This window comes from Dryobates pubescens, chromosome Z (assembly GCF_014839835.1).
Source record: "Dryobates pubescens isolate bDryPub1 chromosome Z, bDryPub1.pri, whole genome shotgun sequence".
NCBI lineage: Eukaryota > Metazoa > Chordata > Aves > Piciformes > Picidae > Dryobates > Dryobates pubescens.
In genome coordinates this window covers 19,897,403-19,969,491 of record NC_071657.1, presented here as the reverse complement: position 1 = coordinate 19,969,491, position 72,089 = coordinate 19,897,403, and the positions used below count along the sequence as shown (strand labels likewise).

At 44.4% G+C, this 72,089-nt stretch overlaps 1 long non-coding RNA gene and 1 other non-coding gene across 2 annotated transcripts; one reads left to right on the top strand and one right to left on the bottom strand.

Annotated features, from left to right (window-relative positions):
- Positions 1 to 43,740: 43,740 nt before the first annotated feature.
- On the bottom strand, positions 43,741 to 49,254 carry LOC104307060 (uncharacterized). The gene is made up of 3 exons (XR_008463079.1): positions 48,898 to 49,254; positions 47,409 to 47,471; positions 43,741 to 43,840 (listed from the first exon to the last, which is right to left on the bottom strand). It is a non-coding gene; the product is annotated as an uncharacterized LOC104307060 (long non-coding RNA).
- A 19,323-nt stretch (positions 49,255 to 68,577) lies between these two features.
- Positions 68,578 to 68,647, top strand: TRNAK-CUU (transfer RNA lysine (anticodon CUU)). Its single transcript has one exon. It is a non-coding gene; the product is annotated as a tRNA-Lys (tRNA).
- The last annotated feature ends 3,442 nt before the right edge of the window (positions 68,648 to 72,089 follow it).

The following is a 72,089-nucleotide window of genomic DNA, read 5'->3' as shown; positions in this document are numbered from 1 at the left end:
GACAGGACAAAGTGCCTGCTTCTAATAGATGAAACACAGGAGGGGAATGGGATGAATTCCCTTGAAATTGGTCAAACATTCAAGTCACTTCCTCCACAGCAGAAACACAGACCCTTACACTGGAAGAAAGACTTTCCTCATATTGCCAGAGCAGGCTAATCAGTTTGTCTGTGGTTTGTCCTTGGCTATCTCACATGGCCCAGACTGTAATTGCCAATGAGCTGGTACATGATAGTGGTGCAGCTTGTAGGAACTTTTTCCATATGGCTGGTGTGCATACTACCTCATCTGGGTCTGCAGGCTGGGGATTGTCATTTGTGTCATTTCTGTGACTCTGTGCATTATAAAGCATTTCTGGCACAGCCAGTTCCATGGAGTATTGGATGCTTTTCTCCATGGCAATCTATATTCTAAAAAGATCCTTTATTCAACACCTTTGTCAGTGACATGGACAGTGGCATTGAGTGCACCCTCAGCAAGTTTGCTGATGACACCAAGCTGTGTGGTGCAGCAGACACGCTGGAGGGAAGGGATGCCATCCAGAGGGACCTTAACAGGCTGGAGAAGTAGGCACAAGCCAACCTCATGAGGTCCAACAAGACCAAGTGCAGGGTCCTGAATCTGGGTCGAGGCAATCCCAGGCACAAATCCAGGCTGGGCAGTGACTGGCTGGAAAGCAGTCCTGAGGAGAAGGACTTGGGGGTGCTGGTGGATGAGAACCTCAACATGAGCTCTCAATGTTCACTTGCAGCCCAGAAAGCCCATCAGATCCTGGGCTGCATCAAGAGAAGTGTGGCCAGCAGGTCAAGGGAGGTGATTCTCCCCCTCTACTCAGCTCTGGTAAGACCCCACCTGGAGTACTGCATCCAGATTTGGAGCCCCTATTACAAGAGGGATATGGACATGCTGGAACGTGTCCAGAGAAGGGCCACGAAGATGATCAGAGGGCTGGAGCACCTCTCCTATGAGGGCAGACTGAAAGAGTTGGGGCTGTTCAGTCTGGAGAAGAGAAGGCTCCAAGGTGACCTCATTGTGGCCTTCCAGTATGTGAAGGGGGCCTCCAAGAAGGCTGGGGAGGGACTTCTCAGGATATCAGGTAGTGATAGGACTAGGGGGAATGGAATGAAGCTGGAGGTGGGGAGACTGAGGCTGGACGTGAGGAGGAAGTTCTTCACCGTGAGAGTGGTGAAGCCCTGGAATGGGTTGTCCAGGGAGGTGGTTGAGGCCCTGTTCCTGAAGATGTTTAAGACCAGGTTGGATGAGGCTCTGGCCAGCCTGATCTAGTGTGGGGTGTCCCTGCCCATGGCAGGGGGGCTGGAACTAGATGATCCTTGTGGTCCCTTCCAACCCTGATACTATTATACTATGATACTCTGATACTATGATCATCCCTAAGTAGGTATCTATCTTTTCCTACTTGCTAGAAGCTGTCTCCAGAAGCTGAGGGTTTGTACTGGTTTCTTGATAACCTTGTAAATGCCTATTTTCCTAGACAGGGATCCCAATTGCTTAGCTTCCCTGCCTTCTAGTTGCTAGCTCTTGACTTCAATATCCCAGCATCAGAACAGCCATGTGGTGGGTTAACGCCCATTCTGAAGACAAAACCAAAACAGGGTGGAGGGCTTGCGGATGTTTTGCCCTCCCTGCAAGGCATTTTCCCCCTGGGAAACGGAGTCTGTTCCACTCCCCCCTCCCTGCACAGCTAGGGTATAAAAAGCAGGGTATTGCAGCGAATAGCATAGCATAGCATAGCATAGCATAGCAGAGCAGAGCAGAGCAGAGCAGAGCATAGAATAGAATAGAATAGAATAGAATAGAATAGAATAGAATTGAATAGAATAGAATAGAATATACCAGGTTGGAAGAGACCTTCAAGATCATCGTGCCCAACCTATCATCCGACACCACCTAATCAACTAAACCATGCAACCAAGCATCCTGTCAAGCCTCGCCCTGAACACCCCCAGCGACGGCGACCCCAACACCTCCTCGGGCAGCCCATTCCAATGGGCACTCTCTCTGTGTAAAACTTCCTCCTAACCTCCAGCCTAAACCTCCCCTGGTGCAGCCTGAGACTGTGTTCTGTTGTTCTGGTACTGGTTGCCTGGGAGAAGAGACTAACCTCTTCCTCACTACAACCTCCCCTTCAGGTAGTTGTAGAGAGCAATAAGGTCACCCCTGAGTCTCCTCCAGGCTAAGCAACCCCAGGTCCCTCAGTCTCTCCTCATAGGGCTTGTGTTCCAAGCCCCTCACCAACTTTGTTGCCCTTCTCTGGACATGCTCCAGCAAGTCAACATCCTTCCTAAACTGAGGAGCCCAGAACTGGACATAGTACTCAAGGTGTGGCCTAACCAGTGCAGTGTACAGGGGCAGAATGACCTCCCTGCTCCTGCTGGCCACACTGTTCCTGAGGCAGGCCAGGATGCCATTGGCCCTCCTGGTTGCCTGGGCACACTGCAGGCTCATGTTCAGCCTACCATCAGCCAGCATCCCCAGGTCCCTCTACATCTGGCCGCTATCCAGCCACTCTGACCCCAGCCTGTAGCACTGCATGGGGTTATTGTGGCCAATGTGCAGAACCCGGCCCCTTGGATGTGTTAAATCTCATGCCGTTGGACTCTGCCCATCTGTCCAGCCTGTTGAGGTCCCTCTGCAGAGCCTCTCTACCCTCCAGCAGATCAACTCCTGCCCCCAGCTTGGTGTCATCTGCAAATTTACTGATGATGAACTCAATGCCCTCATCCAGATCATCAATAAAGATGTTAAAGAGCATGGGGCCCAGCACTGATCCTTGGGGCACACCACTGGTGACTGGCTGCCAGCTGGATGTGGCACCGTTCACCACCACCCTCTGGGTTCAGCCCTCCAGCCAGTTCCTAACCCAGTGCAGAGTGCTGCTTTCCAAGCCGCAGGCTGCCAGCTTGGCCAGGAGTTTGCTTTGGGGGACAGTGTCAAAGGCCTTGCTGAGGCTCTTAGCTTGACCGAGTACTGAAAATTCAATTATCTCATGGTCGCTGGCCCCTAAACAGCCTCCGACCACCACATCACCCACCAGCCTTTCCTTGTTGGTGAAGAGGAGGTCAAGCACAGCCTTACCCCTGGTAGGCTCACTCAGCACCTGGGATAAGAAGCTGTCCTCCATGCATTCCAAGAACCTCCTAGACTGTCTCCTCTCTACTGTGTTGAGATCCCAGCAGATGTCAGGCAAGTTGAAGTCACCCATGAGAACAAGGTCAGGTGATCTTGAGACAGCCTTAAGCTGCCTATAGAATGCTTCATCAACATCTTCTTCCTGGTTGGGTGGTCTTTAACAGAGTCCAAACAGGATGTCAGCCCTGTTGGCCTTCCCTCTAATTCTCACCCACAGGCACTCAACCTGATGATCCCTGATCTTCATCTCAATGGCATCTAGTGCCTCCCTGATGTACAGGGCCACCCCTCCACCTCTTCTTCCTTGCCTGTCTCTCCTGAAAAGCCTGTATCCATCAATTGCAGCACTCCAGTCCCACTCCCTTCCATCCTTGTTTCTTGCCCTTGTGAACCTTACCTGTTATTGTTATATATATATTGTTTAAAGAAAACTCTTTACCTCTCTATTTCCAGGCCGACTCCATATTATTGCTTGGTGGATTTGCTCCTTCCCTTTCATTTTTTTTCCTTCCCTCTACTGGGGGCGGGGGGGAGGGAACAGGGGAGAGATTCTCAGCCTTGCCCCCATCTGAGCTCTTAACTCCCAGTTAAGGCTCAAACCACCACAATTTTTGGTGCCCAACGTGGGGCTTGGAAATTAATATTGTATTTGGAAAGCAATACTTTTCTGAAAGAAAGGGACTGGAAGTAGAGATGGCAATTTTGAAGAATCTGATGGTCCAAGCCTTTGCATGGGTGTTTGGCTGGATCTTTTGGACCCACATCTACAAATGAATAACTTACCATATGGTGTGGTTAATGATTAGAGATGCTGTTCAACTGGGTAAAATCTTACCAATGAAGTTGGGCATGTATCTCTTGAATTCTTTGAATTTTACTGGCAGTGGTAACTTCTCTAACAGGAAATTTTCCTGAAGCAAGCTATGAAACCAATGATGTAGATAAAAATGTCTGGGATAGAAAATTGCCTTACATTGCAATATGCTCCATATGTTTAAATATAATCCTTATAGGGGCATTAGCTGTGACCATGTTGGGTGGGGGAAGAACTAACCCATTAAGAGCTGTTTGGAGGGTGATAACACACTCCTTTGTACTCTTTAACGACTGGAGGCTGTCTGCTGTGGGCATTGTGAGCACTCTGTAAACACAAAGAAGGAGGGTTTGGGTTGTAATGAGTGTGCCAGATCTCAACCCGAGCCCCAGGCACAAGGGTTTGCACCACTACCAGCAGTTCCATACTTAACCCCTGATGCTCCTGCCAATGCAGTTTCTCTAGCACTGGTCATCACACGCAGGAAAAGAAGGCAAAAATCATCTCCAGGCACACATGATGAGGAAGGCACATCAGCAGGCCCCAGCACCTCATCCCAGTAGTGGATGAAGATGAATCAGAGGAGGAAATAACTGTCACATCTCTACTCAGAAAGGAACTAAGGCAAACTCGTCTGGATTATGCAAGGAAAGAGGGTGAGCCAATACTAATCTGGGCCCTGAGATGCTGGGACAAGGGGGTGGACACAGTGGACCTGGATAAGAGGGAGGCAAAGCTTTTAGGCTCCCTGACTCATGATGCTGGTCTGGACAAAGAGTTAGCCAAACTCGATGAAACACACACTCTCTGAGCCCGGATTCTCAATGCCATAAAGAGCCAGTACCACTCAAGAGATGACCTGCCCTAGGCCTCAGTTAGATGGACAACTGTGGAACAGGGGATTCGCTATCTGAGACAGATGGCTGTGCTGGAAATAATTTATGGGGATGGCCAGCTCCCTTTGGACCCAGATGAGGTGCCCATGAGACAGCCCTTCATAAAGAAACCCAGGGTGCTCCTCAGAAATATGATCCCACATTAGGAGGGATACTCCTGACTGGACAGGATGGAAGTCCTAAAACTGTGAGTTTGCCAATGATTTAAGGGAATATGAAGACAGCATAAATCAGAAACCCCTGATCTCAGCCATAGAAACTACGGCTAAAGAGATTGTCAAAGGGATCAAGACCTCCATGTCTGAACTAAAAAAGGAGAGCAATACCTCCTTTTCCCCTTCTCCTTCAGAATGGGTCCAGGTTTCGGCAATCAGGAACAGGTGACCTTCCCCTAGGAGATCACCCCAAGCTAATTGGGGGATGTCAAGGGGGTCTCTGTGGAGGATCCTCTGTGACCATGGAGAGGACATGGACATCTGGCATGGTCAACCCACTTCTGCCCTCTGGAACAGAGTGCAGAAACTGCAAGGTGGGCACAACGGAGATAACTCGTCCAGGAGAAGGGCTGCCCCAGTTTCCCGGAGGGGTCCCTCTCACTCAGGAGACCCTTCTCCTAGTAACACAGGACCCTGTGACAAGTGTAGACATCGCCGCCAGCATTAGAGATGCCCTACCTCCAGTCAGGTGTAGGCCAGGGACAACAGAGTATACTGGGATGTGTATGTGAAATGGCCTGGCACTTCAGAATGACAATGAGCTTGTTTGGCTGGAAGCCATAGTCCTTCCTTACATCCTGTAATTCACCCAAGGATTAAGATTGAGTGATTACATCTGGCTCTTCCTCTCATTCTTGTAATGGCCCTGGTTCATATTCATCTTTAGCAAAATGACCCGTTTTGCTTGTGTGTTTCTTGTTCTGTACAGGGGTGACCTATACTAGCACAGACTGGCTCTCTGATGCTACTGCCATGCCTTTGGTTCTGTTTGTAAGCCCAGAGAGCTCCTCTTCCTCTTCTCCTTCCTCTGCATGTTGGATGGCACTGAAAATAGTTTAATAGACATGAGTCAAACCCCAACACATTGCAGTAATTTGTCTCCCTGGAATTTTGGGGCTGAAAATATCTTTTTATCAAACATTTCACTAACTCATCAGGACTTTGAAATTGCTCAGGAGTGAAGTTGCAAAACCCTGGAGATGACCGGTTGCCCAAGCACTGGCCCAGACTTTCCCACATACCCTGCCACTCACAGTTATTCAACCTTGAAGCAGGTCTCCAAATGATATTCTTGGAAATTTGTGATGCTATGATCAAGACCAGACACACATTTAAGAGGCACAAGATCAGAAGCAGTCTAGTGTTTGTGTCCCAAAAGTAACTGAAACCCTCTGAAGGTGACTAACTGCCCTCTTCTGTTCCATTCATAAATTGAGTGAGATTATTGATAAATGTATTGACATTGTATACAAAGAAACAAAGAAACAAACAAACAAAAAAAAAAAACCCCACCAAACCAAAACAACAACCAACCTGGTGCAATAATACACTTACACCAAATCAAACAAGCAAGTAGAAGATGAAGTATTATAGTAATCTGAAGCCATTTTTTCAGGGCAGCAAATATGACCATCATGAAGATTATCATAGTTACCAAAGAGCATGCAAATATAAAAAATATGTGAGAGCTTATATGGGAGCTTACATTACACCACCAAAAGAGGTAATGCAGCCAGAAAAGCGAGTGTCTTAACATGAAGGAAAGCATATTAAAGCAAACATAATGCAAACAAATTCACTCTAACAGAATTGAATTATTTGTGTATTTCAAAATTCACTCTAACAGAATTGAATTCTTTGTGTATTTCAACTTGGCACTATACTGCCAAAATCCTACTGTCTTAATAAAGACAGCAGCTTTGTGCCCTGTGTTGGGAAATGCCAAAAGGGAATGTCAGGGCTTAATGTCCTCCCCTTTAACTGCCTCACCTTTCTCCCACTGGCTGGAAATAAAAGGGAAAGTGGAGAGTTTTAGTTGAATTACACAGAATGATCTAATACTTTACAAAAGAGATGTCAGATTATACCCAAATGGAGATAGAGAAGGGCAGGGAGAGGGGTGCAGAAAAAAACCCAAAGCACCCAACCAAGATGTCCTTGCAGAACCACACCCACTGTAAGCAAAACCATAGAAAGGGGCAGAGCCCAGCCCCATTATCATGGAGTGTCAAAATTCAGGAGCCCCCACTCTGTCAGTATTATTCAGAACAGTGGTTGATATATATGATGTGATTCAAACCATTGCAATTTCTCAACTATAACCCTTCAAATATATACACAAATATATCCACTACAGGAATTGTGGGGCTTGAGACAGGTTCTCAGGTAATGTAGCTTTAAGGTTATCATACTTTATCAGGGTCCACAGTAATACAACCGAAAGGTGACAGAAGGTGATGTTAGAAGCTCTGAGGGCAGACACGAGACCAGGGTGGAAGCACTATCACAAATTGTCGTTTACTGTTCACTAAAGCAGTGCAGCCTGGAGAAATGGGGAAACTGATTGAAAAGCATGACAAATAGAAAGGAGTATGCATCCCATTGCTAAAATCCCATATATGGATAAGACACGGAGATGTCAAAGACAGTCACAACCCCTAGAAGAATGGAAACAAAAGAAGGAACGAAAGAGAGGAATTGGTCCACTCTTGTCTTCCTCTGCTAAGGATACCACTGCGCTCCTTAGTTACAGCAGCCTCCTCTCAGCTTGGGTAGATAAGGAGGACTGCTTTTTGGCTTACTATTCATCACATTTTGCCGGTATAAATGATCTTTACTATGTCACTGGATAAAGTAAATTTGTACTCTACAGAGCACTGTGCATGTCTCTCTGTGTGTGTACACGTTTGTGTGTTTTCCACTGCAACCTTCCCACACAAGGAAGTGATTTGAGACTGCAGTACTGAGTCAGAACAAGCTTGGATGCAACAACTCACTTGAATGAGAGAATGTCAAACCTTCTTTACACTACCTCCCTCAGTTTCTTTGATCTGCTTATTCTCCAACTAGCACATTTGATAAGAGACAAATATCTAGCTTTCTCTGCACTTTTATTCTTTCCTTTTCTGACCATTGGATTGATTCCTTTCTTGCTGTTTCCTGTTACATGTATTTGCACATTGCACAGAAGAGCACAGTTCCAGCTCACTAAATTATCAATAATATATGAAATAAGTTAGAAAAGTACTGGGGTATGTATTTGCACTACTGTTTTATTTTGTCTTTAAAAGGTAGGGTTTGTCTAATGCTCTGGTTTTGTTCAAGGTAGAATTAGAAGGTGGGTGAAGGAGAAGCAGTCCATACAATAATGTGTAGATACTGTGGTATTCTTGAGTTTTGATAAAATGTCTCAAAACCAATTAAAATTCTAGCTTAGGAAGTGTTGTGATTTGTATTGAAAACTGAGAGATGATAATTAGAAAAGTACTGTCTTATACTTTTGAGGATTCTGGCAAATATAAAATTTTCGATGTGACTTGTTTTATGGCTTTTAAAAGGGACTCAGTGCTTGTACTCTGAATGCTCTCTGACATCATCAGTGCATGACAGTTACAGTGATGTGGTTGTCCCAGCAATTTCATATTGTATTTACCAACAGCAGTCTTTAGCTTTCTCTGGACTCAGACTAGAAAAGCAGTCAATAAACTGCCTGTAGTTCACAGACAAAAGACCAGGTTGCTACATTGATTCCTAATTATGTCATTAACAGACTATTAATCTGTATCTTAAGTCTATTAGAAAAGTATCACTGCATATTTGCTATGAAGCTGGAGGTGGTGTCTCCCCATCCTCTTAAAACTATCAGTACTGCAAAGATGTGAATGAACAGGACAATATAAAGGCAATGTGTAGGACACATACTCAGTTAAACAAAAAATTACTTTGTTGAAGACCAGCTTCTGGGAAAATGATTGTTGTTTTTGAAGTAGGCCTGCCAGGCCCTGTAAGTGGCAAAATCTATTAAGTTGGTTTACATGCCACGTTATGGCTTGGGTTCAGAAGCTCCTCAGAACAAAGTTCTGTTCTGAGAAACAGATTCTTGCAGGAGTGGATGAATTTCCCTCCTTTCTATTCCTCCTGAGTTCTCAACAGACCCAAAATAATTTGCAGAAGAGGGTCAAATTTGGCAGTGGCTTTGAATTAAAAGCAAAATCAAAATGACCTGACAAATAACATTGTTGGGAAACATAAATGTTGGATCTTCCCATTTACAGACCCAAAATAATTTGCATTATCATTGTAGTTTGAAATAATGCGTTTGCTTATAAATTAAAAAATGTTGACTGAAGTGGTTCTAAAAAGGGTCAGATAGATGAAAATGGATAGAGGAGACACTTTGATTGGAACACAAATTATTTCCTGGCTGAACACTGGTGAGAAAATGTCCTCTGAGGTGAGCTGAAGTCAGTTTTAATTTTGTTTTTACTATTATTTTATTGAGAAAGTCACAGTTTTTTTCTCTCAGTATCTTTATGCCAGTCCAATATTGAAAATATGATGTCAGAACCTGAGGGTCTGCTGATGGTACTCTTGGCTATAGGATCTTCTTTGGGTAAGTTAAACATAAAACACAGCAGTGCTCTTGTGCTGCTAGAGCAGCCATATTATCCCTTTCAGAAATTATGATTAGTCCCCACTTTTACAATGCTGATTTGGTGATGCTCATATTTATTAGTAGCTTTTAGCAGTATATTTGAAGAATAATTTCATGTAATATCCCACACTAGAAATTGCTTCTCTTTCATTTCTTGTTTTACTTACCAGCTGCCACAGATGTAGCCTTGAAACCAATATGATTTCATAAAGAATTTTCAGAGAACTAGTGATTTCTACTCCCACAAATGTAACTAGCAAGACAAGAACCAATATGCAGCAAACAACATTTGTTGTAATTCAACTTTGCCTTTGACACCTAGCTGCACAATATTTAATATTTTATTTAATCTGAAAGGATACTTAATTCTGCATAAGTATCTGATGTGATAAGAACTCTGTCAAAGTTAAAGAAAAGCCTATTAGAAATGAAAGATGGATCTGCTTTCTTCATACCTTGCTCATTCCCCCCTCCCCCCCAAATTCCCAAATTCTCTGTTATAAACTCTTTTAATCTTTACACTATTCTCTGTAACCACATCATCATTAAACAAAGGGAGAGGCACATAATGTCTTGACTATAGAAACAGAAATAAAACTTGGTTTATCCTTTGCTGTAATTTGGGTACAATTGCTGGAAAATTATGGAGGTCAGGGATTCTAAACAGATGTTGGCTACATCATTGTATAAAGTGGTTGAAGCAGCAGGTCAAAGAAACCAGTCAAAAATTCATTCAGGTCTTGTCAGTTCAGATTATGTTTTAAAAACTGTATTAAAACCCAAACAGCAATTACTAAAATACTGGATGGAAAATTTATACTGTAACCTTATTTTGTATTCTTCACTGTTGTGATAAAACACATTAAAGCTATTGAAACATTCATAAAGGTGAACCATATGAAAATTTTGAGAATTTTTTTCATGACTATAAATTGCTTTTTAGCAATTAATTCTCACTTCAGTAGAAATTATGGAGTTTATTTTGATGTTAGTGCATAGGTACAAAATCAGATCTGCGGCTTAATTAGTTGAATGCACATCTCTTAGAGAAACCAGAGACAGAGGTATTTGATATCTGTGCAAGAAGCAGACAGGAAGGAAAAAAAATTCTGCTACATTAGGTCTTCCCTTTATCTCAAATAGCAAAAGTAACCAAATCCATGAAATGAAGTTAAAATTTGGAAAGATACTATTTGATGGTGGTCCTTCTATCTGCATTAAAGTCAGCTCTCCAAACCTTCTTAAATTCTTGGCTTCACTCTGAAGAAAATAAAGCTTTCTTTAATGAAGTTTAGTAATATCTGTGTTGGCTTTCAGATTCACAAAACAGGGAACAACTAAGTAATTGACATAAACTACTTCCATGTAATACAGAAAATAAATAATACTTCACGGCAAATTTTCCTTGAGGAAAGTGAGAATTTTTTTTTTCATTGTTGTTGTTGCTTTGCTAGAATAAAGAACATTTATTTCTTTTCAGAAATGAATATACATTTTCACATTGATCCATCATTTGGTACTAATATCAGTCTTCAAGATTAAGCAAGAGTGACTGCCAAAAACACACCTACCCTTCTATATTCACTGAAATGCATAATGAATTATTGTCTTTAAATCTCTGGATTATATGATATTAAGTAGCTAACATGATAGAGTTAGTTGGTAAAATACAGGTGTTACAAACATATTTCTGAATGCTAACATGAAAGTAAGATTTACTCCTAGACAGACAATTCTCCTGGTGGTTATATGTGCCTTGACAAAGCATGAGGCTACTTGAATGATATCAACTGAACCCAGAGAAATTGCCCTTAGCCTGTGAAGTGTTTTAAGAGCAGGTATGCAGATACAGATATGCTCCTTTTGTTCTTCAAAGGAAGTGCAGTTGTAGCCAGTATGTCAGTGGTTTATGTCTATCCAGTAGCTTGTGCTACCAGTAGAATTTGGAAAGGCAATAGCTATTTGTAATAGTCAAGTAGATAAGAGCTCCAGCACTAACTGAAGCAATAGTTTTTATACATAAGATGCACGCGTCTTGCTTTTCAATATTTATATCCTGAGCTAGTACAGGGTATCAGCAGCCAGTAAGACCACCTAAGCTGTATTTGAGATGTGTGTTTGGGGCCCCCCTGCAGCTTCACAGTATCCAGCTCTAGTCAGCAATCGGTCTATGGTCATAAACACCTAGCCCATGGCCATGTCCCTGTTATGAGCTCTTACACAGTCTCATGTGGTAGAATTAATGAGAAAAAAAATTAAAACATGGCTTTCACTAGGCACATCTGCAAGTCTCTGGGTATAGGGGCTGTTGGCAGAGTGGACAGATATTGCTATAAGGAGAAACCAAAACAAAACAAAGCAACAAAACAAAAACCCCAGTCAACCAAAAAAACCCCCAACCAAAACCCACAAAAACAAAAACCAAAAACCAAAGCCCAACCAACCAAAACAAAAACCCCTGTCCTATCAGATATTGTTAAAAATACCTAAAATTTCCCTTTTGAAGTGAAAACTCAGTGAATATGTGTTGCATTTATGCCTGGGCAGCAACAGTACACAGACATAAGAGGGAACAAGACATGCAGCTTCTCTATCCATTGCCAATACACTAGTGAGGTTGATGCTATGGAAACCTGCGGTGGGTTGCACACAATCTCAGTAGTCCTACTAAGTCCGGCGGGACTTTTTGCAGAAGTCTTCAGCCCTGCTTGTAGCAGCTGCTGTGGTCACCAACTAGCCTGTAAAAGATCAGTTTGTAGCAGGCAAAGTGTGAGAGGCAAGGCAGAGTGGTGCTCAGAGGGGGCATCTTTAGAGGGACAGGATGTTGCTGCCAGACTCCAGACAAGCATCACCACCACCTCCATAGAGCTGTCTTGTAGATTTTCCCCTTGGCCATACTCATGCTGTGGCCAGCATGTGCACTCGCTCCCAAGCACCTTGGGCAAGCATTTCCTGGCTTGCTTTAGGGTTAGAACTCCTGCACCAAGTCAGGTATGTGCTGCTGTCCTGCTGAGCCCAAGCTGTGTTGTTTCTTCTGCTCAGAGGATCATGGAATATATGGCTTACCGACTAGGTCTAGCTAGTTCCTAATATCCTGACTCCTTCAGGGCTGGCCTGCCCAAGCAGAAGATGCAAAGTGAATATAGAAGACTGAAGTAAACAGAAGAATATATGCAGACTGCTCTCCCCTTTCTAGATGGTATCCTTAGCTGAGCTGACCAACATCCATCTTTTCTAGTCACTGACACCAGGAAGATGACATTGGAGCAGCTGAATCTAGGCTACAGTAAAATCAAATGTTTTAGATCATTAATTCTTCAGACATTCTGTTTTACATTCAGTATTTTTTGAAGTATTGCAAGATGGAATAGAGCAAGCTCTTCCCTCCCTTAATCATGCACCTAACTTTGATGTGTTGCGCCTTTTTTGTTTGGTTGGCTGGGTTTTGGTGGGGTTTGTTTGTTTGTTTGTTTGTTATTATTTTATGTTTTCCATACATGAAAAGAAAATGGTTGTTGGTGATTACTAGTCAGGAAAGGTCCCCCAAGAGTTTCAACCTCTGTAACTTCGTTTCTGGCCATCAGTCCCAGCTGTTGTACTGCTAGGAGAAACCTATACAATTCTTCTGGAGTGTACATGAAATTTTCCAAGATGTGCTGCAGCAGTGCCCACAGTGTTATAAAAGGCTTCCTAACATTAAACTTGAAGCCTCCACCAGGATTTAAGTGCTTTGTTTCCTCTCATGGACCAGGAAACAAGACTTTGCCCCCCTGTCTCCCTGCAGCTGTCTTTTGTATGTTTTGGGAGTGTTGTCATGTTCTCCTCACATTAAATTCAACAGTCCTATTTCTTGCAGTCTTTCTTCTTTGAGTGCATTTTCTAGACCTCTGGATTCCTTGCTGCTTCATCTCATGTTGAAGGAAGTTCCTTACCCAAAACTGCATACAGAGGTTCAGCTGAGGTTTTGTAAATGCTGGCTGGAGTGGAATGAATACTGTATGAGCCCTGTGGGTTATACTTCTGTTTATATATCCTAGTACAGTGCTTACTTTTCTGGCAACACAAACAGATTAACTCCTGCCAGCCTCAGATTCCCCTAGATCCAGTTCTACAGAAATATTACCCAGAAATTTGGGTGTCTAAGTGCTGGGTGACACTATTGGACAAAACCTGCTCAAAAATAAAAAGGATCCATTTGTCAAGATAATTTGAAGTGCCACTGCTGACACCTTTAGCTCAGTGCCTAAAATTTGATAGGGTTGCTTTCTAGTTCCATATTCTAGTTGATAAAAATGTTGATTTGTAGGAAGACATTGACGTCATCTATTCCTGTGGTTTTGTTAGTAAACAGCTGACCACTTTGCTGGTGTGGTTCTCCAGTTTTGCTCCCACTCAACAGAATTTTATGCTGACCTGGTATGCCTCATTTACTTACAAAAAGATCACATCAGCCAATGTCTAAAACATTATGAAAGGTAGGATTTATGTCTTCTATTGTTTATTCACAGGCTTTTATCTTATTGTAGAGGAAATGAAATTGGTTGTGATGTTCTCAATGAATTCTAGATGGAAGTTAAAAAAATGTTTATATAATATTAGTAGATCCTTTTGTTTCAAACTTTCAAAATGTTAGTATTTTTACTAAAATACTTTAGTTAATAATAACTTTAAAAGTTTAAAAGAACTTCAGTTAATTTAATTAGCTAAGGCAAACTTCCCTTAGTTTGCATAGCTTAAAGTACAGGCTTCTGCATAATACCGTGCAGTGTAGTGCAGACCCTTGAAATCTGTGCAGCAGGGCTTTGCTGACCCTAAGGAAGAACCATGTGTGCAAATTATTTTAAGGAATAGATTGCTAGATATAGGATAAAATATTCCATACTTCAGGACCAGCAATTAGAATAGAGTCTATGCTCTTAGCACACACCTCACTGAGAGAGAACAAAGGCATGGAAAGATTTGAGCAGCACATTGAGTACATTTGAGTACATTAGTCAGTCTAATTACACAACCTTTTGACCTCCCTTGTGGTGGTAGGGCCAAATGGGCCCAGCACAAACCCAAAACAAGTCCTGGCATGTCCAGACATAGCCCTACTCTTCCCCTTGCTCCTGCAGGAGTCCAGGGAAACATGGGAAAAGGGCAAAGAACTCAGGCACCAGAAAGTCTGGTAAACAAAGGGATATGTTCTCCCTTTATGGTAAAAGAACACATGCACTGGCCATGCTTCTCCTAGACAAGGTCTTACGTATTTACCTTTTATGGTCATGACCTGGTAAAATGCCATTTTATTGGTTCAATTCTTCTGCTTGCTTCAGTTGCCCTATTGGCCCAGGTTGAATATCAGGCAAGTGATAAATACAGGCCAAATTGTATTTGCCTTGCTTTGCATAGTCTTGCTTTGCCCTGCCTTGTCTAAGATCTGGGAAAGAAGCCACAAGCCTTACCCTGCAAGCCTGAGAAGCCTTGCCCTGCCTTGCAACTTAGAATCTGTCGTGTCTCAGTTTACCCAGAAAGATACAAGTGCCCTTTGCAGAAACACATCATAAAAGCCCAGTAGCAGACAGATGTGTCTTGCCGGGCAGAGGGACAAATCCTGGGTGAACCAAGACCCTGGGAACTGTCCCCTTGCAGTGATGTCGCTTCCAGCGTAGGCACCTGCTTTGCAAAACCTAGACTTTGTTGTGAAGATGTTGAAACAGCCTATGTGTCTCAGAGCCTGAAACCCCAGGGCAGCCTCTGGATCCTGGGAAGAAGCTTCAAGAGCCGCCTGCCATTATGCTGAGGCCAACCCAGCCATTGAGACAGCATGGCATCCCTGCCAGCAACCACAACCAGCTTCTTGCCGTGCAAGGCACACGAGTGCCTCAAAAGCCTTACTGGCTAACATACAGCAGCGCCACCCCTCTACTGGGTGGAATTCATTGTAATTGTTTTCATCTTGCCTCTTTGTTTAATGGTTCTTTTCAAGCCTCCCCTAGTGGTTAAGCATCATACTGCACTAGAAATTCTCTTTCCCAGTTATTTTTCCTGTTTGCTTAAAGTTGTTTAACTTGTTAAATATTGCCTAAATACATACATTCCTATTGTAAATATATAGTCCAGCCATATACCAAAACTATTAGTATGTTTTTGGCATTTTTTCATATTAATAAATAGCTATTAATGCTTTTATTCATACCATAGTTGTCCTGCTAGCTTTTATGTATCATAATCATAACACTCCTTTTCCTCCTGCCTGTATTGCAAAAGCAACACTCCTGGCTCAGAAGTAGGCAACCTGAGGAAAAAAAAAAAAAAAAAGCTGGGTGGAGAGGGTGGTTACTGAAAGATGGTTACTACTAGAGCAAAGGCTAGTAGAAGAACAGTGGGCACCCAAACAGAGACCACTCACAAGCATGCAGATGTTCAGGTAGGTGGCTGCAATGAATGCTGGAACCTGGCACTCGATATGGAGGATGGAAGGAACAACTCACTGTGTTAGGTGTGAGCAGATCAGTGATCTGATGAGCATGGTGGCCGAACTAAAAGAAGAGGTGGACAGGCTAAGAGCTATGAGAGATGCCAAAAGAAAAATTGACTATTTCCATAATCTAACCTCTACAAAACCAGAACAGGGGGTAACTCTTAGTAGAACAGGGAGTTTGATACCTTCCCAGCAGCAAGCCTCTCAACCTCCCTGTAGTAACCCACATGAGCAGGGCCAATGGGAAGAGGTCTCTGCCTAATGGAAGAAATGCAAACAGAGAAAGCCTGCTACTTTGAGCAGCATGCTGCCTACAGTGCACTTACAGAATAGGTATGAGGCTTTGCAGGAGGAACAGATCATCGGTAAGGTTGAGGACTCAAGAAGGTCAGAAGCTGCATCAATGACAGGTTGCCTCAGGCCAGCCATCAAAACTAATCTGGAAAAGAAACCTCGTAGGGTCATTGTTATAGGAGACTCCCTACTGAAGGGAGCAGAGGGCCCAACATGCAGACCAGACCCATTTCATAGAGAGGTCTGCTGCCTCCCTGGTGCCCAAGTAAAGGACATTGTAGGTAAAATTTCCAAACTTGTGAGTCCTTCAGACTACTACCCACTTCTGGTCTTTCAGGTGGGTAGTGACAATGCAATAATGAGAGGCTCACAATCAATTAAAAGAGATTTCAGAACCTTAAGGCAACGGCTAAAGGGATCAGGAGCTCAAGTTGTGTTCTCTGCTATCCCTCTAACATCAGTGATGGATGAGGGAACATTGAGGAAGAGCCAACAGGTCAATTCATGGCTCTGGGGCTGGTGCTATCGACAGGGCTTTGGGTTCTACAATCATGGCCTGTTGGGGATTGGTTTGAGCAAGAGGAGACATGGGTCCCAGGAACACCTGTGCATATTAGGCCTTGAAGGATTTTCTGTTATTAATGTAGCAATGGGGTAGGAGTTGTGGAAAAGTTCTGATCGCTTGGTTTGCTGAAGTCAAGCTGCCCCTGAGAAGGGAGGCAAATGAGATAAGGAGGAGACAAGGGCTGGGAAAAAGAGCAATTAGACTGAGTAGAAAAATTCCACAGAGTAGTGAAAACAATGATGTAACCTTTTAGAGAGAAACCAATAGTATGTGTTAACTTAGAATAGAATTAACTATGTATAAAATAAGACTATAAATAATGAAGCGTGGAACAATAAAGTTGGATGCTTTCTATCACTCATATTGAGTGCTGTCGTCCCTGTCTCTGTTCTCGTCAATGGCCTGGTTATAATGCACCAGAGCTGCAAACAACTTATGGGACATACTTGTCCCAGAGGGTGAAAAGGATCCTGGGGCAGGGATTGGCAGGGCTCATTGATAGGGCTTGAAACTAGATTTGAAGGGGGAAGGGGTTAATACTCTCCTGCTGGCCTGTGGCAAACAGAGGGGCAGCTCACCAGAGCCAGAGGAATGGAGAGCTGGTAAGGGGTCTCAACCTGCTGCCCTGAGGCAAGCCATGAATGGTGCACCAGGACATTCTGTGGAAACTGAGGGGAATTGGCACAAGAGGATGACAGGACCAGCCCAGCTGAAGTGCCTCTAGGCAAATGCATGCAGCTTGGGCAACAAACAGGATGAATTAAGGGCCACTGGGCTGCTGGGATGCCATGACATAGTGGCTATTACTGAAACTTGGTGAGATGATTCCCATGACTGGAATGTAGGGATAGATGGGTATAAGCTCTTTAGGAAGAATAGGCAGGGAAGGAGAGGAGGAGGTGTTGCCCTCTATGTCAATAACCAGCTGGAATCAGTGGAGCTCCACCTCGGGAGGGATGATGAGCTGGTTGAGAGTGTATGGGTTAAAATTAAAGGCAAGACAGGGGAAGGAGATATTACTATGGGGGTCTCCTACAGGCCACCTGACCAGCAGAACCAAGCAGATGAGGCCCTCCACAGGCAAATAGAAGCGGCTTCCACGTCACAAGCCCTGGTCCTCATGGGTGATTTCAACCATCCTGACATCTGCTGGAGGGACAACACAGCAAGGCACCAACAATCCAGGATGTTCCTGGACTGCATAGAAGACAACTTCCTCCTCCAAATGGTAGAGGAACCAACAAGGTGCTATGCTGGACCTTGTTCTCACCAACAGGGAAGGGTTGGTAACCAATGTGAGGCTCAGAGACAGCCTTGGCTGCAGTGACCATGAAGCAGTTGAATTTAATATCCTAAGGGCAATCAGGAGGAAGTATTCTAAGCTTAGGACCCTAGACTTCAGGCATGCAGACTTCGATCACTTCAGGGATCTGATAGCCAAAGTGTCATGGGACAAAGCCCTGGAGGGAAGAGTGACCCAGGACAGCTGGTCAGTATTCAAAGACCACCTCCTCTGTGTCCAGGAGCTATGTATACCAACAAAGAGAAAAGCAGGAAAGAATGCTAGGAGGCCTACCTGGATGAGCAAGGAGCTACTGGACACACTATTACTTAAAAAGAAACTCTACAAGAAGTGGAGGGAAGGACAGCTAGAACAGGGGGCATATAAGGAAGCTGCCCGAGCAGCAAGAGACCTGGTTAGGAAAGCCAAAGCAGAGTTTGAATTGAATCTAGCCAGGGAGGTTAAAGGGAACACTAAGAACTTCTACAGGTATATTAATGGGAAGAAGAAGACTAGGGAAGGTGTGGGCCCCCTCAGAAAGGAAACTGGTGAAATGGTCACAAGTGATGAGGAAAAGGCTGAGGCTCTCAATAACTTTTTTACCTCAGTCTGCACTGCAAGGGCCTCTAGCCACACTCCTGATGTCATGGAAGACAATGCCAGGGACTGGCAGGAAGAACTGCCCATCATAAGTGAACATCAGGTTCGTGATCACCTTAAGAATCTGAAAGTGTTCAAGTCCATAGGACCTGACGGGATACACCCACGGTGTGAGAGTCTAAATTCCTTGTATGACTCAACAAAGATAAAATCACTTGCTACTTGCCCAGACAATATGTTGTTGGGCAGAGCAAAGACCAATCCTGGATGCAAATCACCTTGCGATTGCATCGTGATAACACTGGACTGCAGCTGGCCTACAACAATGGTCCAAGGACCCAGCCATCACGCCTTCAAGACAAGATAATTTCCAGCTATCAGATACCCCCAGGAAGGGAGGACGGGTGTGTGGGCAGGCTAGATGGAGAAGGGGAAGGTGGAGGCCCTCCCCCCTCCATCTAGACCCCTGCCTAAACACACAGGAATACACAGAAAGATTTCCTGGGGAAAGACACCTGGATATTTACCTAAGGAGGATTTCCTGGCTCCTGAATTCCTGAGGGACAATGCTCGGACAAATACTTAAGGACTAAAAACTGTATGAAAGACTTGACCACTACTGGCTTAAGAGGAAGAAAAACGCAGAAGAAGGACCATGCCGCTGAGGAGGAAGCAAAAGCCCAGGCCAAGGCTGCGTCAGAGAAAAGAGGCCGTGGAGCCTGGGAGAAGCAGACTGAACCCTCTCTCCATGTCCTAAGTCCTGCTTGCTGCCACTCATGGAGCTGAAGAAGCTGCCCAGATGGATCACATCTCTTCTCCAGCCAAAGCCTCAGCACCCTTTCTCTACAAACCCAGCATCTCCTGCAGCACCTTTCCTCCACAGACTCAAACTGTCTTGGGGAGGGGGTGAGGGGTGTGGTAATATAATTCCTTTTCTCTTCTCTCTCCCCCTCTCTATCTTCTCCCTCTCCCCTTCTTATTTCCATTTTATTTATGTAATAAATAGTCTAGCTGTTGATATTTTGGTCTCGCTTGTGCCTTTAATTTCACAACATGGAAATAATGAAAAGAACTTAGTCTCTTTCCCTCTCCGGACTGAGACACATGGGTACTGAGAGAACTGGCAGATGAGGTTGCTAAACCCCTCTCCATTATATTCCAAAAGTCATGGCAGTCTGGGGAAGTCCCCACAGACTGGAAAAGGGGAAACACTACCCCCATTTTCAAAAAGGGTAAGAAAGAAGAACCAGGGAACTACAGGCCAGTCAGTCTCACCTCTGTGCCTGGAAAGATCATGGAGCAGATCCTCCTGGAGGCATTACTGACACAGAAGAATAGTGAAGAGGTGATTTGGAGCAGTCAGCATGGCTTCACCAAGGGCAAATCCTGTCTGACCAACCTGGTGGCCTTCTATGAACAGGTCACAACATTAATAGATGAGGGGCAAGCAACTGATATTGTTTACCTGGACCGAAGGAAAGCCTTTGACACTGTCCCACACCACATCCTGGTCTCCAAACTGGTGAAATATGGGTTTGATGGTGGATCACTAGCTGGATAAAGAACTGGCTTGATGCTGCACCCAAAGAGTGGCTGCCAATGGGTCCATGTTCCAGTGGAGGCCAGTGACAAGCAGAGTCCCTCAGGGATCAGTCCTGGGACCAGGCTTGTTCAATATCTTTGTGAGTGACATGGACAGTGGCATTGAGTGCACCCTCAGCAAGTTTGCTGATGACACCAAGCTGTGTGGTGCAGCAGACACGCTGGAGGGAAGGGATGCCATCCAGAGGGACCTTGACAGGCTGGAGAAGTAGGCACAAGCCAACCTCATGAGGTTCAACAAGACCAAGTGCAGGGTCCTGCATCTGGGTCGAGGCAATCCCAGGCACAAATCCAGGCTGGGCAGTGACTGGCTGGAAAGCAGTCCTGAGGAGAAGGACTTGGGGGTGCTGGTGGATGAGAAGCTCGACATGAGCTCTCAATGTTCACTTGCAGCTCAGAAAGCCCATCAGATCCTGGGCTGCATCAAGAGAAGTGTGGCCAGCAGGTCAAGGGAGGTGATTCTCCCCCTCTACTCAGCTCTGGTAAGACCCCACCTGGAGTACTGCATCCAGATTTGGAGCCCCTATTACAAGAGGGATATGGACATGCTGGAACGTGTCCAGAGAAGGGCCACGAAGATGATCAGATGGCTGGAGCACCTCTCCTATGAGGGCAGACTGAAAGAGTTGGGGCTGTTCAGTCTGGAGAAGAGAAGGCTCCAAGGTGACCTCATTGTGGCCTTCCAGTATCTGAAGGGGGCCTCCAAGAAGGCTGGGGAGGGACTTCTCAGGATATCAGGTAGTGATAAGACTAGGGGGAATGGAATGAAGGTGGAGGTGGGGAGATTCAGGCTGGACGTGAGGAGGAAGTTCTTCCCCATGAGAGTGGTGAAGCCCTGGAATGGGTTGTCCAGGGAGGTGGTTGGGGCACTGTCCCTGGAGGTGTTTAAGACCAGGTTGGATGAGGCTCTGGCCAGCCTGATCTAGTGCAGGGTGTCCCTGTCCATGGCAGGGGGATTGGAACTAGATGATCCTTGTGGTCCCTTCCAACCCTGACTGATACTATGAAAATAGTATGTTTTTCTCCAAAAGTGAGGTTAAAATAAAACCTCATTTGCATAACAGCAGTCTACCTTCTTGAGAGAGAGTTCATGCTTATGAGGATGGTTTGGTCATGGCATGCACTGGAATGCATTAGGTGCTTCATATATAATTCTGCCATACAAGGAAGCCGAGCTTTCTGAAATAGATTCAGATGTACCAGTCTGAAACAGAAAAAAAATGGTTGCAAGATTTTCAAAAGTAGGAACAAAGCTGACATGCCACTGGACATAAAGTTACTGCACTTATCTGTTCTACCTACAATTAAGATGTCTGGTTTTACTTAACTTGCTGTTCACATGTCCAACAATGTGATAGGCAGGAGCTTAAGATAACAGGGTATTAACTTAGCAGCAGGACCCAGACAGGAACTACTACAAGAGATATAGTTGTATCCTCCTTGTGCCTTCCTTGTCACCCAGCAGAACAAAGACCCATTCTTGATGCCAATTCAAGGTCCCAGTGGTGAATCAATCACATTAGAGCAGTGCAATACCTGTAAAGCAGTTGAGGAAAAACGAGCTTTCCCTGGGCCACAACCCCTAGTTAGTCCAAAATTATTCCTTGTAAAAAAAATCTCAATAGCTGATTAATTGTGGTTTAGACTTGTAGGTTCCAGAGATTCCCAGCAGAAGATGTCCCATCTGTGGTTTGTGTTGCTCAACATCAGAGCTGTGCAGTCTCTGATGAGGGAACACGACAGCATAATCCCCTTCATAATAAAGGAAACCTGTTAATAATTAGAGTGGTGGCTTCAATTAAAATGCATAAAGAGTTTTAATGTCTGGTCAGTAGTGGACCAGCATGCCCAAGATGAGGATGAGGGCGTGAGTGGTGTGCCCACCACAGTGGTGTTTCTGAGGGAAACTCACATGCATAAAACACAATCATGCCCTTCTCCTTAAGGCCTATGTGTCTGCAAAATTGTCAGCAAAACCATCCAGAGCAGTTTCAATCACCCAGCAGAAATGACTGTTTCACAAGTGCATCAAAAAATTTGAGTCAACTGCATGAACCTGTTCTTGATCTCGTTTATCCAGCCTAGTAATTTCAGTGGAATAGCTCATGATTTTCAGCTGTACTAGATCAGATGGATGACTTACTATTCCAACATCCCTGGTGCTTTGCCATGTAATTTATGCACACAGTGTTCTTGGATTCTCCCTATACCTAATTTCTTGGAAATTAGGATAGATACCATTAATCATAGAAATGGATTCTATTAAGGTCTCTCTTTGTCACAGAGAGTTAGTCCCTGCCTATCAGATCTTTGCCCACCTTGTGTTCAAGGATTGCAGTAATCCCACTGCCCTCATTTCCTTCCAGAAACCTTCTTCTCAGCCTCAGAACATTGTCTGCTATATTAGCATGGCTTATGAAATTGTGATGAAGAGGTTATTAAATTTAGTAACATGAAATATGAATTATGAAAATGTTATTATCAAAATTATTAATAACCAATGAATCACTAATTTATATACATGTACTAGTGAACGTTTATGAAATACGTTCCATAAGCGGCTTAGATTATGATTAGAACTCAAATGAACTATCAACAGAATTATTTATAGCTTTATATAACAAAGGGTGCAGTTCCATGGCTTGGCCACGAGATGGCGACTCGACGGGATGCGGGCAGCTTCTAGCTATACACAGCGCTATTATAATGTTTCTATGCGTCAGACATTACTCTGCTAAGCGCGGATACTTTGAACTGAGTGCTAGTGGATGGAAAGCACGTGGAAGATACTTTGTAGCTGTTGTTTGTGGCGAGGTGGAGTTCTGGCAGACTACTGTCACTGGATTTGTTCCTAGGCAGGTCTGGACGGCGGCTCTGGGTGCCTGTCTCCTCTCTCTGCAGCAGTGGAAAGGGAATGGAACCTGGGCTTAGCCTGTAAGCAGGTTCCCTTCAGAACTCGGTCGGCTCCCTCCAGACGATAGGGAGCGGTCCTGGTCGAGTCGGCCCGTGGGGCCGGCAGGGCTGGTCCCGGGACGGGGTCGGCTCGCGTGGCTGGGTGGGGCGATGGTTCCCAATAGGTGGGCTCGGAGGTTTCTGGTCAAACACGGCAGCAGGCATGGCTGTGGTGGGCTCCGGGGCTGGCGTGAACAGCCTCGGGGAAAGAAGGCGGCTGCATCGAGCGGCGGCTTCCTGTTTACTCAGCTTAAAAGGACAGAGGGACTCTCAGAGTGGTCCCAGGTTTAGTGCATTGTAGGCACGAATGGTGCTATGGATCTTCCTTGAGGCTTACAGGGCTCAGAGCGGCACAGGGGCGGCTCCTCTCCCACGATAGCGGGGACTAGGCAGATGCGTGGACTCGGTCTCGGTCAAGTCCCTTCTCCCCGGTAACTGGGCAGATCTTACCGTCGGGGGTCCAGTGCTCAGAAGACACGGTGGGCTCTCCCAGTCGGTGTGACTGGCTGTGATGACGCTGGGTTTCTCGGTCTCAATGAAGGTCCTCCCTCTGGAGATAATTCTCAGGCTCCTTCTCACGATATAGAGGCTTTCAGTATGCATGCATGTATGAATGAGAGAAGCTAATAACGAGCTCAATGGCAGAGGCTATAGCGTTGTCCTCTTGAGCAAGTACAGAGACAAAGTGAAAGAGTGGGCAACTTGTTTACCAACTGGGGTGATACTTTCCTTGAGCATAGGTTTGACCAGTGGGCACTCTTGTAAACAACTGGCTTCAGCCTCTAGAAAGTGCGAAGCATGAGCTCCGCATGTGCTGGGTGTGTGCTGGCCTGGCTAATGCCTTGGCTTTTTTCTTCCTCCTGAAGGAGGGGAAACTTGTCCACATGCTGGGACAAGATTTGATATCTGGGTATAATGTGCCTTCACCACACAAATACACCTGGGGCATATGGGTGGGCTACTTACCTCACACCACTGCTAGACATGGGCTTATGTCACTAGAACTTCGTGACCCTTCAGCAGAGGAAACTGGAGAAGCAGAGAGATATTGCATTGGGCTTGAGCAAGATGAGAAGTACTGGTGGGCACTGATGGCGCCCAGCTCCCCCCTTCTGATTGTAGATGTTTGGATTCTTTGGTAAAATGGAACTCAGGGAAGAGTGCTATGGTTGTGGGGTTTTGTTTTCTGCTGTCAAGGACGATCTGGCAGTGGTGCGAGCTGTTAACAGTTACAGCAAGTTGGAAGGCTGCTAACTCAGGAAAGTGGGGACACTGTAAAGAACTTCCTTGAATTGCTGTGTTTCATAGTGAAATGCATGAAATACATATTTTCCTCCCTTTGTTGATCAAAGTGCACTTAAAAATAGTAGCAATTTTACATTTTACATTACCATTTCCTGCTGTGGTGAGCTTTCCAGAATGTGTCTTGCTGCTGTGGTTAATTTTCTGGTAACTTACTGCTGTATATTTACAAACAGAATGTTCAGGCATCTTTCTTATAGCCTACTTTTTAATTATTATTGTATTTATTTTTTGGAAGGTGTTCTTGTTCTATACAACCCTGTCCTCATGCAACCTTCCTGTGAACAGCACTGCCAGCTGGTGGGCTTACCAAGGAAACACTGAGGATTTGTTTGGATTGAAAAGAATGAAAGTGGGCTGCAAATTTGTTAGAGGCTACACGTGGTTTTGAATGGCTAACTGAATTCTGTGCGGGAAACATTACGGCTCCTGAGCCTCTTACAGGACTTCACCAGACAGAGCTCTACAGTTGCACTACTGACGCATGGGCTGAAACTCACCTCGAAGCAAACTGCAGGTGACAAAAAAGTGACCAAGCCAAAATGACTCACAGGAAAATTAAATCTCTAGAGATAAGACTGCTGTGATGGTCTGCTAATGCATGTTAACCCTAGAGGCTGTCAGGATAGTAAGCAATGTGGTAAATCTAGATATAGCTGTAAATCTACAGCAGTTGAGACCTAAACTTTGCAGCCTCTAGGACTTGCTGTCCAGTAGTTTTGTTGTCAGTGGTGGATGGTCAATGGTAAGTTTTGAGTGGATAGGTACAGAACATTTTATTAGGAGCTAAAAAACCACACAGACATTTACCGATAAGTAATGCAGATTTTGGGGAGTAGTGTTTAAGGGAGAAATCATGGCACAAATAGTTTTTCTGCACTCTTAAATTTGTTAACAGAAATCTATTGAGATTAAATGAAGATTTGAGACTGCATTAACCACCTAAGAATGCATGGAAAAAATGCACAAGAAAGTTGCTCAGCACTTTCATTTTGAGGATGTGTCTTGGAAGAAGGAAGCGCTTACTGATGTGACTTCTTGAAATTTTCAAGATTTGTTTGAAGTTACATATATTTCCCAATAATGCAAGTATCTGTCCGGACAGATTCATGACATCACCTTCAGACATGTGCAATATGAATTTGAAATGGTGCTGTGCAAACAGGATACTCTTTCTTTGTATAAAATACTAGCTCTCAGGTCACATCGCTTCCTCTGGAATCAGCAGCTGGGAAGTATTAGATGAGTCACAAGGAGTTGAGAGCTTTGAAAAGCAGCACACGCACTAGAGTGAATTCTTTAAACCCACAATTTAAAACACCAAATTTGAGTCTTCAGAGGAGGAGTCTTCAGAGCAGGAGTAAACTGCTCTGAAATGTTAGAAATTGATAGACTGGATTAAGCTAACACATTTGGGCACTATCAGAAAGGCAAGGCAGAAATGAATGCACGAGCATGGGTGTTCTGACTATTCTTTTAAAGCAGCTCTGATTTTGCAGTTACATTGCTTCCTGAGATAATTTACACCATCCTACACAGCATTTTGAGCTCTGGACCATACACTGACAGAAAGATGGTAGCTTGGAGCTCTGGATGTACTGAAAAACAGTTCAGAAGAGTAAGCGTAGGCAGCTGTGATTGTCTATGCACTAGGGTCACCTGAGGATTTTAGGTCATATTTACATAGCAATTAAACTACAAATGCAGGATGCATTCCCTTATTTATTCTGCAGCCCAGATAGGAAGTATTTGAGTATCAAAACAAGGGACCCTTTCTTCAAGAGGATGCAAACCACAGTGGGTCTGCTCTATTCTACTCTGTTCCCCCACTTAACCTAGGACTAGAGAAATGGGGTCTAACTGGCACCCATTGTGTGAACATTGTCATGTATGTCATGGGCAGAGGCAATGCCAGGCTATTCAGTCCTTAGCTAGGCTAAGAAAGCACAACTGAGACATCAAGGCATGCCCCTGCTCCCCACACAGCTCATCTCCTGCTACACCTTTTCCCAGAGGGACTGCTAGCCTGCCTCCTCTCCTGCAGCTCCCCACTTAAAATGTAGGGAGAAAAATCATCAATGACTGTCCTCCAAAGTCAGGTTTGCTTTCTGCAAATTTTCAGCAAGGTATTTCAGATCTTTGTGTCTGTAGAGGAAACACCCATTGCAAATTGGAGAGTAACACCCATGGTTTATCTTTGCAAAACTTCAGACTCTTGAGCTCTCAATCAGACAGGCACAACTTCTGAAGTTCTTCTATTTCCTCCTAATTGTTTGCTATATTCTTTCACGCGGTTTGTGTTTTGTTCCCCCTCCCTGTCCCCCGTATTTCTTCTATGCTAAAATGAAAACTGTATGTTCTGAAAATGCAGGTATTACTTCCCCCCCCCCCCCCCCCAAGTGAAGTATTGTTAAAGAAATTACTGTATGCTAGGAAAATAGCCTTTTAGTTTGATTTATCAGAAGTGGAAAAATGAAATCTCTATTTGCCATGCACAGCCCCACAGTCTCCTACTGGGATTACTAAAAATAACACTGTGTCACGTATCACCCCGCCACTCAGCAGTTTCAAAATTAAATGCATGACTACCATTGTCCCGCCGCTATCATTTCCCAGATCCGTATCTGGCATCTATGTTATCATGACAGTTATTATTTAGTAGACAACAAAAGCAATCACCCTTTACTTCACCAAATATTCCAGGAAAAAAACCTCAGAAATCACGTAAGGAACATAAAGGTGCAAAATAAATAGAAAAGGAGCCTCTCCTTATTGGAATAAGGAAACAGAGATATCCACAACTAACCTTAGAGCTTGATTATTTATTGAACAAATCCTACTAAAATAGCTGAAATACATTGGGTACTTATAGTGCATTATTAAAGATCACATTGTTACAAAAGCCTGCATTTTCAGCAGTACACAACTGCAACTATACATAAATGCCACAACTGTTGAATATTACTTCTTGCTCTATATACAGCTCAGTAGGCATACCTAATCTATTGGAAAATAAAATGTACAAGAAAAGGGATATAGAAGTTGGGGAAAGGAGAGAAATCTAGGAAGTGCAGTGCATGCATTGGTATTTAACAGTCAGAAGCTAAAACAGTTCAGAACAAGGCCTGCCCTGTAAAGGAAGAGCTAAAAGACAGAGTTATATAAAAAATTAAGGTGGGCTTTCAGACTGTGTCTAACACAACAACATTCCATGAGTAGATGATACTGCTTAGTTTTGTGGTTTGTGTTGTATTTGTATTGATAGTAGTCTGGGAGCAAGAACAAAAATGTAAAGTCCACATGTTGATAGTACCATCAATATCTACTCTTTCCCTTTTAGGCCTTCTCCTCCCAGAAATTTGCTGTGTTTTTCTTACTATATCCCCATTTTATGGATTTGAAGGACACTCAAACTTGTCTCGTCTTTAAAGAAAAAGCTTTTATAAAATAAAAAAAATTCAAAAAAAGAGAGACTGGTGGAAAATTATTGCTCATCTTTTTCCATTTGGTGGATAGGAGTCAGAACGGAGATTTTACATAAATTACAGTTTTGTGATTGCTCCCACTATAACTGCATGTTTGTGAGTGGACCCTGATAGGAAATCAGTTCCTCACTTGTACACTATTAGTACTCACCTACGGCACTGAATAAGAAAGCCACACTGAAGACACAAGTAAACAAGTCAGTCCAGTCTAAACAACATTCAGAAAAACGAAGTACCAACACCTTCTCGGAACATGGAAATAAAAAATAACTCCATCAGAGCTACCTTGCCAAGGAGCATATTTAAAGTCCAAAATAGCACCATTCATCAGTGTCTCAAATCCCGTGGCAGCATCACAATCACTTACCACAAGGAAACCATGAGTTTCATACTACTTCTATACATCAAAAGAGTACATGGATAAAATATAGAGATATACAGACAATTGAAAATAAACTACTAGGCTTGTTACATCTAAATAAAAAAAAGGGGGGGGACTCTCAGCCTCTGCAAGCAGCAGATTAGGATGGTGGAAATGGAGAGAGTGATTTACCAGTTACATGTGAGCAGTGTAGTTTGAGTAGTGGAAGACATTGCTGTGGTAGAACCAGGCCTGAGGGCCCACCTGTAATGTTTGTAAACATGGATTCACAGTGTGAAATTCTGAGAGCTTTCACTTGAGTCAGAATGTTAAAAACTATTTTCATGGTACATGTTTGTCCACTGTTATTCTCTAAAGCAAGGCTCAGAGTCCCATAGTTTCTTCTTACACTTGATGACTTACACAGAAACAATTCCCAATATATGACACCATAACCTCATCAAACCCATACACCATATATAATACAAATGAAGAAATTATGACTAAAAAGAGCAGAGGTAATTGATTTTGGTGAAATGGTGTCCATAGCCATTTACTGGAACCAGACAGGCCCATTCTGCCTCACTATTCTTCTTGCGGTTTACTTCCTTCCAGACGGGGAGTCTTCCCTGTGGAGATGAAAAAATGGTATTAGCTGTGCTTGAGTGAAGTCAGATCCATAGAGTCCTCCCTTCTCCTATCCAAAGGTTTACATAGCTCCCTAGCTTTACTTTAAAAGAAAGTATCTACTAAATATGGCTGAATCACCTATAAATATTAATGCCACAGAGGGCAAAGGATTGTTTAAAAACTATGCAAGTCTTGTGTGTGCCTCAGAAGCCAAAATGCAAAAAGGTTGAGCCAGCAGCCATCCTCCACTGCTGAACTGGGGAATTTGGACATTTGTGGTAGCCATCCCAGCAAAGTTACAAGGGAAGAAGCTAAGTAATGGCAATGCTTTCTGCAGCTCACTGTGACCAGCTATACGTACTTATACTATTCCTCAAATTATTTTTCTTACTCCTGCCAAACCAAGTAATTTCTTTTCCCTTCATAACAGCTGGGACAGCTAAGGTCTAAAATGTGAAGCACAGAAGGCAGACACAAGAGTCTCATTGTCATGAACACAAAATTCATGCCCACAAATCAAAGGATGGCACCAAGCCTCTTAAAAAATGTAACTCGGCACCAACTTGGGTAATCAAAAACCTAACGTTAATGGTATTTTCTAGCAACAAATTAATTTGTTTCCTTCCTCTTTGAGTCCAAGCTCAATTTTACGGCTCTACTTGGACTCCCACATAAAAGTGCACACTAGTAATGCAAGATCATCTTATTAATAAGAGAACCTTTTACAGCATAGACCTCTCATTTTCTAATCACACTGCAACTTAAGCAGCCACCATATCCTAATTAGTAACTTTCCTGTAGTACTTAATTGAAAAGAGCACTCTAAAACCACTGTAGTCTGTTAATTGTCTCTGGACAAACTGGGAGATAGTGTGCCATATCAGCCAGCTGCCTCACGTAGGTTTTCATTAGCTGTACTTCACCATTCAGTGTCTGCAGTCTGTACCTGTTCAGCAAAGCATTTAAATATGTTTCAGTTTAAGCCTCAGAAGGACCCCTAAAGGCTAAGCATGTGCTCGAAGTACTTTGCTCATAGTATGTCATAGTCATAAACAAAATGAGTTTGTATAGCTACTAGTAACTTATAAGTCATGGAGGAAAAAAAAGCAAGTCTGTTTTCTGTGTGTAAGAGATCAAAACTGTAAAGGGATTTCATTGTCTTTATTGCTTAAGAGATGTTTGTCACATAAGTAGAATGCATTTAAGAAACTGAAGTTGTCTTCTTCAAGTGCAATTTTTCTGATGTGAGAGTTGTGAATTTATGAATTAGAAACTGAATACACAGCAGTTGCACACTGTAATGGGTTGGGGCAGGTCCCCTCCCCACCACAGGCAGAAATAACGACTCAGGCAAACGGATTGCAAAAGTGATGAAAGTTTAAATAGAAAGCAGTGAATGTTACAGAAAACCCAAAGCACAGTGACAAAGAAAGATCCCATCCCCACCTGAGGGTGCATGCAAAACCCCCAGGGCTCCTTCTTCCCCCTCCCTCTGCTGGGCTAGTCTCAGCTGGCCAGGCCTGAGACTGCCCATCCCCCTGTGGCCTTGGGCCTAATCAGGCCCATGGCCGGGAGATCTCTCCCCCAGTTACCAAGTCTCGGAGAGGGAAGGAAAGAGGAAGTGCCAGACTCCGCACTGGATCTTATAGTGGTGCAAAGAATTATGGTAGGAAATACACAATTTCCTGTGTCCATCCCTCTGGGCTGGACTTCTGGACACAGGAAGTGAATGCACCAGGGGGGCACCCAGCTCAAACTACAACATGCCACCCCTGTATTTCATACCATAATCTCTGCACCCAAACACATCATCAGATCAGAAAACTTCTGATGACATGTCCGGCAGAGTCCATATCTTCATCTGGGCGTCCACTCAAACAGTCTCTCATTCAGGCTCAAGCATCAGTCCATTCCAGTTGTTCTTCCTCATGTGATGGAACCTCCCAGCGACGCAGTCCTTCTCCTGCAGCGTGAATTCCTTGTGGACTCCTTGGGACATCCTGGTCACCTGGAAATACCTCACAACTTCTCAGCCAAGCCTTTACTCTCCTATTCAGCGGCAAATTCTCCACCCCTGGGGCAGGCCAGTCGGAACAATCCGGCTCCACGACTGCCTTTTTCAATCCATCCAGGGTGCCGCAGCCAACCGCTTTCACGCGGACCAAAGCTGCACGGATGCATGTCAGAGGCACTCCGCACCCCCCGGCTGGGCGCTCGCGTACCGAGGCAGGACAGCATCCGGCTGCACAACCTCCACCCCCAGAAGAGGGAGGAGCTGCGCCACAGCCCGCTGAAGAAGCAGGGAGGCGGAGCCAGGTGCTCGGCGCCATTTTCGGAACACGTCCGAAAACACCAGGGAAAGATTTACAGCTGCCGCCGCCGCCTGAACGCAGCCCGGCTCGGGCGGTGCCGCCGCCGCCGCTTGAACGCGGCCCGGCCCGGCCCCCGCCGTCTCTGTCGCCGCGATGCAGAGTCCGAGTCACCTCCAGCAGTCGCTTGCCCGCTCGCCGCGGGTGTCCGCTCCCCGCAGCGGCCGCGGGCCGACCACGCTCTGCTTGCCGCTGCCCCTCCTCCGCTCCCTGCCGCTCCGCAGAGAACGAGGAGAAGGCAGGTCTCGCCTTCTTAGGCTACTCGAGCATTCTTAAGCTATCCTGGGCAGAAAGTCACAGAAAGAACCACCCCTCGCTGTTCCCAAACAACAGGAGGGACTTCCATGCCATCAGCCACGCACTAGCTATCCTTCTGCAGTCCACAGGAGTTCACACAGTCGCCCCGGTAGCACAAAACCTGAGCCCCAACTTTCCAAACCCAAACCGACGCCCAGAACTAAATTTAAACTCTCCATCTTTTGCAATCCGAGCTGCAGTTGGCCCCACGTTGGTGCGCCAAAAATGTAATGGGTTGGGGCAGGTCCCCTCCCCACCACAGGCAGAAATAACGACTCAGGCAAACGGATTGCAAAAGTGATGAAAGTTTAAATAGAAAGCAGTGAATGTTACAGAAAACCCAAAGCACAGTGACAAAGAAAGATCCCATCCCCACCTGAGGGTGCATGCAAAACCCCCAGGGCTCCTTCTTCCCCCTCCCTCTGCTGGGCTAGTCTCAGCTGGCCAGGCCTGAGACTGCCCATCCCCCTGTGGCCTTGGGCCTAATCAGGCCCATGGCCGGGAGATCTCTCCCCCAGTTACCAAGTCTCGGAGAGGGAAGGAAAGAGGAAGTGCCAGACTCCGCACTGGATCTTATAGTGGTGCAAAGAATTATGGTAGGAAATACACAATTTCCTGTGTCCATCCCTCTGGGCTGGACTTCTGGACACAGGAAGTGAATGCACCAGGGGGGCACCCAGCTCAAACTACAACACACACCTACCAAAAAAATGGGCAAATTTTAACAATTTTCATTTCCTGGCTCTTCAAGGCCATAATTTTAACTGGAATGTCTGCATTTTTCACTTTTACTTGGCTCTCCCACTATCTTTAACACAGTTTACTGTATAAATTCTGCTTTCAGGTAGATGATCTCCTCTCAGGGCTCTGTACTCAACACATACATGAGCAGTTTTAAGGCTGAACACAGGAGTAAAGTCTTTGCTTAGGGGCAAATGGTGCTGTTTGCCTTTGGGGCATCATGAAATGGAGAAACTGCACACTTTGGTCAGTAAACATGCAGAAGGGCACCACAAAGCAGAGGAATAAGTAGGAATAGAAACATACCTTGCCTTTTCTAGATCTAAACCACGTATTTTTCAAGAGACAATTTCTGAACAAAAGCATATTTAAATTTTGGTAACTGGAGAAACATGTTTCCTCACAAAATTCTAGAAAATTCCATCCTCATGATAATAGTTTTGCTTTTTCATTCCCTAAATTTGCTACTTGTGTATCTTTACAGAATATGAGAAGTGAAACACAATACAGGTCTGGCCCATTTTCCAATAGCATTTTTGCTGGGTAGTTCCTTTTCAGCTGTGAAAACAATCCCAGCCCTGAAATTCTGCCATATAATCATCATGTAAGAAGTCCCATATGACCCTTCTAGGTCTGGAAATAATGCCTTTAAGAAGTGCATAGTTTTCTATTTGCATTTTTATATGATTTAAGTTTTTAAAAATCTTTTAATTTTACTTCATTTTTTCAGTAATTCAAGAAGTTTAGCACTGAGGATCTAAAACTGTTGAACTGGACTGAGCAGTTTTTGCAGTCTTTTTCAGCAGTTAACCCTGACTAATTTTATAGAATAGATGAAAAAAAAAGTTTTAAAAATATCCAGTTTCTGTTAAGGCTCATACTGGAAGTTGGAAACTGTGCTTCATAGAAGCTGGACTGTGTGCAGCTAATGATAGTCAAGCTGCTTTTGAAGATCAATTGTGAAATAAAATTTGGACTTAGTTCAAAAAACTGATCCTTGCAAGAACATGCCAAATATCTTTTGAAGAATTACATAAAGGCTAGAAAAAATGCTTTGCATTTAAAAACAGGAATCTAATCACTTTGCAGTATATTTTGACTACTTGAGAAAGATCCCTTTTGATCCCATAGCATCAAAACATGGCTATTCATAAATCCAACATAATACAGCATTATTACTAACAATTTTGCACATTCATTCCTCTGTCTCAGAAGTAACTTTCTTTAATCATGAAAGGCAACTTACTAAAAGCTGCTAACTTAAAATTTTTAATAAAAATCATCTAGTTAACACACAGCTGATTAAGAAAAATTAGCAAATTAATTTAATGTAAGTATGACCACATACAGCCCATTCATTGTAATTTGATATTGCTATCAACCTGCTCAGCTGAATTTCTGAAATGCTTTTGATGTTAAGAATGGCAGTACACATATAAATGTAGGGATAGAGATATATAGATATATATGTTAATTCCAAGATTGGCATGCTGGCATATGAGTCTGAAAATAGCAGACAGCAAATAGCCCCTGATGTAAATCTTAGAAGTTGCTTCATAAAATGTGGAAAAAACAGTGTTAACCACTGAGTTTTATAACAAGGAGTTGGAGCCTACAGAACTGAAACTTAATCAAAATAAATTTTCATATGCTCTCTTCTCCACTTTCCTGTAATTTTTTGCTTGTCAGATTTTCAGTCAGTAATAAAAGGAAATAGGAAAATAAAACAAGTACAGCTATGAGCAACTGTTGTATTTTCCCCACTCAAATTTTATATCCAGTTTCACATTTATGAAGCCAGCAATGATAACAGAACCTAATTTCTGTATTTTTTCTGACAAGACACATATTCTCCATTTATGTTAGGATGGTTCTTATCAAACTTGAAAACTGCCATGTTTTGTATGCTTGTTACTCAAGCCAGGTAAAGCACAAGCATAAAATTTAATAAAAGAAAACCAGCTCCACCTTCTTTACACTATTACTGACTGTTTCCTCTGCATTCATAAAAGATAACTGCCAAAATCAAGCATTCAAAACTGAGTTGTCAAGCTTGTAAAAATCATGATGTAGGCTTAAAAAAATATAAGCTTTTCAAAATGAGTATGTTTGCCTTTTGGTATGTAGCCAGGAAGAGTCCATGTTTCCTCCAAGTCTGAATGCTAAAAGCATAATTCTAAAATGAAAGCTGAAATACTCAGTTAACTGCCTGGCTCATAATACCATGAGACTTGTGATGAAATCGTAAGATCTGGCTATGCTCTTGAAGCAGTTATAAAATAAAATCCATTGAACTTCCAATGTTATTTTCTTTCTGAAAAATGTTGTTAGTAACTTGTTTATTATATGAAAGAAATTACAGAAGTATTTTTACCTTTGGAAATCCCCCATTCCCTTGGCTGGTTGGAAGGATTTTCTGACTCACCCAAATTGTTGCCCTTGGTTGACAAACCTGTAGTGACATAAATAATTTTTTACTAACAGAGAAAGATTCATTAAATGCAATCAAATGTTGTTCATGTGACAGACCACTTATTAAAACCAAGAGTCTAATGTCAGTTGAACTTGACCCAGAGACCTAGCTGCATCTTGCGCTCAGATATTGATGCAGCTATAATTCTGTGTTAGCATCCTACATTTTAGACATTAAAGGAATTCCAACACATTATAAAAGCCATATGATAAAACAGCTATCATCAGGATTTAATGGTTAAGGTATATAAGCATGTATGCTACAGGAAAATTTTCCTATGGAATCTAGGTAAGATCCAAAGACAGCCACTGATTACAGTAGGAAGGTACAGTGAGTAAGTGCTCAGCTAATACATGGTGAATCTGCAGTGAACCCGAGATGGAAACCTCCAGTGCTTCAGTTGCTCAGCTGAAGGATGAAGATGAGACCATTTCTTCATCTCACTCATTAAACACTGAAGTGGACAGACACAAGTTGCATATGATGCTGAAGATCACAGAGTCATAGAATCAATAAGGTTGGAAAAGACCTCAAACTTCCCCTGGTGCAGTTTGAGACTGGGTCGTCTTGTTCTGGTGCTGGCTGCCTGGGAGAAGAGACCAACCTCCACCTGGATACAGCCTCCCTTCATGTGGTTGTAGACAGCAATAAGGTCTCCCGTGAGCCTCCTCCAGGCTAAACAATCCCACCTCCCTCAGCCTGTACTCACAGGGCTTGTGTTCAAGGCCTCTCATCAACCTCACTGCCCTTCTCTGGACATGTTCAAGAGTCTCAATGTCCTTCTTAAACTGAAGGGCCCAGAACTGGACTCTACTCAAGTTGTGGCCTAACCAGTGCTGAGTACAGGGGCACAATGACTTCCCTGCTCTTGTTGGCCACACTATTCCTGATGCAAGCCAGATTTTAGATTTATTTTCCTGAGAGGTTTACCTCACAGGCCTTTGGGGTTTGTGACAATGCCTGAATGTCAAACTGGCAGTGTTTTAAGATGAACATTATAAATCATGCTATTCAAATTTTCTTTTATTTTGGGGATCAAGATTTCCCTTGTCCCTTAAATTCCTAGTGGACCATCTTTACTCACCTGCTTCCTACTGTACCTATATTGTAATCTGAGGAACATTTTCATTTCTGTGGAGCTGCATACTGACTCTTGGGCTAGATGTATCTTGGATACATTATTGGAAGTCTGCTTGAATCATCTTTACAAGAAAAAATCCTGAACTGTACTAAACAGACTAGGGCAATTTAAAATACAGAACCTCCCAGAGCAGGGAGTGCCTGCTCTGATACATTCTCCCACACTTTTGCACAGTACAAACCACGGTGCTTTATACTTATTAAAGCAGCTGATTTTATTTTCTATTTTAGATTACTACAAAATCTCACACAACCCAGTCAAGCTCTCTGGTTATTGTTGACTCAGAATAACTAATACACAGCACAGAGGACTCCATGAATTCATTAATGTTCACACTGAATATTTGAATGAAAGATACCGAATCACCTGAGTTCTCCTATTACTGTTTATAATCACTGAGTACCCATCCTGTAATTATGCTTTGATTTTATTGTGTAGTCATCTTTTTGTATGAAAACTCATAGTGGGAAACAGTTCAGCTCTACCAGAAGACATGCAGGCTAAAATTAGCAAAGTATACAAAAGTGCATATTTTCCTTAGGAGGAAGGAATAAGCATAAGAATACAGTATTACTTATCATGATGAATATGAGTTTCTGTATTCTCCATGGAGTCTGAGATATGTTCAAGTTAGCCTACAGGTGTTGTCATCCCTAGCAATAATTTCATAGGAATAAAATAAGCACCTGTAGTTAAATGAGAAAGAAAACATCTTAAAATCAAATTTGTAAGACTTTAGAGGGAATGCAGCTTTAGTGTGGATCCTGGGAACAAGGCAGGATGAAAAAAAAGTGTAAATTCTAAGATACATCTATGCTCCCAAAAAAGGGAACAAAACAAAACCCCACCAAGACAGCCAACAAAATTCCTATTTTATTAGTATTGCTTTAAAACAACTACTGTGGCCGATATTTGTAGATAACAATCATGCAAACCTACTCCATGTGCAGTAACTCTTCTGCTGTAACTAACCAAAGTAGTGAATGGGTAACCGAAGGACTGTAGGTATCTCCCTTGCGAGCAGCGCTGAATGGCTAAGGAATCAGTTTGCATCCTGGGTAAGTGGAGAAAGTCTGAAATGGAAAAAGATGCCTGGGTAGAACAGTCCATTCCAGACTTCCTCCAATTCACCCGGAGGGGCAATTAAAAAAAGGAAAAAAAAAAAAAGGAGAAAAAAGAAAAAAGAAAGAAAGAAAGAAAGAAAGAAAAATTTAGTCAATTATAGCAGCTCAAAACAATTAATATTATCTTGCAAGGTGAGCAATAGGAAGATAAACAGTGCAAAGCAATGCTCCATTACAAAATAGGGTTTAAGGCTTACAACATTCCAGCTGTTAGCATGGAACAAACATTTCAGAATAAATGCTTTGCTTTATACACAGGTTTTCATTTCTTGTGTGACTACCATGTAAGTACAGGGTTCGCTTAAATAACAAAGTATCAGGATTCAGAACAGAATTACTGAGCCTTAGGATGGACTGAAAACCAAAGTTACTGCAAGTCTATGCAGTGCGTAGGTGTCACATGCTGACTCAAATTGATAACCTCAGTATTTGAGGTTATAGATACTACAGGTACTAAAATGGATCACTCCTAAACATCTGACTAACTGTTACAACTCTTGGAAGTCTGCCTTTCTGGCAGACCATATTATACACAAAACCATTCACTCAAATTTGAGAAGTCCAGGGGAGACAAACCCACTGACTGGGAAGTGCTCTCCGAGATAGGGTTCTACAACAAGCAATTCTGCATAAAATGTTGAGGCCAATTTGAAATAGGTAATTGTGATCTATGAAGAGTATGTTTTCAATTCTTGAGCCTTCACTGTCATTTAAATAAAAAAAAAACAAAACCCAAAGATTAAGTATCAGAGAGAAAAAAAGTTGGATGAATATAAATACCCACTCTATTTACCAGCTCTTACAGCAGCCAGACTCCAGAATTACTGCTACTTTTTTTCTGTTTTCAAAACCAGGATTTCTAGAGTAGACCTTTCCTCCTCTGCCCAACAAACCGAGACACTTTTTTGCCATTACAAAGGCTCTGCTTAACCAGCATTTCAAAACTTTAACATGTGTTCTTCCATTTTAAGTCATTTCATCTTAAAGAGCAGTACAGGGAAGCACAAAATTTTTCTCGGATTTAAAACATACATAAAATAATTTTAACAGTGATGGACTAAATCTACTGTATCACTCATATCAAATGCTAAATGTAGTTTCTTGCAACATAAGCATCATTCCTACCAAGAGCATAATTAAAAAACTCGGATACATGCATTAAAAACGGAAAAATACCAAATTTAAAGCATGCTAAACTTACTAAATCAAGCCCACTACTCTTAAGCATTCTTGAGGTTTTTATAGTTAAGGAAGAAACAATTTTTCACTGTGAAGAGAATATTATGGAAGTATGTAATATCAATGTCCATCATGTTCCAAACCTAGCATGCAGGACTTAATACATACAGCAGCTGTCAGCTGAATGATAGCTGCTTCTCAAGAGTTTATCTGGGTGGCAGTCTGCTATCAATGAACTTTGTCTCCTGGAGAAAGCAATTACAAGGCTACATCATAGAATCACAGAATTGTTAGGGTTAGAAGGGAACTCAATCATCTAGTTCCAACCCCCCTGCCATGGGCAGGGATACCTCACACTACATCAGATTGCTCAGAGCCACATCCAGCCTGGACTTAAAAACCTCCAGGGATGGGGCTTCCACCACCTCCCTGGGCAACCTCTTCCAGTGTCTCAACACCCTCATGGTGAAGAAATTCTTCCTAACATCCAATCTGAATCTATCCATTTCTATTTTTTTTTCCCCCATTCCCCCTAGTCCTATCATTACCTGACACCCTAAGAAGTCTCTCACCATCTTTCTTGTAGACCCCTTAAGATACTGGAAGGCCACAACAAGGTCTCCTCAGAGCCTTCTCTTCTCCAGACTGAATAGCCACAACTCTCTCACTCTGTCCTTATTGGAGAGGTGCTCCAGCCCTCTAATCATTCTCGTGACCCTTCCCTGGACACATTCCAGCACATCCAAATCCTTCCTGTAATAGGGGCTCCAGAACTCGATACAGTATTCCAGGTGGGGTCTCACCAGAGCAGAGTAGAAGGGGGATATCACCTCCCTTGATCTGCTGGCTATGCTTCTCTTGATGCAGCCCAGAATGTGATTGGCTTTCTGGGTGGCAATTGCACACCGGTGGCTCACATTCAGCTTCTAATCCACCAGCATCCCCAAGTCCTTTTCTTCATCCAGAGTGGTCATCATTGCTCCGTATTTCAAAGAGTTAGTGAAGTTATGATGAACCTTTGTGGTACTGAAGAAACTGTACTCATGGTCAAATGGGATGTGGCCGCTGTAATAGCCTGATTCTGAAACTGGCTTGATGAGAAGTTTTTCCTATTGAAACATCAGAAACCACAGCCTGCTCTGACTAACAAGTCTGAGCCTCTGCTTGATGTATAGTAACAGTAATCCCCACAAACGTGTCTTTGCTCTTTCAGTATACTGTCAGGGTGGCAAGTTTTTCCTCTCAGCCCCACTTTCCATGTTGGTGTCATGTAAATTCAAAGTCAATGGGAAAAATACATCATTTAGAGTTGTGGTTAATTCCACATGACAGATAGAGGTAGATAAATGGTTTGAGAGCACTGATGAATTACGTGACCATTCTCCTCCTGACTAGGATTGCTCCAACGGTCCACCTTTTTGATGAGACTTTACCTTCCATTAGAGTAGCAATTAATCCAGCATCCTTTGCTGGTTTTGCCTTTTTATGGGAAAGGTATTACTGCTGCTTTTTGTTCCTCCTTCTCTGATGACTCAAACACATGACACAGAGATGAAAAAGTCTAAATGACATGTATGCATTTCCTGCATATAAATGAGAAAGTTTTTTTATTAGTTTTTGCAGTCCTTGTTCATAATTTCTTCAATTTCTGTCAAGTTCACTGAACAGTATGTCACCAACTCTTTCCCTGCACAACATAAGCACATGCCTTTGGAATTACTTTTTCTAGATTTTAAGTATAAAACTTCTTAAAGAAACCCATCTTCATCTATTTCTTTCATTGTTCTTAAAACATTTCTTCTCCAGGTTACACTAAAGTGTCTGCTGCTATGCAAGCATTTGCTGCTATCCTATCTTGGCTCGTCTTTATCAAAGAATTCACTCCTGTCCCTATCCACACTATACAGGCTGCATATTTTATATACGTACTTAAAGCATCCCACAACATTTATAAAAGCTGACTGAAATTTTTTCTAAAACATGCTTTTAAGACTAATGAGTTCTGCTACTGTAGAGTGCATTGCTGCAGGAAATTATGCTAGTAGAGTCTAAGCACTTGGAGCAGGCATATTTTTCCAAGTCTCTTAGGGCAATACTGGATTCCAAAACTGCATGACTGTAGTGTCGAGGAGAGGGAAAACACAATCTAATCTAACCTGAGTATGTAGTCAGCATGCTCTGGCCAAATTCTTTAGCTTGTATGAAGTCTCACCAGAAGCTTTAGTTGTCTTCTGGCATGTATGATTGAATGAGATTAGCTACAGAAACCAGTTTCTTTTTCCCTGGAGAGCAATACTCCTCATTCCATCTGAGTGCAATGCAATTTTATAGGTAGAGATAAATTTGCACTTTTCTGCACTAGTTGGGATGAATGTACCTTGTGTGCTGAGAGTGCTTTCATGCTGCTTTTTTACTGCATTAATATGCAAAAACCATTGCAAAGCATTCTTAGCATTTATCATGCATATACAAAAAAAAAAAAAACAACAACCAAGTGGTACAGTACAAACTCTGTCATAAATGCTCATCTAAATTCTACTGAATTCATGAATTTAACAAAGATACTCATTAACAAAGTATCACACCACTTGAAAAAAAAACCCAAACAAACCGTAATTTTTCCAAAACAGTAATAAGAAACAAATGTATATTATATGGAAAGTTCCACCAACCAATAAAATGGCTATGAGCTACTTTATTCCACCAGTAAATATCCATGCATGGACTCTCAAACCATAAAACATTACAGAAATCAAAACACCAAAACAAGCACTCCAGAAAAATCAAACTTAAACCCCAGTGCAACCCAGGACATTTTCCACTTATTTTTGTCTTTGTACTACAATGGTAGTTTTTGTTCTATTAGTTATTAGACATAAAGCAGCACCAACACTAACCAGCCTGAGAATTAAAATAGTATTTTTCAGTCAATTACACTGGAGTTTGCAATTTGCTCTTCCGGTGCAGTAAAGTAATTAAAAGTTTAATTATTAACTCTTTGTATCTACACCTAGATGTAGATCAGAACAAGATGCAGAAACAGTCTCATTACCAGGTCAGGTTAACAAACAATAAGGCAGCAAGATTCAAGACAAAAGACTACACAATGAAGTTCTTCAGTAGTTACTTACCCAACACCAACAAATTACTGGAACAACAGGGAAGGAAAAAATGCAGCATGGCTACAGGCTGACCAAAAAGTCCACTTAGCTCAGTCTTTGCTCTGTCAAGCTTTGAGGGAAAGATGCACAAGTACAGTGGCCAGGAGGGAAATCCTATGACAGTGTAAGAGGAGAGATAGCCCACAACAGCATTTCTCCTTTGTGTTTGCCCAGTTCTCTCCTTGCCATTTGGGGGTATACAAAATGTATGCACCAAGCTGAATCAAGCCCCAGTGGTAAAAATGGAAATGGGAGACAGAATCACATTATGCAGCCAGGACTTATGTCATTAAAAGAAATGTAATGACCACAGCTCATATTGTAACAGGTGCTTGAAAGCATGACAGTCACAATTCGCTAGACACCATACTGCCAGTAACTAGTACCATTTAGCACAGCCTAACTCTATTTGTATTAACTGCAAATACAAAACCACAAACTGTAGCATGTATGTCCTATAGGCTGCCATTAATAAAATATTAATGGCTTCTCGGACACATCAAATGAGGACATACACAAGAAAACAACTTCCTGCTAAAGACTGTTTCTGGCGTTTGTTCACATTGCCTTTATTTAGGTGAGATATTAAGGTTAAGGACATATACCAATATTTCCACAGAATTTTATTCTACCAGCAGAAACAGAATTTTTAAAATTTACACTATTTCATAGTAGATTTATCACAGATATAGTCATGTTAAAAAAAAGATGGAGGATTTGTTCCTCTCTAAGTATTTTTTACTAGATCTATAATGCTAATGTGTACCTTCTAAATATCAGTGCTGCAAGACTTGATTTTAATATATGCATTATCAGAATGAAACTAAATTCTTATGCCACCTTCAGTAAGAACACACATATTTCTTTTAACTTTTTTTCAACTTATTCCCACACAGGTATGCTACATTACTAAGGTTAGTGTTTTAACAAAATTAGTCCAGTAACATTTCTTCCTGCAGGATGTGAAAACACTACCTGCCCTGAGGATGTGGTGTGTTTCTGAGAAATGCAGTATTTACAGAAAGAAACATCAGGAATCCTTCCAGAAACATCTACACAGGGATTCCACTTAGCAGAGCTACCCTGAATTTGCCAGATGAGCAGTCTGAATTCATGTAGCACTCAAACAATGAGTCATACTATCATTCTACATTAAACATTTTCAAAGAACATTCTTGCACTTTCCAGATTACACCCTCAACCAATACAGCTTAATGAGGTGAATAAATATTTGAAATAAAAACAAAATACAAATATTTTCATTAAAATATCCTGTTCCTGTCAATGACACCAACTGAATTATGTTTATGAAGTTGTTCTAAGACTCTTAACTGTAGTTCCTTTCCACTTTCTTTAGCCACACACACAAGGATCAAACTCAGGTATGAAGCAACAGTATTCAGATATGGAAGAAAAGAAAAAAAGTACTTTGAAGTTCTTAGGATCTAAAGTCTTTGTGAACAACATGACAATTGTAGTATAGATGCACAGGGTGTATATTAATTCTTATTTCTGAAAATTTCTTGGAAAAACAGAAAAGAAAGATCTGCCAGCTAAATTCTGCTGACACATAGTTACAGAATTTTAGCACTTAGAGCATGCATGTTTGTGACTGAGGAGAGACACATATGTACAGAGCTTATGCATGTGAACTGTACCACAGAAATATCCACAGTATCTAAAAGCTTTCAACAAAAACTACTTTTCAACAAAAATACCAATTCTACCTTTTCTAGTCATAATGAAATTAAGGTGTTTTTCTGCACAGCTGAATAGCTGACTTGACAAAAGTGTTGCAAAAAAGTGAGTTTATTTATGCTTAGTTTTTAAGCTGAAAAGGCTTTAATTCTCCAAAAGTTTTCAGGCACCAAGTACAATTGAGCAAACTACACCCCATCTATTCTTTATGCACAACATATAATCATAGTAGAAAAGCACAATCTACATATTTAGATGCCCAAATCTACTTATCACAGAATCACAATATTGTCAGGATTGGCAAGGACCTCAAGGATCATCTAGTTCCATCCCCCCTGCCATGGGCATCCACTAGATCTTTCATCCCTCTCAATTACTTCTCTTGACTGAATTCCACCCGTGGCTACTGACAAGTGAAACCACGGGTGGAATTTGGTCAAGATAAAGCCCTAGACATCCAGTTCTGAACTACCATCAAAGACATTCCAGTTACAGTACCAGACTTGGTAATAGCCAATGGTTTTCTCATGCCATACCAGAAGCTGCTTTTTCCCCAACTGTTTTCTTTCTGAAAGGCCATCCCCAAATTTTTCTCCTCTTGTCCAAAGCTTAATTGGGGAAATAAAATGGAAACAATGAAAATGATAGAATAATCTCAAAACTCAGGAGTCCAGGCAAGAGTTCGCTACAAGAAGTGTTCAGTACAGATGGCCTCCCATCAGTGCCTGTTTTATTTTGGGATGACACAGCCACCCTGTACAACACATTGACTAGAGATTCCTCACCACTTGTACTTAAAAAGAAAGCCAAATAATCTTGGCAAGCCAGAAGTGAATTACTGAGCTGCTATGGAATAGCTTTTATTTATTTTCAAGTAGGTCAAAATTAAATTATTTGGAATGTGTATCTGCACCTACAGGTAAATTAAATTACTACAGATACATCCGAATGTCCACTGCAAATTCTCAGAACTAATCTTAAGTCCAGAAATGAACTGAAATGCAAACCAGAGAAAGGGACACAGCAAGTGCTTTAAAAGGAAGCAGTCAGACCACTGTGTCGTGTCTATAATGCCTGTTTGGTTTTTAAAAAAAACAATCATTTACTAATAAAAAATAGGCCTTTCTTGGTTTTGCTAGAAGTTGTCTTCAAGGTCATAGAAATTGGAATTAAAACTTCTTTATTCTCTCTCTCTGACAAGATCCTTTGTTTCAATGCCTGGATCACATGCGCCTAGTATTTTTTTTAGTTAGAGTATTTATTTATTTTTTAGCACTAAAATCTAAATTTATAGCTAAAAACACACAGTACTTACTTTCTATGAAGGTGGTATAGAGAAATTCTAGCATTTCCAATTTAAAAAAGCAACTAAAGATCACTTCAGGATTTTATACATTGTTCACAAATAAAAGAAAGTTTCTTCTTTCCTTTAGGCAGTCACTTAAGGAAATGTATTACACACAAGTAAGGACAGATCCCCAAATGGAAGGTGCTTTTGTCTTGAATTACTCTTGATGACATTGTTACTATTATACAGCCCCAAGAAAGATTAACCAGGTATGAGGAAATCCTAATTCCATGTATAGGAAAAGAAGTAGCACTGAAAACTAACCTACTAAGTTATTTGCTTTTGTTTGTAAGCAGTTTAAGAAATGTTTCATGGAATAATACTATTAAGAAAGTAAGATGGTGAGGTTAAATAAAGAATTCATTTATTCTCACTCAGCATGTTTATTGCAGTCATTCTTAATTTTACTGTAAGGCTATCTAAATAATTAATGACATTTTAGTTTACCAAAGGAACATGAAGGCCATATTTCACCATTTTTTAATATTTAGTTCAGCCTGGTTAAATATAACAGCTAAACTTGCACTGATCAGTAAAATTGTCTTTGCGTATGTTGTTATAATGAAAAAAAGGCAAGCAATTTTACAATTACATATTTTGGTGTTGGAAGTGTTGACACATAAAGAAGTTATGTAAAGAATTTTTCCTGCAGATTACAATTAATAGAAAGATAATAAATACAAGAAATATGCCGAAGTGTGTCTGTTACTGCAAGGAAAGTATGTCAGTGGTCTGACTTAAAATTACTTTCAGTGTTACTGTGCCAGAAGCAAAAGGAAAGGAAAAAATACCTGATGGTGGTAAGGGAAGAGATTCTGCCAAGTATCATCACATCTTAGGTAATACTGCAAGCTGGGAGAAAATCTAGTCTTTCTTACAATAAAATTCTGATCAACAGTCATAGAAAAGTGGAATTAGGCCTAAAAATAAACTTTTTAAAAAAAGAGCCAAATGAGGGTTTTTTTTCATTTACATTACAGTGCAAAACAAACAATAGGACTAAAATGTAATTGTCTGTATTTGATAGTTCTATTTTATATTCTGATTTCATTGACCTGCTGCTAAAAATCAGTGGCTATTTTATGCACAAGTAGACATAAAATAATATTTTGGTCCATAGATAGGCATATATCGCACTTAAAAGCCTACATACCATGTAAGAATGTGGGCTGATTATCACCTTCATGTTGGTAGCAAAACAGTTACCTTATACAATACTCCACAGCTGTGTGCAAAAAATGTATTTTAACATTACTTATACACACACAACTGAAGTGAATCACTTCCCTTTTAACTCCCCACCCCCAACTATTTATACACAGATGAGCAAAGCACTTTCATCAAAATAGGTTCCCTAACAGCCTAAACTCCAGAAATGTCAAGTTTATGACAACAGGGGATGACTGCAGACAATATAAAACATGGAGTCAAAAAGATAAAAACCCTTTTTAACAGATTACATATTTAATTATTTTCAACTTTCTTTGCCCCCAACTCACAACAACGCTAAAGAGTCAGACAAGTGTCATATAATTCATGGAATTAATTAATTAATTAATCTTAGTACGTGCCCAAGAACCTCACACTTTGGAAAATAGTTTATGCTAAAGTAAGCCCTATGCAATATTAATTCAGACAACCTATTACTCCATACAAATTAGAACATTTTGACCAAAATATTGTAACTTAGCACATAAATTTTGGCACGTATGTCATTAAATTTATTCAGACATGCTTCAGTGATAGTTGCATCTCCACAAATAGTATAGGAAAACACAGCATGTAAATCAATGATGCCCACTTTATGCACACTTTTTCTGTTAAAAAAAAATAATTCTTTATCCTGCTGATTCTTAGTCCTCCTCAGAGTATACTATATTTAAAGAAAATATGTAAGTAGTAGAATCTCAGACTGTACCAAATAGGCTTTTATAAGTAAAAATATAAACACAATTAGCACTGGTGGAAATGTTATTGTTGGATTTTGTTCAATAAATATATTCCAACCAAGTGCCTGCAAGTGCAGTGAGCCTGAGGCCTAGTCATTTTTTTCTGGGACAGATTTGTATCACAAAGACCAACCTTTTGGGGGAAAAAAAGAAAACCAACAAAACCCCACAAACAACAACAAACAACCAAACAAACCCCATCATGTAAAAACCCCAAACATCAAGTTTGCATCTTATGTACCTCATTTTAGAGGACAGTCTCAAGCTGTGCCAGAGGAATTTTAGGCTCGAGGTGAGGAGAAAGTTCTTCATAGTGAGAGTTGTTAGCCGTTGGAATGGGCTGCCCAGGGAGGTGGTGGAGTCACCATCCCTGGAGGTGTTCAAGAGGGGACTGGACGTGGCACTTGGTGCTGTGGTTTAGTAGTCATGAGGTGTTGGGTGACAGGTTGGACTTGATGATCTTTGAGGTCTCTTCCAACATTACTGATTCTACTCTATTCACTGAGTGACTAATATTAAATATGCTTCACTTACTAAGTGGAATGACCTAATTTTTCTTTCAGGGAAGAAAGCGACAGAGTTGCAATTATTGGATATTCTTCTGTTTGCAGGTATTCCTACATGTTATGACATGTATTTTTCATAATGATGTAAATGTTTCTTATTTCAAGTAAATAAGCCTTATTGCACAGAGGGATTTCTGATTTTTATCCAAAAAATGCAAAAATCAAAGAACTGACACATGGAGGTTTTTGGAGCACATTGCATGGCAAATCCCCATAGCCTCAGAAAGTATGTCTTATAAATTAGAATTGGGGATGGAGAAAAGTATTTATACAAAAAAAAATTTGATTCTTTGCTGAAGCAATTAATTCTTACCATTTTTAGATTCTGTTAAGTCTTGGGATTGCAGTTTCTCTCAAGTAGCACAAGGAGAACAATCTGAAAACAATTAAAAAGAAAGGGGGGAAAAAAGTAATTCCAACTGTCACATTATTTAACAGGTATTTTTTCCCAGAGTAACAGTGGATGAGCCAAGCAAATTATTCTAACCACACACGTATGCTTACATATCACACGTCTCTGCACTTCAGTAGTCTGTAGGCTTAAATACAGGACAAAGGAATCTCTAGTACCTGGATTTGCAGAACCCTATGCTATTCTTAGCAGTTGGTATGTCTCTGAAGAGCACTGTACATAAACGTTAACATACCCAGGAATCATGCAAGAGGACAAAAAGCTGTCCCTCTATGCTCACTGTAAAGGTGGTCCATTGTTCCCAGGGCTACTACAAAGTGTGGCTTTTTGCAATCCAAACCCAAGTATAATAGTGTTAGGCTTTCACAATATAATAGCCCAGAGAGTAGGTATTTTTGGAAATTGCACTGCATTACATAACCTCCAGTTTTCTCTATAGATATTCCACACCCTATTTTAGAAAGGGAGAGGAAACAACAAAAAATTAAAAAGCATGGGTCCCACCTAATTTAAACAGTACCTTAAAATACCAGGCTTAATTGGCTGCATTTGTAGCATACCTCCTTAATCAGTTTTTATAGAGACAAAAATTGAAGTCCTCTTCTCTTCCACTCTTTATATATTTCTTACCTATGCTGTGCATGTATGTAATGTAATTAAGCATGAGTCATATGTTTACACACACACATAACCAATTTAAAACTGCAAACTCATGTATCTATAAATATAAATAGAAACATGTGAAAGAAAGCACATTAGTAAATATTTATCAAAATATAGTTGGTTTTGTGTTGCTTTCTTCTCGAAAGAACCACCCAAAATTTAACTGCTGCACATGCAAAAATGCATAAGGCTGTTGCAAGAATGACTGCTTTCTAAAAATAAACCCCAGCAGCCTGAGAAGAATCCAGTGTCAGGGCAGAGAAGAGGGAGATTCATTTTACAATGCAAAAGAAAAGAGACAAAACCCCAATCCTAGAACCTTGCATGCGCGCTAAAAAAAGCTAACTGCATTAGGTTCAAAAATGCATTTTGGTGTTTGTGGACTGCAAAAGCCAGAAAAAAACCCCACCAAAACAGTTTCAGCAAACCACTTCTCATCTCCCCTTGCATTTGTGCAGAGAAAGCACCAGCCCAGAAATCCATCCTTAAAGCAGAAAGACAAGAGTTAAATACATATGCTGCAGGTTTTCTCCTATTCTTCTAGAAAGCCTGTTTGGAAATCTGCACCGAGGAGGAATGGCAAGATGCAGCCAAGTCCAGCTAAGGACAAAAAGAAATTTAAAAAGACACAGAAAGAGAGAGGGAGAAAGATACAGAGAAACAGAGAGGGTTAATTTAAAAAAAAAAATATAAAAAAAATCTGTGGATTGGAATTGTATATACTTACAGATAATAGCCCCCGCTCCCTGCTCACTTTCTGTCCTTTCTACATGATCTGAAACACAAATGTGGATTAAAAAATGCCAGCACGCTACGGAAGGGAATTTATAGTTGGGGGAGTGGAGAGAGGGTAAGGGGTGTGGGGAAGAATGACTGCACCTCTTCCAAGGTGCAGTCTTGGGAGAAAAAAAGAAAAAAGGGTGGGGGTGGCTAGGGGAAAAGTCTCTCCCTCTGTCTCAGGCTGGATTTTGGTTGCCAGTGCCGGTTATATCGAACAATGAGCTAATTCTGATGGCAGCTGGCTCGCTGCCAGCTCTCCCCCCTCCTCGCCTGCCCCTTTTTACACATAGACACGCCCCCTGCCTGACCGCCCGCCTCCCTCTGCTCGCTGCCGCAGCACCAGACTGCTTAGTCTGCAATAATTCACAGCCCCAAGTCTGTCTGCGAGGCAGGGCAGCCGCCGGCCGCACTCTGCTGGGCAGCGCCAGCGGGGGACGGGGCGGGTGGGAGTGGCAGAGGGGGGAGGGAAAGCGGGGAAGAGAGGGAGCGAGGAGAGGAAGGAGGGGTCGGCGGCAGCCAGGCGGGCGGGGAGCCGTTACCCGTTGTTAGTCGCCCCTAGCCATTGGTGTCCCCCCGCCGCCGCTACCCTCCCCGAGCATCGCGGCTCGGGCCTGGGTGGCGGCCAAGGTGCTGCACAACGGCTGCTCCCGGCCAACGATACGGAGCAGCGCGGAGAGACGGAGGCGGAGGGACGGGGGAGGAGGGAGCAGTCACATACTGTAATAATAACCCTGCAGCTGCAGCAAAGGGCATCTGAGGAGAAGGGGAGAGAGACGAAGGCAGTCACCCGCCACTTCGCCTCGCCTGCGTTTACGTGACAAGGAAGAGAATGGTGGGCGGGGAGGGGGTCGCTGCACCGTGACACAAGCTGCCTGGGTCCGCGGTGGGGCTTCCCCGCGGTGGTGAGGGCAGGCGCGGCGAGTTCCGCCTAGGCCTTACGTCCCCGCCGACGTGCTCGCAGCGGGAGTGTAAACGTCTCGGTGGGCCGGCTTGGCACTCGGGAGTCCTCTGCTCCGGGCCCTGAGGAGTATGGCGGAGTCCGGGAGAGAATGTGGGGCGGTCTGCCGCCAGCCGGAGGGTCGAGTCTCCGAGGGTCGGCGTGATGAGGGTAACGGCGGGTGGGTAGCCGCGGCCCCGCAGGTGCAGTGGTGGCCAGGTGCGGTCAGGTCCCCTAGCAGTGTTGGTTTGCACACCGCCTGTGGAAACGTGGCAATGACACCGTGTAGAGAAAGCATAGACTTGTCCCGCGGTGTAGGCACACATGAGCTTTGCAAGGGTTAGTCTTCCTGGCCTGTGTATACCTGCAGGATGAGCAGGGATACGGTCTGGCAGCATCCCCCCCAACAGTTCGGGCCAGGTTGAACAGCCAGGGAAGGGTCCCACAGTCCTATGTTATGGACCTAAGTGACCACGGTTCTAAGCATAGGAGATAAAAACAGCCAAGCGAAGCGCACCATCTTGACACAAACTATGTTGAAGCCTCACACTACAAAGGTGTCAGGAAAAATAGAGCAGTGTAGACACAAAACCAGAGATGGTATGAAGCTGTGCAGTGTCTCTCCCTAAAATGACATACAGAGATGCATGGTGGAAAAAATAGAGAAGTAGTAAGACGTGGATTCCCTCTTACCCTGTAATGTGAGTAGGTGCCTTTCTCAAGGTTAATATGTCTGAGGCAATGATAATTAAAATGGTAGTCATACAACCTGCAGGCTACAAAAAATGAAGCCTTCCTTGTTAGGCCTAGTTTTTGATCGATTAACCTTGTTTTTTCAAATCTGCTTCTATTTAATTGCTCTTGAAACTGCGGTCCACGTAGGATTTCCATTTGTTAAGGAGGATCAGCTTGTTAGGATGTATCTGCACCTTCCTCATCAACCACTACTGCATCTGGGAATGTTCTGCAAGCCTGTCAGCTTAAAGAAAATTTGGCAGCTGGAAAAGATAAATATGGCAAGAAGGCATCCCCTGATAATAAAACTCTCTGTAAACTCTGATAATAAAACTCTCTGTAAACTCTGATAATAATTACAAATTTAGTGCATTAGGATCAGGCCTCAGAAATGTATAGTTATTACAGCTTGTGTCTGTTTTACCTGTCTTCACAGGTTGTCACCAATCAGCTGTTAAGACTGAAGCAGATTAGAGGCTTGATGAAGGTAAAAGTAATTGTGTGTTAAGGGAGAAAGTAAATGTATGTTGTTAAGGGAGAAAGTAAATTTATGTTTTAAATGGAGAAAGTAAATTAAGGGTGTTAAGCATACAAGGATCCTGTCATTAAGTGATAAGATCCTTCCTGGCCTCAGGGCATCTTCATACAGCCAGGCAGGAGATCAACTGGTAAGGATCAATGGTGATAGGCAGGCAGAGACCTGGCAGAGAGGGATGGCATGGGAGGACCTCTATTTCTTGAAAAAGGGATTCTGTTTTGTGAGTCCCTGACCAGGTATGATTATATTTGAAGAAGGGGAGGATACTTATGTTAATGACTTCCTGAAAATAGTTTGCATTAACTGTGCCTACCCTCATGAATATGTATACTTTGGTAACCCAAAAAGCAGCTTGTGCAGGTGAATTTTATGCAAGATAGGTGATTTCAACTTGCATCCAGAATGCATGTCATTAATAAACATAGAATACATAGAATACATAGAATAAACCAGGTTGGAAGAGACCTTCAAGATCATCGCGTCCAACCCATCAACCAATCCAACACCGCCCAAGCAACTAACCCACACCACCAAGTGCCCCGTCAAGTCTTCTCCTAAAAACCTCCAGTGATGGCGACTCCACCACCTCCCCAGGCAGCCCATTCCAATGGGCAATCACTCTTTCTGTATAGAACTTTTTTCTAACATCCAGCCTGAATCTCCCCTGGCGCAGCCTGAGACTGTGTCCTCTTGTTCTGGTACTGCTTGCCTAGGAGAAGAGACCAACATCCGTCTGTCTACAACCTCCCTTCAGGTAGTTGTAGAGAGTAATAAGGTCACCCCTGAGTCTCCTCTTCTCCAGGCTAAGCAACCCCAGCTCCCTCAGCCTCTCCTCGTAGGGCTTATGTTCCAAACCCCTCACCAACTTTGTTGCTCTTCTCTGGACTCGTTCCAGCAAGTCAACATCCTTCCTAAACTGAGGAGCCCAGAACTGGACACAGTACTCGAGGTGCGGCCTAACCAGTGCAGTGTACAGGGGCAGAATGACCTCCCTGCTCCTGCTGGCCACACTGTTCCTGATGCAGGCCAGGATGCCATTGGCCCTCTTAGCTGCCTGGGCACACTGCAGGCTCATGTTCAGTCTACCGTCGACCAGCACCCCCAGGTCCCTCTCAGCCTGACTGCTCTCCAGCCACTCTGACCCCAGCCTGTAGCTCTGCATGGGGTTGTTGTGGCCAATGTGCAGAACCCAGCACTTGGATGTGTTAAATCTCATGCCGTTGGACTCTGCCCATCTGTCCAGCCTGTCGAGGTCCCTCTGCAGAGCCTCTCTACCCTCCAGCAGATCAACTCCTGCGCCCAGCTTGGTGTCGTCAGCAAATTTACTGATGATGGACTCAATGCCCTCGTCCAGATCATCAATAAAGATGTTAAAGAGCATGGGGCCCAGTACTGATCCCTGGGGCACACCACTGGTGACTGGCTGCCAGCTGGATGTGGCACCATTCACCACCACTCTCTGGGCTCGGCCCTCCAGCCAGTTCCTAACCCATCGCAGTGTGCTCCCATCCAAGCCATGGGCTGACAGCTTGGCCAGGAGTTTGCTATGGGGAACGGTGTCAAAGGCCTTGCTGAGGTCCAGGTAGACTACATCCACAGGCCTCCCCACATCCACCAGGCGGGTCACCTGATCATAGAAGGAGATCAGGTTGGTCAGGCAGGACCTGCCCTTCCTAAACCCATGCTGGCTGGGCCTGATCCCTTGGCCATCCTCTAAGTGTTGTGTGATTGCACTCAGGATGACCTGCTCCATAATCTTTCCTGGCACTGAGGTCAGGCTGACAGGCCTGTAATTCCCTGGCTCATCCAACCGGCCCTTCTTGTGGATGGGTACCACGTTGGCCAGCTTCCAGTCAGCTGGGATCTCTCCAGTGAGCCAGGACTGATGAAAAATAATGGAGAGTGGCTTGGCCAGCTCACCTGGCAGCTCTCTCAGCACCCTAGGATGGATCCCATCTGGTCCCATGGACTTGTGGGGGTCCAAGCTGCTGAGGAGAGCTCCTATCACTTGCTCATGGAACACAGGGAAACCATGCAGCTCCCTGGCTCCCTCTGCCAGTTCTGCAGGCCAGCTGTCTGGTAGATGTTCTTTCCAGCTAGTAAAAACTGAGGTAAAGAAGGTGTTAAGTACCTCTGCCTTTTCCTCATCCTGTGTTACAACAATATCTCTTCATAACTCTGTGTGAGTTGTGGGGTTGTTTCTGCAGGTCAGGCTGTACATTTAAACTTTATCTTGAGATAGTGATATTATTTTGCTGAATAACAAATACTGTCCCAATGTGGGTAACAGCCTTTCATGCTACACACTCAGGTAAGAACAATGGGTTCCCTTTGGCTTAGGTGCATCATGCTTGGGCCATGACCTAGGGAGACTGTGTCTTTACTGGTGAAGTGTCAGAGATTGACCACTTGAAGAGGTTTGTTGCTAGGGAATGAAACTAGATACCAAAGACATAACTCTGCAGGTTGTGCAAGCTGCTTGTAGGTCCATAAGCTGGGGAAGTGTTTGAGGTTTCTGACAGAATGATTTGCATTTGACTCCAGCTGAAGATCAGTACTTCCACACAGAAACCTCCTGAGATACCTGATTCATCTACGTATACAGACCTGGTAAGCAAAGAGGCTTCAGTACAGACAGTAGTTTGCAGTGGGTGCCCAGATTCTTCTGACAGTGATAAGGGAGTTACCTGCATAATGTGTATACAGATTGATGCTGTTACATCAGGTAGCCAATCTGCAGAACAGCTAAAAGGCTGCATAGTATTAGAGGATCCGAGTCTGAAATAGGGAGGTGTTTTCAGAATCGTGTTTTGCTAACAGACAACACCAAGAATGGGCCACGCTGCACACTGGTAATGCACAAACCTGGGGCTCTGCTGCAGTCTCCATTCTCCATCATTACAACCAGTAACAGATAGGAAGCATTAAAACCTACAGACAGCCTTGAGCAAGGTCCACAAAGAGTTTTCAAATAGACAAGGCCTGGTGGGAGATGTGATGGTAGGAGGCTGTCTAGGGTGCAGCGATCATGAGATAGTGGAGTTTTCAATATGCGGGGAAATGAGGAAGAGTAGTAACAAAACCTTTACTTTGGACTTCCAGAGGCCAGACTTCAGCTTATTTAAGCAACTAATTTGGAGAGTACCCTAGGTAGCAGCCAGTTCAAACAGGAACTCTTGAAGGTGCAGGAACAGCCTGTGTCCATGTGCCAAAAGATGAGCCAATGGGGAAGGTGACCGGGCCAGGATGGGCAAGCATCTTTGGAAGGTATGAAGGGGAAAAAAGAGGGTATATTGCCTTTGGAAAGTGGAGGGAGGCAACTCAAGATATGTTTAAGGAGGTTGTTAGCCTGCAGCCACCGGGGACCTGCAGCCACCGGGGACCGTCCGACTCTCTCCTGTTGGGGCCGCCGGAGCTAAGAACGTCCCTTGAACACGCCGCGAGGTCGGCGGGAATCGGCTCTTCGCGCCGCTAGGGCTTGTGACTGCTACGTCACCCCCGGCTGATTTAAACGCGCTTTACTGCCGCACGCGAGGGTCTTTTCGTCGGGCAGCCGTGCCGGGACCGCACTGGGACCTGCAGCCACCGGGGACCGTCCGACTCTCTCCTGTTGGGGCCACCGGAGCTGAGAACGTCCCTTGAACACACCGCGAGGTCGGCGGGAATCGGCTCTTCGCGCCGCTGGGGCTTGTGACTGCTACGTCACCCCCGGCTGATTTAAACGCGCTTTACTGCCGCACGCGAGGGTCTTTTTGTCGGGCAGCCCGTATTGTCACGGTTTCGCTACTTTTTTTTTTTTTTTTTTTTTTTTTTCCTAGTGGGTACTGTGGTAAGGGACAATCATGGTAGTAACTCGTAGCAAAAACTCCCTAAAAAAGTCAGTGTCGACCCAGACTGAGGAAGAACACAAGCAGGTAGCTGTCCAGGTATCTGGCTGTAGAGAGTGCTGGAGCCTGGCTCTTGAGATGCAGAGTAGTAGGGGTAACTCTTGCATAAGGTGTGAGCAGATTGACTACCTACTTAATCTGGTGGCCAGACTAAAGGATGAGGTTGCTAGTCTTAAAAGTGTAAGGGAATGTAGGGAAGAGATGAACATGAAGAGGAAAGAGATAAACCAGAGGGGGAAAGATATGAACAAGAGTAAGCAGGCTCTGCAGGCTCCCACAGCAGAGGCTGGTTACCCAAAAAGCAGAGGGGAATGGACACAGGTTCCTCTCAAAAGACACAAGGTTAAACCTCCTTGCCTTCCCACACCTTCCCCGCTGCTCTTGAAAAACAGGTATGGGGCACTGGAGATCGAGGGTGAGGTGGTCCTGTTACCAGAGGACACACCATCTGGGGTTCTCCCTGAGGCTAAAGAGCCTAAGGGTAAACAACCTAAGGTTAAACGGCCTAAGGCAAAACAGCCTAAGGTTAAACAACCCTCCCGTGGCATCAGGACCTGCTCCCTCAAAAAAAAGAGGAGGGTAATTGTTATTGGCGATTCACTTCTGAGGGGAATGGAGGGCCCCATTTGTCGGCCAGACCCATCTCATAGGGAACTCTGTTGTTTCCCTGGAGCCCAAATTAATGATGTTACCAGAAGGCTACCCAGGCTGGTACAGCCTTCTGACTATTATCCTTTGCTACTTATGCAGATAGGGAATGATGATGTTGTAGTCAGAACTCCCAGGGCTATCAAAAATGATTTCAGGGCCCTGGGAGATCTGGTTGAGGGGTCAGGTGCTCAAATAATTTTTTCCTCAATACCCTTAGTTGCAGGAGGGAATACCACAAGGAACAGGACAGCAGCCATAATCAACAAGTGGCTTAGAGGCTGGTGCAGACAAAAGAATTTTGGGTTTTTTGATCTTGGTAAAATTTCTACTGCACCAGGCCACCTGGCAACAGATGGAGTACATCTGTCCCAAAGAAGGGGAAAGGTCACAGTATATGAGAATGGCCTGTCCCCCAAAGGTAAAAAGATTCTGGGGAGGGAACTGGCAGCTCTCATCGACAGGGCTTTAAACTAGTTTCGAAGGGGGGAGGGGCTGAAACTAGTCCCCTCAGGCAAGAGTCTGGGGGCAGTAAGCTAGGGTCAGAGGCCAAACCAGCAGCCCAGCTGAGGTGCATGTACACTAATGCACGAAGCATGGGAAACAAACAAGAGGAGCTGGAAGCCTTGTTGCAGCAGGAAAGTTATGACGTAGTTGCCATCACGGAGACGTGGTGGGATAGCTCACATGACTGGAGTGCTGCAATTGATGGCTACAGGCTTTTCAGGAGAGATAGACAAGGAAGAAGGGGTGGAGGGGTGGCCCTGTACATCAGGGAGGCACTAGATGCCATTGAGCTAGAGATTAGGGACAATCAGGTTGAATGCTTGTGGGCAAGAATTAGAGGGAAGACCGGTAGGGCAGACATCCTGGTTGGAGTCTGTTATAGACCACCCAACCAGGAGGATGGTGTCGACGAAGCATTCTATAGACAGCTTAAGGCTGTCTCAAAATCTCCTGACCTTGTCCTTATGGGCGACTTCAACCTGCCTGACATCTGCTGGGATCTCAACACAGCAGAGAGGAGACAGTCTAGGAGGTTCTTAGACTGCATGGAGGACAGCTTCTTATCCCAGGTGCTGCGTGAGCCCACCAGGGGCAAGGCTATGCTTGACCTCCTCTTCACCAACAGGGAAGGGCTGGTGGGTGATGTGGTGGTCGGAGGGTGTTTAGGGGCCAGCGACCATGAAATAATTGAATTTTCGGTATTTGGTCAAACTAAGAGGGGCAGGAAGAAGACCTCCCCTCTGGACTTCCGGAGGGCTGACTTCAGGTTGCTCAAGGAAATAATTCAGAGGGTTCCTTGGGAGAAAGCCCTTAAAAATAAAGGGGCCCAGGAGGGCTGGACCTGCTTCAAGAAAGAACTGATGAAGGCTCCGGAGCAGGCTGTGCCAGTGTGCCGGAAGAGGAGCCGCCAGGGCAGACGGCCAGCCTGGCTGTGTAATGAACTTTTAATAGAACTAAGGGAAAAAAAGAGGGTGTATAATCTTTGGAAGAAAGATGAGGCAACCCATGGAATGTTTAAAGAGGTTGCTAGGGCATGTAGGAGGAAAATTAGGGAGGCAAAAGCACATTTGGAACTTAAACTGGCCTCTGATGTGAAGGACAACAAAAAGTCCTTCTATAAATATATTAATAGCAAGAGGAAGGGCAGGGACAACCTCCACTCCTTGGTTGACATGGAGGGAAATGTTGTAACACAGGATGAGGAAAAGGCAGAGGTACTTAACACCTTCTTTACCTCAATTTTTACTAGCTGGAAAGAACGTCTACCAGACAGCTGGCCTGCAGATCTGGCAGAAGGAGGCAGGGAGCTGCATAGTTTCCCTTTGTTCCATGAGCAAGTGATAGGAGCTCTCCTCAGCAGCTTAGACCCCCACAAGTCCATGGGACCAGATGGGATCCATCCTAGGGTGCTGAGAGAGCTGCCAGGTGAGCTGGCCAAGCCACTCTCCATTATTTTTCATCAGTCCTGGCTCACTGGAGAGATCCCAGCTGACTGGAAGCTGGCCAACGTGGTACCCATCCACAAGAAGGGCCAGTTGGATGAGCCAGGGAATTACAGGCCTGTCAGCCTGACCTCAGTGCCAGGAAAGATTATGGAGCAGGTCATCCTGAGTGCAATCACACAACACTTAGAGGATGGCCAAGGGATCAGGCCCAGCCAGCATGGGTTTAGGAAGGGCAGGTCCTGCCTGACCAACCTGATCTCCTTCTATGATCAGGTGACCCGCCTGGTGGATGTGGGGAGGCCTGTGGATGTAGTCTACCTGGACCTCAGCAAGGCCTTTGACACCATTCCCCATAGCAAACTCCTGGCCAAGCTATCAGCCCATGGCTTGGATGGGAGCACACTGCGATGGGTTAGGAACTGGCTGGAGGGCCGAGCCCAGAGAGTGGTGGTGAATGGTGCCACATCCAGCTGGCAGCCAGTCACCAGTGGTGTGCCCCAGGGATCAGTACTGGGCCCCATGCTCTTTAACATCTTTATTGATGATCTGGACGAGGGCATCGAGTCCATCATCAGTAAATTTGCTGACGACACCAAGCTGGGGGCAGGAGTTGATCTGCTGGAGGGTAGAGAGGCTCTGCAGAGGGACCTCGACAGGCTGGGCAGATGGGCAGAGTCCAACGGCATGAGATTTAACACATCCAAGTGCCGGGTTCTGCACATTGGCCACAGCAACCCCATGCAGAGCTACAGGCTGGGGTCAGAGTGGCTGGGGAGCAGTCAGGCTGAGAGGGACCTGGGGGTGCTGGTCGACGGTAGACTGAACATGAGCCTGCAGTGTGCCCAGGCAGCTAAGAGGGCCAATGGCATTCTGGCCTGCATCAGGAACAGTGTGGCCAGCAGGAGCAGGGAGGTCATTCTGCCCCTGTACACTGCACTGGTTAGGCCGCACCTCGAGTACTGTGTCCAGTTCTGGGCCCCTCAGTTTAGGAAGGATGTTGACTTGCTGGAACGAGTCCAGAGAAGAGCAACAAAGTTGGTGAGGGGTTTGGAACATAAGCCCTACGAGGAGAGGCTGAGGGAGCTGGGGTTGCTTAGCCTGGAGAAGAGGAGACTCAGGGGTGACCTTATTGCTCTCTACAACTACCTGAAGGGAGGTTGTAGACAGACGGATGTTGGTCTCTTCTCCCAGGCAAGCAGTACCAGAACAAGAGGACACAGTCTCAGGCTGCGCCAGGGAAGGTTCAGGCTGGATGTTAGGAAAAAGTTCTATACAGAAAGAGTGATTGCCCATTGGAATGGGTTGCCTGGGGAGGTGGTGGAGTTGCCATCACTGGAGGTTTTTAGGAGAAGACTTGACTGGGTGCTTGGTGCCGTGGGTTAGTTGTTTGGGCGGTGCTGGATTGGTTGATGGGTTGGACGCGATGATCTTGAAGGTCTCTTCCAACCTGGTTTATTCTATGTATTCTATGTAGTCTATGTATTCTAGATCATGTAGGAGAAGAATTAGGCAAAAGCCCAGTTAGAACTTAAATTTTCCACTTCTGTGAAAGACAGTAAGAAGTATTTTTATAAATATAGTAATGCTAAGAAGAGGGGCAGGAAGCTCCTCCACTGTTCATTGGACTTGGAGAATATTGTAACTAAAGATGAGGAGAAGGCTGAGGTACTAAATACCTTCTTTGCCTCCATTTTCAACAGTAAGGCTAACTGGATAACTGGCCTCCTGAACTGGTTGATGGGGTCGGGGAGCAGTGTTGTACCCCTGAAATCCACTAGGAATTAGTTTGGGACTTGCTGAGTCACTTGGATACTCACAAGTCCATGGGACTGGATGGAGTCCATCTTAGCATGCTGAGAGAGCTGGCAGATGAGCTGGCCAAGCCACTCTCCATCATTTTCCACCAGTCCTGGCTCACTGGACAAGTCCCAGATGACTGGAAACTGGCCAGTGTTATGCCCATCCACAAGAAGGGTCGGACGGAGGAACCTGGAAAATACAGGCCTGTCAGCCTGACCTCAGTGCCAGGGAAGGTTACGGAGCAGATCATCTTGGGGGCAATCACTGCGCATCTGCAGGATGGCCAAGGAATCAAGCCTAGCCAACATGGGTTGAGGAACGGCAGGTTCTGCCTCACCAACCTGATCTCCTTCTGTGATCAGGTGACCCACCTGGTGGATATGGGGAAGGCTGTTGATGTGGTCTACCTGGACTTCAGCAAGGCCTTTGACACTGTCCCCCACAGCAAACTCCTGGCCAAACTGTCAGCTCGTGGCTTGGACAGCAGCACTCTGTGCTGGGTTAGGAACTGGTTTTAGGGCTGAGCTGAGAGAGTGGTGGTAAATGATACCACATCCAACTGGCAGCCAGTCACTAGTGTTGTCCCTGAGGGATCACTGTTGGGCCCAATCCTATTCAATATATGTATTGATGTTCTGGATGAGGGGATTGAGTCCACCATTAGTAAGTTTGCAGATGACACCATGCTGGGAGCAGGTATCAATCTGTTAGAGGGTAGGAGGGCTCTCCAGAGGGACCTTGACAGGTTGGGCAAATGGGCAGCGTCCAACATGATGGCATTTAACAAGTCCACTGCTACACTTTGGCTACAACAACCCCATGCAGTGCTACAGGCTGGGGGCAGAGTGGGTGGAGAGCAGCCAGACAGAAAGGCTGGTTGACAGCTGGCTGAACATGAGCCAGCAGTGTGCCCAGGTGGCCAAGAAAGCCAATGGCATCCTAGCCTGCATCAGAAATAGTGTGGCCAGCAGGAGCAGGGAAGTCATTGTGCTCCTGTACTCAGCACTGGTTAGGCCACACCTTGAGTACTGTGTCCAGTTCTGGGCTACTCAATTTAAGAAGGATGTTCAGCGTCCAGAGAAGGGCTGTGAGGCTGGTGAGAGGCCTCGAGCACAAACCCTATGAGGAGAGGCTGAGGGAGCTGGGGTTGTTCAGCCTGGAGGAGGCTCAAGGGAGACCTTCTTGCTCTCTACAACTTCCTGAAAGGAGGTTGTAGACAGGTGGGGGTTGGTCTCTTCTCCCAGGTAACCAGCACCAGAACTGAGGACACAGCCTCAAGCTGTGCTAGGGGAAGTGTAGGCTCAAGGTGAGGAGAAAGTTCTTCACAGAAAGAGTAATTGGCCATTGGAATGGGCTGTCCAGGGAGGTGGTGTAGGCACCATCCCTTGAGGTATTCAAGAGGGGATTGGACATGGCTCTTGAAGCCATGGTTTCATTTATCATGAGGTGTTAGATTTAGATAATAGGTTTGACTTGATGATCTTTGAGGTCTTTTCCAATCCTGTTGATTCTATGATTCTTAACTGTACCATTAACTCAATAAAAGCAATTATATGCTCACAGTGGGTGACTGTTGAAAGGCACTGAGATGCCTCTCTGCCAGCCTGACAGGGAATCAGGGGACATGTGCTTCCTTCCTAGAGCTGAAGTTCAGGATGTCGCTGAGTGGCTGCTTCAACTTGCTCAAAGCATGAATTACTGTGCACTGTTACTTTTTCATTTCAGAACAATCTGTAACTTGGGCAGAATCAAGAGGGACTACAGCACTCTGGAAGAATAAGTGAAAACTTTGGAGGCCCAAGTTATGTTTTCCTATATTTTACTAGTCAGAGTCATGGAGGCAGACAGAAATAAGCCTATAAAGCACATGAACCTCTGATGTGCTTTTTATATATGACTGGTGGTGGTGTGAAGATTTTGGGGTCTACAACAATGGGACATTCTTTTCTGAGCATAACCTATCAAGGAGGAATGGAAGTCATCTGTCTAGTAGGGCCAAGTGAATTTTTAGCAACAAGCTGACCAACATAGTTAAACAGGTTTAACCTGAAGAACTTGGGAGATGGGTGCCAAAAGGGTAATGCACAAGCCATTATAACCATCTGGGGAGTAAGCCTGGCCAGTCAGAGCAATAACAAAGGTTCCTCAGCTGCCTGCCATCATGAGAATCTGAAAGCCTTCCACCCACCTGAGTGTGAAAACTGAATGCTTAGCTCCCTTGCAGAAATGCCCATACAGCAATGCACAACAGCACAGGGAATAAACAAGAGGAAAATCGATGTCCATGTACAGTTGTAGGACTATAATCTAATTACAGTTGCTGAGACATGGTCAGATAGCTCTCGACTGGAATAGTGTCATGGATGGCTGTGTACTTTTTTAGAAAAATGTGATGGGATGAGGCTGACCACCCACCCCACCCCTGGGCAACAATGAAGCTCAGATAAATGGATTGCAAAAAGTGGTGGAAAGTTTAAATGGAAAAGCAGTGAATGTTTTACAGAGAACCACAAGCACATTGACAAACGAGATCCCAAAGCATACCCAGAAACATCCCATCCCCACCTGAGGGTACACCCAAAACCTCCAGGGCTCTTTCTTCTCCCCTGCTCCTCCATTGTTAGGCTAATCTCAGCTGGCCAGATCTGAGATCACCCTTCCCCCCGGCCTTGGGCCTAGCCAGGCCCAAAAGGCCACAAGACAGCTTCCCCCATTACCAGATAGCAGCAAGGGAAGAAAAAGGAAGTGCAAAACCCCACATGTGGCTTTTGTAGGGAGCAGGACATTATGGGATGAAATATGCAGTTTCCTGTGTCCATCCACTGGGCTGGACCCTTCGGGATATGGGAGGTGTTTCTCATGTGGGCATAGCAGGGGGCACCTGGCTCAAACTGCTACAGAAAGACAGGCCAACAAGGTGAGGTGTGAGTGAGCAACTAGAATGTATTGATATCTGTGCAGGGGCAGGTTGTGCAAATTGACAGTTTATGGGTGAAAATTCAAGGGCAGCCTAATATGGGAGACAGTTGTGGCTATGTACTACAGGCCACCTAGTCAGGATGAGGAAGCTGAGGAGGCCTTCTCCAGACAGCTGAAATTATAACAGGCCTGGGAGGGGTTTCAATTACCTGACCTTTGCTGGAAGGGCTACACAGTCCAGGAGGTTCATACAGTATATTGACAATAACTTATTGGCACAGGTGTTGGAAGAGCCAATAAAAAGAGTGTAGGTGGACCTTGTACTGACAAACAAGGAGGGACTAGTTGAGCATGTGAAGGTTGTGGCAGCCTTGGCTGTAGTGACTGTGGTGATAGGACCAAACAGGCCCAGCACAAACCCAGAACAAGCGCTGGCATGTGCAGACATGGTCCCACTCTTCCTCTCCCTCCAGCAGGAGTCCAGAGAAATGGGGGAAAAGGACAAAAGAACTCAGGCACCAGAAAGTCTGGTAAACAAAGGGATATGTTCTCCCTTTATGAAAAAAGAACACGTGCACTGGCCATCCTTCTCCTAGACTAGGTCTTATGTCTTTACTTTTTATGGTCATGGCCTGGTAAAATGCCATTTTATTGGTTCAGTTCTTCTGCTTGCTTCAGTTGCCCTATTGGCCCAAATTGAATCTTGGGCAAGTGATACATACAGGCTAAATTGTAATTGCCTTGCCTTGCCTTGTCTGAGATCTGGGAAAGAAGTCACAAGCAGTCTCCCTGCAAGCCTGAGAAGCTTTGCCCTGCCTTGCAACTTAGAATCTGTGCCGTGCCTCAGTTTATCCAGAAAGATGCAAGTGCCCTTTGCAGTAATACTTCATAAAAGCCCAGTAGCAGACAGATGTGTCTTGCTGGGCAGAGGGACAAATCCTGGGTGAACCAAGACCCTGGGAACTGTCCCCTTGCAGTGGTAAGTAGCTTCCAGCAGAAGTACCCGCTTTGGTAAAACCCAGACCTCATCATGAAGATGTTGAAACAGCCTATTTGTCTAAGATCATGAAACCCCAGGACAACCTATGGATCCTGCAAAGAAGCTTCAAGAGTCGCCTGCCATCATGCTGAGGCCAGCCCAGCCACTGACACAGTGTGGCATCCCTGCCAGCCACCAGAACCAGTTTCTGCAGCACTAGAAGTTGAGAGCCCAGATCATGTTGTCCGTGTGTCCTGTCAGGGGGAAGACAAAAGATCAAATGGAGGGAGTGAGTTGCTGAGGGTTCATGGCTGTGGCAGGGGTCAAGTGCACATAGCAATCTCCTCCACAAAGAAGAAAAGAGTTCTGGTTGTTGGAGACTTGCTTCTAGCAGGAACAGAGGGTCCAATATGCAGGGTTGACCCTCATCACAGGGAAGTCTGCAGTCTTCCTGGAGGATATAACTAGAAACCTCCCCAGTATGATGAGGCCAGATGATTATTATCCATTACTAATCTTCCAGATAGGTGGGGAGACAACTGCTACCCAGAGTATGAGGACAGTGCCAAGACTTCAAGGCCTTGGGATGGTTGGTGAAAAAGTCTGGGGCACAAGTAATTTTCTTCTCTACTTCCAGTACCCAGCCACAATACAGAAGGTAATATAAGAATCCAGTCCGTAAATACCTGGCTCCGAGACTGGTGCAGGGCAGGGCTTCTGGTTCTTTGACAATGACTGGTTTTATAGGACCCCCGGATGGATGGCTCTACATGAGGAAGGCTTATCACTGGGGGACAAGAATTCTAGGGCAAGAACTAGCAGGGCTCATTCACAGAGCTTTAAACTACAATTGATGGGAGATGGGGTCATTACTGGGCCTGCACAACTGGGGTGGTGTTCCGGTACTAATGAAGACCAGAAGACCTCCCACTCTGCCAGGGTGGAATTGGTGTGCCCAGCGCCCTCCCTGAAATGCCTGTACACCAATGCATGCAGCATGGGGAACAAACAGGAAGAGTTAGGAATCCATGTGCAGTCAAGGGATTATGATTTGGTTGTGATTACAGAGATGTGGTGGGACAGCTCACATGACTGGAGTGTGGTCATGGATGGCTATGTCCTTTTTAGGAAAGACAGGTTAACCAAGCAAGGTGGTGGAGTTGCTGTCTATGTGAGAGAGCAGCTAGAATGTATTGAGATCAGCCCAGAGGTGGCTGACAGGCAAGTTGAGAGTTTGTGGGTGAGAATTAAAGGGCAGGCCAGCGTGGGTGATGCTGTTGTGGATGTTTATTACAGACCACCTGATCAGCTTGATGAAGTTGATGAGGCCTTCTACAGGCAACTTAGAGCAGCCTCACAATCAGAGGCACTGGTTCTCATGGGGGACTTTAACTACCCAGATATTTGCTGAAGTCCTACACAGCCAGCCACCCACAGTTCCGGAGGTTCCTCCAGTGCATTGATGATAACTTCATGATGCAAATGGTGGATGTGCCTACTGGGCAAGGAGTGTTACTGGACCTGGTACTCACCAACAAGGAAGGTCTGGTTGAAGCAGTGAAGGTTGAGGGCACCCTTGGCTGCAGTGACCATGAGGTGGTAGAGTTCAGGATCTTGTGTGGTAGGAACCAAGTACCAAGTAAGATCACAGCACTATTTCAGCAGGGCAAACTTTGGCCATTTCAAGCAACTGCTAGGGGAAGTCTCATAGGACAGGTTACTAGAAGGCAGAGGGGCCCAAAACAGTTGGTTGGTATTCAAAGACCTCTTCTTCCAAGCACAAAATCAAAGCATCCTAAAGGGTAGGTGTGGTGGGTTGAAAGGAGTAAAGTTCATAGTCCATTCCGGCTATACTCAGATGTAGTTGATTCAGAAGTCCGAGGCAAGGTCATTTCCGTCCGCCATGACAGGACTGGAAGGGGCCCCCACAGCGGCTGGTTTGGATCAAGACCTGTCAGCTTCTATTAAGGTGGCTATAAATTCAAACACAGCTACACCGACTCATGGAACTATTCTGGGAGTCACTGGTGGATCTCAAGAGTTAAGTAAGGTGGAGGTTAATATAAGTTTAACTGGTAAGCAGTGGAAGAAGCATACAGTTCTGACCGGACCTGATGCACCTTGTATTTTGGGAATTGATTTTCTGAGAGAAGGGCGTTTCAAAGACCCTAAAGGTTACAAATGGGCTTTTGGAGTAGCATCTGTAGAAATTGATGGACAAAAGCTGAAGCTCTCTGCTAGACCTGAACTTTCTGATGAATCTGCAGTTGTGGGACAACACAAGATTCAGGACATTAAGTTGCTGGTTGCTTCTCAGACTGTGCGTCACAGACAATACAGAGCCAACCGTGACTCTTTGTTGCCCATTCAGAATCTGATTCGTCAAGTGGAGAGTCAGAAAGTCATCAGCAAAACTCATTCACCTTTCAACAGTCCAGTGTGGCCTGTGCGAAAGCAGAATGGAGACTGGCGTCTGACAGTGGACTACCGAGCCCTGAATGAAGTAACTCCGCCTATGAGTGCAGCAGTACCAGACATGATGGAACTCCAGTATGAGCTGGAATCCAAAGAGGCCAAATGGTATGCTACCATAGACATTGCTAATGCATTTTTCTCTATTCCCATAGCAGAGGAATGCAGGCTCAGTTTGCTTTCACCTGGAGAGGAATCCACTACACTTTGAACAGATTGCCACTGGGCTGGATCCACAGCTCAAGCATCTGTCATGCAGTAATCCATGATGCTCTGGAGGAAGGTGGTGCTCCAGAACACGTCCAGTTCATCGATGTATCATCGTCTGGGGTAAAACTGCTGAGGAAGTCTTTGAGAAAGGTAACAAAATCATTGACATTCTTCTGAATGCTGGTTTCGCCATCAAGAGAGACAAGGTGAAAGGTCCTACCACAGAAATCCAGTTTCTGGGAGTGTGGTGGCAGGATGGACGCCGACACATTCCAGTGGATGTGGTAAATAGAGTCTCTACCATGGCAAATCCCACGAACAAGCAAGAAACTCTATGTTTCTTGGGGATAGTGGGATTTTGGAGACTGCACATTCCTGGATACAGTCAGATTGTGAAACCTCTGTATGATGTGACTCGAAAGAGGAACAGTTTCCACTGGGGACCTGAAGAACAGGCAGCCTTTGACCAGATAAAACGGGTAGTAGTTCAAGCAGTGGGTCTGGGACCTGTCCGAGATGGTCCAGACATTAAGAACATTTTGTACACGGCTGCAGGTGACAATGGTCCAACCTGGTGCTTGTGGCAAAAAGCTCCAGGTGAGACATGTGGACGACCTCTTGGTTTCTGGAGTTGAGGTTACAGAGGTTCACAGGCTAATTATACTCCAACAGAGAAAGAGATTCTAGCTGCCTATGAAGGAGTGAAAGCAGCTTCTGAAGTAATGGGAACTGAATCACAACTTCTCTTAGCTCCCAGACTGCCAGTTTTTAATTGGATGTTCAGAGGCAAAGGTTCCACACCACATCATGCTACAGATTCCACCTGGTCCAAGTAGATGGCTCTGATAACACAGAGAGCTTGAATGGGAAATCTTGAAAGACCTGGTCTGCTGGAGGTGATCTCAAGTTGGCCTGAAGATGCCAACTGTACTAAACCTCCAGAGGAGAGAGTAACTCGTGCTGAGGAAGCTCCTCCTTACAATGACCTTTGAGATGATGAGAAGAGATATGCTTTGTTCACAGCCGGTTCCTGTCGTCTCGTCAGGAACAAGCAAAGGTGGAAGTCTGCCGTGTGGAGTCCAACACACCGAGTTGCAGAGGTGAAGGATGGAGAAGGAGAATCCAGTCAGTTTGCAGAGGTAAAAGCTGTCCAGCTAGCTCTCGACGTAGCTGAATGTGAGAGATGGCCAAAGCTTTATCTCTACACTGATTCATGGATGGTAGCCAATGCTCTATGGGGTTGGCTAAAGAACTGCAAAAAGAATGGTTGGCAGAGGAAAGGAAAACCCATCTGGGCAGCCCATCTGTGGCAAGACATTGCTGATCGAATCGAGAGAATTCCAGTGAAAGTGAGACACATTGATGCTCACATTCCTAAGAGCAAAGCTACTGAGGAACAGCAACACAACCATCAGGCAGATTTAGCTGCAAGAGTTTCTCAAGTAGACAAGGACTCTGAACTCGATCTCAACTGGAAACACCGAGGTGAGATATTCTTAGCTTGGTGGGCTCATGATTCATCAGGACATCAAGGCAGAGATGCAACATACCAATGGGCTCGTGACAGATCCATAGACATTTCCATGGATGCTATCACACAAATCATTCAGGACTGTGACATTTGTGCTGGTATTAAGCAGGCAAAGCAATTAAGCCCTTGTGGTATGGTGACAAATGGTCCAAGTACAAGTATGGTGAAGCTTGGCAGATTGACTACATCACTCTACCACGTTCTCGTTCTGGTAAGCAATACGTGCTTACTATGGTAGAGGCAAACACTGGATGGCTGGAAACTTATGCAGTTCCACATGCAACTGCACGCAACACCATTCTCGGTCTGGAGAGACAGATCCTGTGGAGACACGGAACTCCAGAGAGGATTGAGTCAGACAACGGAACTCATTTCAAGAACAACCTTGTAAAGAGCTGGGCAAAAGAGCACAGTACTGAGTGGATTTTCCATATTCCTTACTATGCACCAGCTGCAGGGAAGATTGAATGCTACAGTGGTTTGTTGAAGACCACTCTCAAAGCCATGGGAGGTGGATCTTTGAAAAACTGGGAAAAGCATTTAGCACAAGCAACCTGGCTGGTGAATAGTAGAGGTTCAGTGAACCGAGCTGGACCAGTGCATTCAGATCTGCTACGGAGAGTAGAAGGTGATAGATAGATAGTTAGAGAAAAGAATCTGTTAGGTAAAACTGTTTGGGTATTTTTGCCCTCAGGAGAGGCTAAACCTGTCCGAGGGGTGGTTTCAGCTGAAGGTCCGGGTCACACTTATTGGGTAATGCAAGAGAATGGTGAAATTCAGTGTATTCCACAAAGAAATTTAACTTTAGCTGAAAGAGTTTAATTTCAGACTATTATACAGTTACATCACGCCCAAAGGAAGAATCCTTGAGGAATCTACAGTGCACGAACCCTGAGAACCCTGAGAGCCCTGAGTCAACTGAGAGTCCCTGTGTTCCTGTTTCCCTTTTCTTCACTTCGTCTGTGGAGAGACAAACTGTTTTCCATTTTCTTATTTCCTGATTTTTTTGCGGGGGCAGAGCCATAGCTCAGTTGGTAGAGCATGAGACTCTTAATCTCAGGGTCGTGGGTTCAAGCCCCACGTTGGGCGCCAAAAAAGGAATGTGGTGGGTTGAAAGGAAAGGCTCTGCTTTCCCTCCCCCCACTGAGAAAGAAACCACGGCTAACTCAGTAACTAGGAAAAAAAAAGCAGATTGTATTTGCAAGCATATATAGGAAGCAGATTATATGTAACACCACAAATACAGGTATTTTACAATATATACAGGAATATACAGCCAGAAACCAGACCCCCAACAGGGGGCTTCCCCCTGTGCCCCCTTCTCCCCCAAAGAGGTAGAAAAAGAGACAAAAGGGGAGTTAGCACAGCAGTCAGAGGCCTAAGCACAGGGAGTTAGTTAGCTCTTATCTCTTGGCAAGAAGCCCAGAAGCAGTCCAGCTGAAAGGGACAGCGAAGAAAGGAAGACTGAGAGAAAGTCCCAGCTGCCCGATAATTTAAAGTTGCATTTCGTCCATCCACCAGTGAAATTCGTTTAGAATACAAAATATTTTATAAACATTTAGCCAGTGTGCCTCTTCCTTAAAGGCACAGCGTCAAACAGTCACAGTAGGAAATTGAGAAAGGGAGCCAGGAGACCCATATGGTTAAGTAGGGAGTTGCTAACCAAACTCAGGTGGAAGGAGAGAGTCTACAGATTATGGAAGGAGAGGCTAGCCACTTGGGAGGAGTATAGGACTGTTGTTAGAGGATGTAGGGAGGCAACTAGGAAGGCTAAGGCCTCATTGGAATTCAACATTGTGAGGGAGGTCAGGGACCACAGGAAGGGCTTCTTCAAGTATGTTGCAAGAAAAGCAAACACAAGAGGTATTGTAGGCCCACTGCTGAATGAGATGGGTGCCTTGGTGATGGAGGACTCAGAGAAGGCAGAGTTACTAAATGCCTTCTTTGTCTCTGTTCCTCTGGAGGCTGCCCTCAGGAGCCCCAAGTCCCTGAGGCCCCAGAGAGGGACAGGACAAAGGAGGTATTTTCCATGGTTGATAAGGACTGGGTTAGGGAACAGTTAAGTAATCTGGACATCCATAAATCTATGGGTCCTGATGGAATGTACCCATTGGTGCTGAGGGACTGGTAGAGGTCATTGCCAGATGACTCTCCATAATCTTTGGAAGGTCATGGCAGACAGGAGAGGTGCCTGTGGACTGGAGGAAGGCAAATGTCACTCCAGTTTTCAAAAAGGGTAAGAGGGAGGACCTGGGTAAATATAGACCAGTCAGCCTCACCTTCATCCCTGAAAAGGTGATGGAGCAACTTACCCTTGGTGCTGTCCATAGGCATATCAAGGACAAGAGGGTCATTAGGAGTAGTCAGCATGGCTTTACCAAAGGGAAGTCATGTTTGACCAACTTGATAGCCTTTTATGAGAACATAACCAGGTGGATAGATGATGGTAGAGCTGTGGATGTGGTCTACCTTGATTTCAATAAGGCATTTGACACCATCTCCCACAGCATCCTTGCAATTATACTGAGGCAGTGTGGTCTTGATGGTCAGGTAGTGAGGTGGATTGTGAAGTGGTTGAAGGGAAGGAGTCAAATAGTTGTGGTCAGTGGGGCAGAGTCTAGTTGGAGGCCTGCGTTTAGTGGAGTCCCTCAGGGTCAGTACTGGGATCAGTACTGTTCAATATATATGTTGATGACCTGGATGAGGGAACAGAGTGCATTGTCAGCAAGTTTGCTGACGACACCAAGCTGAATAGAGTGGCTGGCACACCAGAAGGTGGTGCTGCCATTCAGCGAGACTTGGACAGGCTGGAGAGCTGAGCAGGGAGAAATTTGATGAAGTTTAACAAGGGCAAGTGTAGAGTCTTGCACCTGGGAAGGAACAACTCCACACACCAGTCTAGGCTGGGGATGGACCTGCTGGAGAGCAGTAAAGGGGAAAGGGACCTGGGGTCCTGGTGGATAGAAGCATGACCATGAGCCAGAAATGTGCTCTTGTGGCCAGGTCAGCCAATGCCATTCTGGGGTGGATTTGAAAGGGTGTGAAGAGTAGGTCAAGAGAGGTTCTTCTCCCCCTCTGCACTGGTGAGGCTGCATCTGGAATATTGTGTCCAGTTCCAGGCTCCTCAGTTCAAGAAAGACAGTGAGCTACTTGAAAGAGTCCAGTGCAGAGCCACAAGGATGATTAAAGGAATGGAACTTCTCCTATATGAGGGGAGACTGAGGGAGCTGGGGTTCTTTAGCTTAAAGAAGAGGTGACTGAGAGGTGATAACATCAATGTTAATAAATATGTAAAGGGTGAGTCCCGAGAGGATGGAGCCAGGCTGTTCTCTGTGGTCCCCAATGACGGGACAAGGGGCAATGGGTGGAAGTTGAAGCATAGGAAGTTTCATGTAAATATGAGGAAAAAATGTTTCACTGTGAGGGTGACAGAGCACTTGAACAGGCTGCCCAGGGAGGTTGTGGAGTCTCCCTCTCTGGAGATATTCAAAACTCACCTGGATGCATTCCTGTGTAATCTGGTGTAGATGAGCCTGCTTTGGCAGGGGGGTTGAACTAGATGATATTTTGAGGTTCCAGCCCCTGATATTCTGTGATTCTTGTCATGCAAGGTGCACAAGAGTGCCTCAAAAGCCTTATTGGCTAACATACAGCAGCAGCACTCCTCTACTGTGAGTGAAGTTGAGGTTTGTGACCATCTGAAGAATCTGAAAGTGCTCAAGTACCTGGGACCTGATAGGATACATGCATGGGTGCTGAGGGAGCTGGCTGGTGAGGTTGCTAAACTGCTCTCTATTATATTCCAAAAGTCATGGCAGTCCAGGGAGGTCCCCACTGACTGGAAAAGAGGGAAAGAGGGATCACCCAGGGGACTATAGGCCATTCAGTCTCACTTCTGTGCCCAGTAAGATCACGGAGCAGATCCTCCTGGAGGGACTGCTGAGGCAGAAGAATAATGACGAGGTGTTTGGGTACAACCAGCACAGCTTCACCAAGGGCAAATCCTGCCTGGCAAACCTGGTGGCCTTTTATGAAAAAGTCACAACATTAATAGATGAAGGCCGAGCAACTGACATCATTTACCTGAGCCTGAACAAGGCATTCAACACTGTCCTGCATGATATCCTGGTCTCGAAGCTGGTGCAGTATGGGTTTGATGGATGGACCATTCAGTGGATAAAATCTGGTTTGATGGCTGCACCTAAGGGGTGGCTGTCAATGTGTCCATGTCCAGGTGGAGGCCAGTGACAAGTGGAGTCCTTCAGGGATCAGTACTGGGACCAGTCTTGTTTAACATCTCTGTTGGCAACATGGACAGTGGCATCGAGTGCACCCTCAGCAGGTTTGCTGACTACACCAACCTGTGTGGTGCTGCAGACATGCTGGAGGGAAGGGAGGCCCTCCAGAGGGCTGGAGAGGTGGGCCCATGACAACCTCATGAGGCTCAGCAAGACCAAATGCAAGGTCCTGCATCTGGGTCGGAGCAATCCCAAACACCGATATAGGCTGGTCAGTGGCTGGCTTGAGAGCA